This window comes from Heteronotia binoei, chromosome 11 (assembly GCF_032191835.1).
Source record: "Heteronotia binoei isolate CCM8104 ecotype False Entrance Well chromosome 11, APGP_CSIRO_Hbin_v1, whole genome shotgun sequence".
Classification (NCBI taxonomy): domain Eukaryota; kingdom Metazoa; phylum Chordata; class Lepidosauria; order Squamata; family Gekkonidae; genus Heteronotia; species Heteronotia binoei.
In genome coordinates, this window is record NC_083233.1 from 9,867,526 (window position 1) to 9,939,002 (window position 71,477).

At 46.7% G+C, this 71,477-nt stretch overlaps 1 protein-coding gene across 4 annotated transcripts; it reads left to right on the top strand.

The window, feature by feature from the left end:
* The first annotated feature begins 282 nt into the window (after positions 1-282).
* On the top strand, positions 283-29,118 carry C11H8orf48 (chromosome 11 C8orf48 homolog). Of its 4 annotated transcripts, none has more exons than XM_060250064.1 (6): positions 283-416; positions 7,474-7,795; positions 10,025-10,150; positions 17,424-17,665; positions 19,170-19,322; positions 28,361-29,118. In XM_060250064.1, the coding sequence occupies exons 2-6, from the start codon at positions 7,591-7,593 to the stop codon at positions 28,463-28,465; spliced, it is 831 nt and encodes a 276-aa protein (XP_060106047.1). In that variant the 5' UTR covers positions 283-416; positions 7,474-7,590; the 3' UTR covers positions 28,466-29,118. The 4 variants fall into 4 exon arrangements, with proteins under 4 accessions (XP_060106047.1, XP_060106046.1, XP_060106045.1 ...); XM_060250063.1 differs by having other exon boundaries at positions 307-416; positions 7,549-7,795; XM_060250062.1 differs by having other exon boundaries at positions 381-475.
* Positions 29,119-71,477: the final 42,359 nt, after the last annotated feature.

Genomic DNA, 71,477 nt, shown 5'->3' on the forward strand with positions numbered 1-71,477 from the left:
GCTAATAAGTTCCCAAGATAAGCATAGGGGGGGGGGGGGATGAGCAAAGCAAGAATGCACCCAGGCAAAATGGTTATAGCAAAAAATATGGCAAGAAGGAATACAGAGATGACTCTTGACAGATGGAAAGTTATGAATGTTCTTAGGTCGTCGTACTAGCAATTATCACAGTAGGAGTATTGAAAATGATATTTGTTATGGAGATTTCTTTTTAGAAGCAGTCAGACGGAAAACATGTCTTCTTTTGCTTTGCAAAATATAGTAACCCTATCATACTTGTTCGGGAGGGGAGAGCGCGGGGAACGCCAGGCGGAACTCAAGCGCGAGGGCATCTCAAGCCAGAGGAAGGCAAACAGTGCGACGCTGCTGTCGAGCGGGAGCCATGGCAACGGCAGCGGCCTACGAACGAGGCTGAGGTGGGTCCGGCCTGTTTTGGAAGTTATGTCGGGCGAGAAGCTCGCACGTTGGGTTCGTTGTAAGTATTTGCGCTGCGCCTCCATGGGCTTGACGATGCCGGGTGTTCCTCTCGCTGGTTCTTTAGAAGGAAAAAGGCGCTTCCTTCTTTGGAATGTCTTTTAGCTTTTCCTTTCTCTGTTAATGATGCAGCCTTCCTTTTAAGCTGGCAGCCGACCGGGGCGCGTCCCGTAGCCATATGCACCGGGGAGATGTTTCAGCTACTCGTTCTGTGCTAGGCTTCAGTTTTAATGCAACAAATCCCGGAGCAGCAGGACAAAGTCTGAGTCCAGGGGCGCCTCTAAGACCAGCAAAGTTTTAATCTGGGTATAAGCTTCTAGGGGCATGCGCAGAAGCGTGTATGCGCCCATAATCTTATACCCAGAATTAAACTTTGAGTCCAGGGGCTTGAAGGTGACCCTGGACTCAAGCTTTCTTCTGTTGCTTTAGACCAACTCGGCCAAACCACCAGAGTCTATCTTCCAGAGCAATAGGTCATTCCTTTGTAGGTGTATTCTTCAGTGGGATTAGGCTGGAGTGACTTTGCACCAGTAAATAGATGTTTTTAGAAACAAGGTGGGGCGAGGTTGCAAATAAGGCATTTCAGTGGGCAGCTTTCGGTTGTTTTGTAGTGGTAATCTGCAGCTGGAGTAGGTTTTCCATTTGGCTCAACAAGTGAGTGTGTTTAGAATCCAGACCAGTTGGCTTACCTATTAATTTTTTTTTCAACAACTTGAAAGCTTGATGACAGATCTGTCACTGTTTGGGTTTCCTAACAAAAGGTATAACACTTTTTTGAATGTTCTAGTACAGGGGTGTCGAACTCATTTGTTATGAGGGCTTAGGGTTGCCAAGTCCAATTCAAGAAATATCTGGGGACTTTGGAGGTGGAGCCAGGAGACTGGGGGTGGAGCCAGGAGACATTAGGGGTGGAGCCAAGCTCAAGGCTGTGACAAGCATAATTGAACTCCAAAGGGAGTTCTGGCCATCACATTTAAAGCGACGGCACACCTTTTCAATTCCTTCCTTCCATAGGAAATAATGAGGGATAGGGGCACCTTCTTTTGGGACTCATAGAATTGGACCCCCTGGTCCAATCTTTTTGAAACTTGGAGGGTATTTTGGGGAGAGGCACTAGATGCTATACTGAAAATTTGGTGCCTCTAACCCCAAAAACAGCCCCCCCCCAGAGCCCCAGATACCTGCGGATCAATTCTCCATGATTTTCTATGGGAATAAATCTCCATATGGAATAACAGAGTTCCCAGCAGACATTTCCCTCCCCTCTCCCCGCTTTCTGACGACCCTGAAGCAGGGGGAGGGTCTCCAAACCGGGGGATCCCCTGCCCCCACCTGGGGATTGGCAACCCTATGAGGGCTGGATCTGACATAAATGAGACCTTCTTGGGCCAGGCCATGTGTTTACCTATTTAAGAATAGGTGGCAGAGAGATAAACTTTATAACGGACACAGACAAACACAATTAAAGATTTTTTTTTGAAAAACTTAAAATAAAACATGCCTAAAACATCAGCACTCATTGGTCTTAAAGGTGCTTTCTTTGTATTTCACCTATGGAATCCAGGGAACCGGGCAAAGGAAGCTCTGGCTTTTCCTCCCTTCCCCAGAGGACCAGGAGAGGGAGGAGAAGGAAGAGAGGATTGGCTCAGTAGCTCTGCTGTGTGATTGAGAGAGCCTGGCACTCTACCTCACTCCCCCTTCCTCCCCAAGGGAGGAGCCTCAGCCAATAGAGGAAATAGAGGTTTTGCTCTGTAGCTCCTGTGCGATTGAGCAAGGCTTGCAAAGCGAGTTGTTATGCAGAAGGAAGCAAGAGAGAGGGAGAAGAAAGCAGATGGCAGCCAGTTGCTCGGGGGCCTGATAGGAGCCCCCTGGGGGGACTGATTTGGCTCCCAGTCTGCATGTTTGACACCCCTGTTCTAGTAGTTCAGTATGCCCTGACCTTGATGGCACAGGCTAGTCTGATCTCTAACCAGGGTTGGCCCTGGTTAGAATTAGGGAGACCACCAAGGAAGTTCAGGGGCACCACACAGAGCCAGTCAATGGCAAACCACCTCTGTTCATCAGCCCAGACTAGCCTTCAAAGACAAAGTGGTGTTACCATAGCACTCCCATCGATGGCAACCAGACCCACATCTATCCCTATGCCAAAGATCAGATCCAGTGTGTTGCCTGCTTGTGTGGGGTCTGATGCAATCTGGTAGAGCCCCAGTGCTGCCACGGAAGACACCAGGTCCTGTAAAAGCCTGTGAAGGAAGCAGCCACATCAGCATGGACATTGAAGGCCCCTAAAACGAGGATGGTACTTGAAGAAAATTACTGCAGTTATAGTTGTAAAGGGAAAAGGGATTTGTCTGTTGCTGCTTTGGAGAACTGGCTGGCAGGGGATGGGAGGGGACAAAAGAGCTGCAGTGGGGAAGGCAGCAGAACAATCCTAGTGTGCCTGTGGAAATGCTTTCTTTTTGCCCAGGCAGCCTTTCAATCCAAGCACCTGAGAATCTTGGCCAGTTAAGAAGATGAAGAAGATATTGGATTTATATCCCGCCCTCCACTCCGAAGAGTCTCAGAGCGGCTCACAATCTCCTTTACCTTCCTCCCCCACAACAGACACCCTGTGAGGTGGGTGGGGCTGGAGAGGGCTCTCCCAGCAGCTGCCCTTTCAAGGACAACCTCTGCCAGAGCTATGGCTGACCCAAGGCCATTCCAGCAGGTGCAAGTGGAGGAGTGGGGAATCAAACCCGGTTCTCCCACATAAGAGTCCGCACACTTAACCACTACACCAAACTGGCTCTCTGGCACTATATGCCTTCCACTGAAAAACCAACAAAACGCTTTTCTTCTATATTGTGGCCTACGCTTTGGGCAGACGTAGCGTAGGTGCCGCATACCTGCTAAACTGTTGTGTGTGAAGCAGTCCTGAAAACTGAGAACAGCTGCTGTTCATTAAAACTCTATATGTTTCTTGCTTTGTCCAGCTAGCACCTTCACACACACACCCCAGCCAGTGGGCAATATGGGACTGACCTTGCAGAGTTTCTGGGCTCTCTTATCCACTTTTTACAAAATTGCCATTTTAAGTAGGCTTAGGGTACTTGTAGCACAGTTTTTTCGAACGTGGTACAAACCAAACAGGTTTAAAATTGAGCTGGATGTATATTTGCTAGCTGCATCATGATGACCGCTGCTTTGTTAGACCTTTGCCATTTTGGATTGTGTTATTTGAAAGTCTGGTAAGTGTCCTGTCTGCCTCGCCTTTATCCCAAAGTCTGCTGCTGGGATTACTCACTTCCTTTCATGCTCAGGCTATACGATGCTCCTCCACAAATCTCACACTGGAGTCCCGTCCAGTGTTTCATCTAAGCTGAATTATGTGAGCTAGCTCACAGTTTTTTAGCCTCTGGCTCACACATATTTGGCTTAGCTCAAGAAGGATGGCCCCAGTGCAAACTTAATTTGTGCAGTAGCCAAATCGCCAGTAGCTCACAAAGTAGAATTTTTGCACACAAGACTCCATAGCTTAGAGGGAGTCTTGGTCCTGTCCCCTTCCACATTGAGCAGAACTGACTGGTCCTTGCTATTTTTGCTATTTTTAAACAGCCTATTTCTTGCCCAGCCTTGTCTCCCTGCCCCCGCATCCTGGCCTGTGCTCCTTACATAAGAACATAAGAAGAACATAAGAGAAGCCATGTTGGATCAGGCCAATGGCCCATCCAGTCCAACACTCTGTGTCACACAGTGGCAAAAATTTTTATATATACACACACACTGTGGCTAATAGCCACTGATGGACCTCTGCTCCATATTTTTATCTAAACCCCTCTTGAAGGTGGCTATGCTTGTGGCCGCCACCACCTCCTGTGGCAGTGAATTCCACATGTTAATCACCCTTTGGGTGAAGAAGTACTTCCTTTTATCCGTTTTAACCTGTCTGCTCAGCAATTTCATCGAATGCCCACGAGTTCTTGTATTGTGAGAAAGGGAGAAAAGTACTTCTTTCTCTACTTTCTCCATCCCATGCATTATCTTGTAAACCTCTATCATGTCACCCCGCGGTCGACGTTTCTCCAAGCTAAAGAGCCCCCAGCGTTTCAACCTTTCTTCATAGGGAAAGTGTTCCAGCCCTTTAATCATTCTAGTTGCTCTTTTCTGCACTTTCTCCAATGCTATAATATCGATGGTGCAAATGAGACCGCACCATTGATTTATACAGGGGCATTATGATACTGGCTGATTTGTTTCCAATTCCCTTCCTAATAATTCCCAGCATGGCGTTGGCCTTTTTTATTGCAAACGCACACTGTCTTGACATTTTCAGTGAGTTATCTACCACAACCCCAAGCTCCTTGCTTTACTGTCACACTCAGATGCCCAATGGACCCTAATCCTCCCTCAGCTAAATTTAGGTTCAAACTGCACACTGTGATGGTGTCTGGATGGTGCAGTATGAGCACAAAAGGCAACTGGAAGGGAAATTGGATCAGGGCCACATTACTTGGAGGGGCTGCTCCCCAACTGTTCCCCTCAGCAGTGTTACCCTTCTGCTAGACATTCTAGGGGAAGAGATGGGCACCTCTCTCTGCCTGTCAGATTCCCTTACTTGTTCTAATGGCTGTCTGGGATGGCTAGTTTCAGTAGAGGTGAGTACTGTGACAGTGGTCCAACTTGTCTGCCTCTCATGCAGCTGCTTCTTAAAACCGGACTAGTTGTTGAAGACCTGCTTATGGGTTTTCAGTGTGATGTGTATTTTGGCCTGTCAGTTGCAGGCTTTTTGTGGGGAAGGGACTTGTCTGGCTTATGTTACTCCCTAAAGCTGTGTGTGCATTAACGACACTATTAAAAATGAAAGATTTCTAGAAAGTTTGAAGCCATGGGCTCTCCTTCCTTGGCAGTTTTTCAACAGAGGCTAGATGGCCATATGACAGCAATGAAGATCCTGTGAATTTAGGGGGAGGTATTTGTGAGTTTCCTGCATTGTGCAGGGAGTTGGACTAGATGAACCTGAGGTCCCTTCCAACTCTATGATTCTATGAAAAAACAACCGGGGATGGGGGACCAGAAACTTTTGAAATTAAAACATGCAATATGTGTTTATCGAATAACCCTATTGTATTGTTTATTCGATGTCTCATGGTCTTGGATTGCATTATTCTGGACCATGTAATCTGCTTTAAGTCTCAGGGAGAAAGGCATAAGAACATAAGAACATAAGAGAAGCCATGTTGGATCAGGCCAACGGCCCATCAAGTCCAACCCTCTGTGTCACACAGTGGCAAAAAATGTTATATACACACATACACTGTGGCTAATAGCCACTGATGGACCTGTGCTCCATATTTTTATCTAAACCCCTCTTGAAGGTGGCTATACTTGTGGCCGCCACCACCTCCTGTGGCAGTGAATTCCACATGTTAATCACCCTTTGGGTGAAGAAGTACTTCTTTTTATCCGTTTTAACCTGTCTGCTCAGCAATTTCATCGAATGCCCACGAGTTCTTGTATTGTGAGAAAGGGAGAAAAGTACTTCTTTCTCTACTTTCTCCATTCCATGCATTATCTTGTAAACCTCTATCATGTCACCCCGCAGTCGACGTTTCTCCAAGCTAAAGAGTCCCAAGCGTTTCAACCTTTCTTCATAGGGAAAGTGCTCCAGCCCTTTAATCATTCTAGTTGCCCTTCTCTGCACCTTCTCTAATGCTATAATATCCTTTTTGAGGTGCGGTGACCAGAACTGCACACAGTACTCCAAATGAGACCGCACCATCGATTTATACAGGGGCATTATGATACTGGCTGATTTGTTTTCAATTCCCTTCCTAATAATTCCCAGCATGGCGTTGGCCTTTTTTATTGCAAACGCACACTGTCTTGACACTTTCAGTGAGTTATCTATCATGACCCCAAGATCAGACTATGAATACATTTCAGATTTGAGTGGACCAACAAACTCTTTGCCTACTGGGCTTTAGTTTTCTAGAATACATCATTTCTTCTTGTAGGATGTATATCTCACCTCTCTCGATACATGCGCTCAGCATTCTTGTCACAAGCAGGAGACCAGGGAGGGCCCAGAGCATTCCCCCACCCCCGTGTCTCCCTTCTTAACAAATACCTTCTATCTGTGACTGAAGAGACATGAGATTTGAAGTATCATCATCATCATCATCACATTTTATTTGTATCCCGCCCTCCCCGCTGAAGCAGGCTCAGGGCGGCTAACAACAAGAATTCAATACATACATTGTATAATATAACATTTTAACTACAATTAATTAAAATCCATTAAAATCCTAAAAACAATAAAATTAATATTTTTGTGCTATTACCCAGATGGCAAGTTTTACTTAGCAGTTCTACTCGGTGAAGGCCATTCGGAACAGGATGGTCTTGCAGGCCCTGCGGAACTGTTCGAAGTCCCGCAGGGCCCGCATTTCTTCTGGAAGCTGATTCCACAGCTGTGGAGCCATGACAGAGAAAGCCCGAGTGCGGGTACTCTGGAGTTTTGCCTCTTTTGGCCCGGGGATAGTCAGCAGGTTCTTCCCTGCTGACCTCAGTGCTCTCTGGGGTTCGTGCGGGATAACTTACATCCCCATGTTTAGATGATATACATTCAGGCATCATCTCTTTTTTTGCCACCAAGTTGCAGCCAACTTGTAGAGAGCGAGCTCTGGAGGGTTTTCAAGGCAAGAGATGTTCAGAGATGGTTTGCTATTGCCTGCGTCTGTGTCATGACCCTGGGCTTCCTTGGCGGTCTCCCATCCAAGGACTAAGCAGGCCTGACCTTGTTTAGCCCTGAGATCTAATGAGATCAGGCTAGTCTGGACTATCCAGGTTTGGATCCGGAATCTTCAAAGCTATAAATAGGTATGAAGTCAGTAATCAGGATTTTTCCCACAGCATTTTATTTATTAATGTTAGGATTTTGCTTTGGCAATTACAGTCCATCATGTAATTTTTCTGGATGTGATCCTAAAGTCATTCTTTATTATTATCTTCTCTTCATAGTGTTAAAGATCCGTGGACCGGCACTTTTCCATTAACCCCCCTGAGACGAATTCATTTCACAATGAATATTTTCAGCTTAGCTGGGCAGACTGCTCGAAGAGGTGCGTAGTGGAGCAGATGGAGGCCAGCAGAGACTGCAGCCGCTCCATTCCAGATTATTCAGAGGATACATTTGCGTCTTTCAGTGAAGAAGAGGGGGGAAGCTACAGGCAGTACGAGAATGAATCATTTGAATCTTATTACTCTGGAGAGGAGCCGGAAGGGTCCACTGGGTCGGATCAGTCTGAAGACACATGGCAGCCTTCGAGCCAGAACAATGAAGGTGTGTTCATCTCCTTGTACGTTTTTGACTGTGTATTCCTTACAGTGTAGACAGGGGGGCCTGGATTGCCAAATATTCAAAGGGCAAGATGAGAAAGAGATGATGATATTGGATTTATATCCCGCCCTCCACTCCAAAGAGTCTCAGAGCAGCTCACAATCTCCTTTACCTTCCCCCCGCCCACAACAGACACCCTGTGAGGTAGATAAAGATATTGGATTTATATCCCGCCCTCCACTCCGAAGACTCTCAGAGCAGCTCACAATCTCCTTTACCTTCCCCCCGCCCACAACAGACACCCTGTGAGGTAGATGATGATATTAGATTTATATCCCGCCCTCCACTCCAAAGAGTCTCAGAGTGGCTCACAATCTCCTTTCCCTTCCTCCCCCACAACAGACACCCCGTGAGGTGGGTGGGGCTGAGAGGGCTCTCACAGCAGCTGCCCTTTCAAGGACAACCTCTGCCAGAGCTATGGCTGACCCAAGGCCATTCCAGCAGGTGCAAGTGGAGGAGTGGGGAATCAAACCCGGTTCTCCCAGATAAGATTCCGCACACTTAACCACTACACCAAACTGGCTCTCAGGCACCAAACTGGCTCTCACCTGTTTCCTTGTTACAGCAAAAAGGTTCTCAGAAATGATGGTATGTGTGTGTAAATGCCATCAAGCTACTTCTGACTGATGGCAACTGTACAAATTAATGCCCTCCCAGATACCCTCTTGTTAACAGCCTTGCTCCGGTCTTGCCAACTGAGGGCCCTTGTGGCTTCCTTGGTTGAGTCCATCCATCTCATGTTGGGCCTTCCTCCTTTTCTAGCATTAGCATCTTTCCCAGTTACTCTTGTCTTCTCACAATGTGACCAATGCACAACAGCCTCAGTTTAGTCATTTAGGTTCTAGGAAGAGTTCAGGCTTGAACTGAAATTTCACCAAACCAGAAACTAACCAAATACTCCTATCAAAACGATACAAGCCGGGCCGTCCCTGCTTCTAGGCAAACTAGGCAATTACCTAGGGCGCTGGACTTCTGGGGGCACCAAATTGAGCACCCACCACATGACCTGGTGACGTTATCAGTGCAGGGGGGGCCCAGACATTAGCTTTGCCTTGGGTGCCAGACAGTCTTGGGCTGGCCTTGGATACAGGAAGTGTAATGTGCCAGGCAGGAAACTTAGAAATATGGCACATGGAGGTTGCTAATAATAATAAATGTTTATTTATATCCTGCCCTCCCCGCCAAGGCAGGCTCAGGGCGGCTTACAAAGGCATGATATAGACATATCATGTTATGACAATAAACAAGATAGTACAGTTAATAAACAAGATAATACGATTAAGTACAATATATAAATTAAACATTAAAATAATTAATATAAAAACAGTATAGCTTAATGGCACTACAGTCTCAGTTTGTACAAAAGGGCTTGATATTGTTTCTAGGTTTCATCTTAAAAGGCTAGTTGGAAGAGGGCGGTTTTGCAAGCCCTACGGAACTGATTCAGATCCCGTAGGGCCCGCACCTCCTCCGGTTGCTGACATGTGGGCAGTCCTAGCTGGCCTTGCATTGGCATGACAAGACATTCCCACTGGCTTCAAATCTTGGGGCTGAACTTTGAATGAGTGCAGGTAGCTTTCTACCTCCTATGCTAGAGAGATAGCCATGCAGTGGTGAAGCTCTCTACCTTAGTTACTTAGAGAGTTTTGATCAGTCGGATCCTTCATCTGTATCACCTGTTGTGCTTGTAGTATCCTTTTGCACCACTGTGGTAACTTCTGGAGCAAGAGAAAGGTGAAGGCTTCACATGTTTCTCCCATAAATCTATCCTCCGTGCATATTGTACAGCCAGACTATTCAGCCTAGGCTAATTCTTGCAATGTATCCATTTAGGGTTGTGAATACCTGGGTTCACAAATACCTGGAGATTTGAGGGTGGTGTCTGGGAGGGAGGGGAGATACCTCGGGAGGATATACTGCTGTACAGTGCAGCTTCCAAAGCTGCCATTTTTTCCAGGGAAATTGGAATAAATGTTTAAATTTTTTTTATAAATAAGCGATCTATGTGGTCTGGAGATCAGTTGTAATTCTGGGAGATCTCCAGCCCCCACTTGGAGGAAGGCAGCCCCACATCCATTTGTTATAGTGACTGGAGGGAGAGAACAAAACTAGCTATTCTGATTAAGCACAGGCGTGAAAACTAGCTTAAATCTTGCTTTTATTTTTAAATAGAACAAGAGCCAGATTTTTTGGATCCTAACGTGTCAGAAAAGGGTCCGATTCGAAAGTGGATCAACCATCTGAAAGATGTCAGACCTAGCACTCAGCTTGCTGGATGTACCAGTAAACCAGGAAATGGTATGTTAATTTTCAGGTGTGACTTGTAAGCCAATAAAGCACATTTTTTGCCCAGTTGGTTAGTTTAAACGTTGAAAAGTTTGCACCCATTTTGCATAGGAATATTAGAAGATCCTTGGTGGATCAGACCAGTGGTCCATCTAGCAGCTCAGTGGCCAGCTGGAATTCCACAATTTAATTGTTCATTGAGTAAAGTATTTCCTTTTTTCTGTCGTGAATCAGTATTGCCCATGAAGTTCACTGGGTGTCCCTGCGAGAGGGAGAAAAAAAATTCTCTCTGTACCCCTTCTCTACCAGGTACATAATTTTGTAAACCTCTCTCATGTCCCTCCTTAGCTGTCTTTTTTTCTAAACCAAAAAAGCTGCAGACTCTTCAGTCTTTCCTTGTAGGAAATGTACTCAGACCCCTTAATCACCTGTTTCCAGCTGCAACCAAAACTGTATGCAGTGCTCCATACATTTACAATTAGGATTTTTGTTCCAGTGAGTGCATCACCTTTTCTGGCATGTTGTTGTCTGCCTTGTGTAACATGATGTGACCTCCTTGTTCTGCCTTCTGTCGTGATAGCATCCCAGGCACAGCAATGCAAGCCACATAGCATTTCTACCTGCCTGTAGGTCTGGTTATGGCATTCACCTCTGCAGTTCCTTCAACCACCTTCCCCTGAGCTTTGCCTAGCACCTTTCTTACTTTCTTTTAGGCACCAGGCTTTTTTTAAGGCACATTTCTCTCTGCCCAGGCTTTTAATAAAGAAATTTCTTTTTTACTTGGTTTTGTCTGCTCCTAGCTTGAGACATGTTTTACTGATATAATTTTAGATTCCTCTGTTTGTTTTGTATGTTTTTACTCCCTGGCTTGATTCTTTACTTGTTTTGATTGATCTGTTTTTATTTATGTATTCTTTGGGTTCACTTGTTCTATTGCTTTATAGCACAGTTTGTGTGACTTTATTTATTTACCTCATTTATGCACTGCCTTTCTCCCCGATGGGGAACAAAGTAGCCTATGTTGTTTCCCTCCTCTCCTTTTCATCCTCACAGCGTTGCTGAGAGGGCGTGACTGAACTGTGATACCTTTTGGGGGGTTTTATTGTATATTTTAGGGGTGGGTGGGTGGGTGCACCTAGAAGTCTTGTCAGCCTCTGGTGACTGACACCTACTGGGGGCCTGGAGGATATTCAGGGAGGATGCTGAACAGAGCCTGCCACTGTCCTCCCAACTGGGTATTTCAAGGAAGTCTCTCATCCAAGTACTAATCACAGTCAACCCTGGTTAACTTCCGAGATCTGGCAAGATCAGGCTTGCCTGGTCTCGATTGGTTTTGGTTTTGTCATCTTAGTTGTGAGCTGCCTTGAACAGGGCTGGAGAGGGAGCAGACAAGCCTGTTTAGTGTAGTGGTTAAGGGTGCAGACTCTAATCTGGGAGAACCAGGTTTGATTTCCCACTCTTCCACATGCAGCTATTAGTGTGACCTTGAGTTAGTCACAAGTTCTCTCAGAGCTGTTCTCGAAAGAGGAGTTCTCAAGAGAGCTCTCTCAGCCCCATCTACCTCGCTTACCCCTGCGGTCAGCCCCACCTCCCTCACGGGGTGTCTGTTGTGGGGAGAGGAAGGGAAAAGAGATTGTAAGCCGCTCTGAGTGAAGAGTGGGGTATAAATCCAATCTCTTCTTCTTCTTCTCCTAAATATGTAAATATTGCTAAGGTCAGAGACTTGCGTTACATGGAAACACAATCGACTGTGCCTGCAGCTTCTTCCAAGCCAGGCTGCCATAGATGTCTTCATCTGGGTCCCTGAGCACCTAGAAAAAGCTCTGTATTGTTATATTTGGTTCAGCCAATATAGCCTTAATCACGCTGCTGGTATCTTGAGATTTCATCCTTGAAGGCAAAACAATAACGATGTGTGAAATAACAAAGTCGCTTTAATGTTCTTGAAGCCCCAAAATGTATCTCTTGGATTTAATAAATGCCCGAATCCGCAGCTGTGGGAGCCTCTCAGGGTTTGTTTTAAACACTGAGAAGTGATTGGGATCACAGCTTAATCGTTTCTGTGCATAATTGAAGATTAGCTGCAGGATAATTAAGGCCCGCTCACTAGGCTTAAGGAAATGTGTCCTTTTGGAGCCTTACTTTTCAGGTAATGCAGGACATAAATCCCATCTTGCTTGATGATATTGCAAAAGAAGATGCAATTAAACAACTGCGTGTGAAGTGTCCCAGATGACAGCGTGCTTGAAATCTCTGTTTCCAGTCCCTGAAACAAAACCCCGGCGATGCTGTTAGACTAACGTGGAATGGTCCGATCACTCAGATGAGCAACGGGCTGGGTATTAATTACAGGAAATAATCCAAAAGTAACCGTAGCCTAATACTTCTGCTAGGACAAAATGCCAGCTTTGCCAAGTAGTAAATGAGCATTCAGATCCACCAGAACTCTACTGAAATTAATTGGAGCACGCAGTTCCCCATAAGGCCAAGAATCTTGCATTCCAGTTGGCATTCGAGAGAGATCCAAATAACCACTGGCTGATTTCAAAATGGAGAGCAAGTGTTGCCTGTTTGTCCCAGCTCACAGAAAGGGGCCTGGAATCTTTTCTGTATCTAGCATGGTCTAACCATTCCATTCAGTGGAATCCTCCTGTTCGATTCAAGTCCAGCAGCACCTTAGAGACAAGACTTTTGGGGGGTATGAGCTTTTGAGAGTCAAAGCTCCCCTTGTGAAACGCAAGACAGGATGGAAATTGCTGCCCTGAAGGTGGGAGGGGTGTTGCAGAGAAAGGACACAGGATAATCAGATTGACTGGAGCAGAGGGCTTGGGGGGTGGGATTTAGCATCTGTAGCATCCTGCAAGGCTCTTACAGCTTTGCACATTTTTTTTTTTTATCGTGCCTGCAAACATCTTTTTCTCTTCTCTCCTCGTCACCTTTGTTCTTGCTTAATGTCCAGCCTGAAAAAAAAAGAGCCAGTGCATTTGAAAGTTTCTTAAGTTTTAATCCTAAAATGCTAAAAAGATACCTTGCCAACAGTTGCTTCAGGGTTCACACACACACACACACACACAACCCTGATCTGTGGCTGCCCTCGTCTTCTATCAGTAATTAAAAGGCATGTAGATTGCAATCCATGCAGCTTCACAAACCTCTTTCTTCTCAGTTGTCTTGCACTGGAGTAGTACTCTGATCATCTCTCTGCTTTGCAACCTGACTGTAATCTCTTTGTTCCAAACACATTTCCAGCCTGATGAACTTACAGCCTGCATTTTTGTTCTTTAACCGATGTACCATAGCACCCAGATCTATATTTAGTCAGTTGCAGCGGGGGAGCGGTGCTCTATCTTGTTAGTGAGAAAAATCCTTCGGAAAATTCTTGCCCACAAACCATAGCAGTCTCTTTGCATACTCTAATTCGATGTTCCGCTTCTTTCTTGTTTAGAGTTAAAATCCAGTAGAGCATAGGGGAAATAAAATGAAGTAAAATTGCTTCCTTTCATTCAGAATCACACTGGATTTGATGAAATGTGAACATATTTAGAGAGGAAAATACCATTTAAGAACATTCTTACCTACTTCTAAAATGGGCACAACTTTGTATCCACTTCCCTGCAGCACCAAAATCTATACAGGTTGTTCCAGTACAGACTGCAAAGCAAGTTTTGAGATACAGACGTCCTGAACTGATGTGCAGTTACGTTCCACTTTAGAAAGAGCCAGCAGATGCTTGAGTTTGTCCTGCCTGCATGCCTTTTTGTTTAGGGCTCTGGCCAGCAGCTGCAGGTTTGCAGAAATCCCAAGGAAACGATATGCAAGATGCAGGTTTGCTTAGATTTTTTTTTTAAATAAGCAATGATCACACTTAGAATCATAGAGTTGGAAGGAACCTCCAGGGTCGTCTAGTCCAACCCCCTGCACAATGCAGGAAACTCACAAACACCTCCCCCTAAATTCGCCAGGATCTTCATTGCTGTCAGATGGCCATCTAGCCTCTGTTTAAAAACCTTCAAGGAAGGAGAGCCCACCACCTCCCGAGGAAGCCTGTTCCACTGAGGAATCGCTCTAACGGTCAGGAAGTTCTTCCTAATGTTGAGCCGGAAACTCTTGATTCAATTTCAACCCATTGGTTCAGCATTCTGAATAAAACTTAGTTGGTCTTAAAAAGTGCAGCTTGTCTACTGCTTCATCCTCTCTATGACAGCCCTTCAAGTACTTGAAGATGATGATCATATCACCTCTCAGCCGCCTCCTCTCCAGGCTAAACATCCCCAGCTCCTTCAGCCTTTCTTCATAGGACTTGGTCTCCAGACCCCTCACCATCTTCTTCGCCCTCCTCTGGACTCCTTCCAGTTTGTCTATATCCTTCTTAAAATGTGGTGCCCCAAACTGAACACAATACTCCAGGTGAGGTCTTACCAGAGCAGAGTAAAGCGATACCATCACATCATGTGATCTGGACACTATACTTCTGTTGATACAGCCCAAAATGGCATTTGCCTTTTTAGCCACCACAGCACACTGTTGACTCATGTTCAGCATATGGTCCACTAATACCCTTAGATCCTTTTCGCACATACTACTGCTAAGACAAGTCTCCCCCATCCTATAACCATGCTTATAGAAATGTACACACGCACAGCAAAACTAAGACCTTGCGATGATAAACACAGCTAAAACCAATAATCGTATACTCTAATTGCTGGGTACAAGTCAAAAAAATCATTAACCAAGCTATCCCAAACTCTGGGATAAGCCACTGGGATTCTTTGAAATCAATGGAAGTTATAATACTGAGTTTTGACTCATTTATGCACAGTGTGAATTTGCTTCCATCCCACTAAAAAGTAGGGCAGTAATGAGCAGCTAATGCAGCAATCCAGGGCAGGCATCAGTCTGGACCAGTAATCAGCATGGGCAGTTGAGTTCCTTGCAGAGAAAATTCCGTGCTCTAGCATTTAAGTTCCGTGCCTGAAGCAGCGAATGAGCATCTAGTGAGTGAGCATCTAGGCATGCCTCACCTACATATGAATTGAAGAGCAAAGGCATTAAGAGAAGAGGCCTCGTTAAGCTTGCACATCCAGGTAGTGTTGTACTAAGTACCGCGGACTTTTTGCGCAGCGCACGTCTTGAACATTAACGCATGAAAACACCCTCCCTTAGCAGGTGAAAAATCAGCCAGATCTTGAGCTGACATGCCAGTCTCTGAAGGAGCAGTTGCAAGGTTCACCGAAACACTTTTATTTGGTGGCTTTATTTATTTATTTCTTAACAAGATTGTCACCCAGCCTTTCTGCCCTCCTAGTCCCCCCCCCCCCCCGGCAGCTAATAAGTTGAAATGTGCGAATTAAAACCTCATCTTAAAAGACATTAAAGCCAACACAGCAATTTAAATTGGAGCTTAAAATGAGCACAAAAGAGAAAAACAACAATTAAATCATCAGGGAGGAAGGAGGCATCACTGAGGGAATGCCAAGAGAAACAAAAAACCCCTCAGTCTTCAACTACTGATGGATGCAGGCAACAGAAGTGGAAAGCAGAATCTCTGAGGTGAGGCAGTTCCAAAATTTTGGTGGCACTACTGCCGTTTCCATCTGCCTCACCTGCACAAGGCGGGGGGCACCCAAAGCAAGGTCTCTGAAGCTGACCGCAGTGGTGTTGGGTAGGTTTAAGAGGGAGTAGCTGGTCCTTCCAGTATGTGGGCTTTGAAGGTCAAGACCAACGCCTTGAATTGTGCCCCGAAACAAATTGGAAGCCAAGACTAGAGTGATACTACATTCACCATCTTGGCTGCACGTTCTGTACCAACTGAAGTTTCCAAACAGCTCTCAACTTCAGCGCCATGTGGAGTGCCTTGTAATAGTCTAATCTTGATGTACTAATATTTGCGAGCTTTGTGGTGAAAAAGCAATTCAAGAAATTGTAGAAACATTTTTTTTTTCTACTCCAACAGTGCAATAGCATGCAGTAGTCCACTGTTGTTTCCTTGATACAGTGAGGGGCCATATGTTGGGAAGGGCATGAACTATCCGACGAACTAGAGTTCATCATAAATTTTGGCCGGTTCATGGTTCCAGAAGCAATGTTTGTGAACTGAAGAGCTGCCACAAATTTCCATGAATTTTGATGACGTTTGTGGTGGTTGGTGAACAGCAGGAAGTTTTCTGCTCTTCACTGCTGAGCAGCAGAGAGCAGAAAGCTGAGCCATTTAACCCCCTGCTTTTTACTTGCTGCCACTTAGCTGATTGCTTTAAATGGCCTGGCACAAAAAGCAGCAGAGAGCTGAAAGCAGGGGCTTAAACGACTCACAAGCCTGTTTGGTTCATACAAGTATATCTGTTCTTGGTTTGGTTCATGGTTCAGCCACAAACTTCTGAAACGCAGTTTGTACTCATCTGTAGCCATACATGTACAGAAGCAAGTGTCTATACATTAATCCCTAGCTAGAAGGGGAAATGTACAGTGTCCATGGGTTCAAAATGGTTGGAGACACCTGGAAGGAAGAAGACCGCAGTTTTCTGCCCCACCCTTCTCTCTGAATCAGAGTCTCAGAGCAGTTTACAATCTCCTTTATCTTTTCCCCCCACAGCAGACACCCTGTGAGGTGGGTGGGGCTGAGAGAGCTCTCATAGCAGCTGCCCTTTCAAGGACAACTCCTATAAGAGCTATGGCTAACCCAAGGCTATTTCAGCAGCTGCAAGTGGAGGAGTGGGGAATCAAACCCGGTTCTCCCAGATAAGAGTCTGCGCACTTAGCCACTACACCAAACTGACTCTCTTTGGTCAGGACTTCTTCTTTGAGCAGAAGAGCACTTTTGGATCCATCCCTGTATGTTTTCCAGCAATTGTTTTTGCAAATGAAGCCCCTCTCAGCAGCATCCTGGAATATTCAAATCTGGAATTTGTCCTCTGGGAATTTTCACCCATGTTTATAATTCCTGATTAGAAAGGAATCGAAGTCAGCAGTTACCTGAAGCTATTCATTCAAATTAATACCTAAATTAAGGGTAATTTCTATGTCATTTTAATTTACAACGTTTCTATTTTCTCTTAATTGATCTAGGCTTCTTGTTGTAATGTCAAGCACTTTATTCTGAAATGTACACCTTTCCCTCTGTCCTGGGGCCATTTCTTCATGGAGAAAGAGGCTTGCATTTGAAGACTTATACTTTGCAGGCTTTAGTGAATTCGAATTCCCAATAACAGTTTGCACAGATGGGAAATTGTTGAGTCTGCTCCTTCCCTTCAAATAATTAGGTGATTATTTTTAAATTTTGCTGGTGCAGCATTGATCAAAACGACTGAGGTACCTGAAGAGGAGCTGAAGGCTGTACAGTCTTTTTGTGCCGTCAAGATTAACCGGCTCAGTCACCTGCCAAGCTCAGAGCTTCCAAAGAGGCACAAGCAGAACCATTGGAAGCCTGGATTCACTTCAGAGAAGCTCCTGAGGCATGAGGTGAACTGGATTGTTCCGAATCGGCTGGTGAACAGGCTGCAGTTGAAAAATTTCCAGGGGGCCATGAAGCAGGTAACTAAAAGAAGGAATCAGATTTTCTCACTTTCTGATGAGTGCTTGAAAAAAATGAGGCAAGTGTTCTTATTTATTTAGAGCCAGATTCAAGTCCAGTAGTCCCTTAGAGACCAGAAAGGCGCTGCGGACCATAGGACGCACCTTCCTCCTGGGGGGCGATCAGCTGCCTCCGCCTCGATCCTGGCGCTTCCCCCGCGCCTGCCTGCCTGGCTCCAGCTTCTTCCAGCAAGCGCTGGGATCGCTCCACGCTGCCCCCACCGCAAACCCAGTGCTTCGCGAGCGCCGGCTGCGGAGAGGGCAGCATGCTTCCTCCGTGCCTGTCTGCCTGGCTCCAGCTCTGACGCTTAAAGCAAGCGCCAGGATCGCTCCTTCTGCCCTCCGATCCGAGCGCTTGCTTTAAGCATCAGAGCTGAAGCCAGGCAGACAGGCACGGAGGAAGCACGCTGCCCCCTCCACAGCCGGTGCTCGCAAAGCGCTGGGTTTGCGATGGGGGCAGCGTGGAGCGATCCCAGTGCTTGCTGGAAGAAGCTGGAGCCAGGCAGACAGGCACGGGGGAAGCGCCGGATCGGAGGCGGAGGCAACGGATCGCCCCCCCCCCCCCCGGAGGAAGGTACGTACCTTCGCTCCATAAGATGCGCACACTTCCCCCCCACTTTTTTTTGGGGGGGGAAGTGCGTCTTATGGTCCGAAAAATACGGTACCTCCTTTTTCCTGGTCTGTATAGGAGAGTTTGGGGGCAGGCAGGGTATTCATGCCTCACACCCTCTGGGATGCTAGAAACACTTTGGGGCTCAAGCAGGTAAAATTCACCGTCCCTTCTGCTTATTTCTTTCTTCCACTGACACGCAGCTGCCCTCAACATTCCACATCTCCTGGATGACAGTGAGCATGCTCAGTCCTCATCAGACCTTAAAAGACTCTTCCCCCCTCCCCCTTTAATTGTGCAAACAGGGTTTTTTTTAATCCCCCAAGCATGAGGGCCTTGTCAGTGAATGGTGAGTGGCTTCATTTCTGTCTTCTTCACCTGTTAAGGCACTCGACCATTGCGTTTGCAATTAGAAATGATGTGGGTATCTCAGCTCGCGTTAACTTCCAATGCTTTTCTCTCTTCAAAAAGTTTTTTTTTTAATAACCACTGGAAAGAAGGAACAGTAATTCTACCTATAGTGGCTTAATACAATAAAAGACCATGATGTAACATTTTATAAGTTGGTAGCAACCCCAACCCCCCAATATCGTTATCCTTAAATAAATCACTGGTATAGCTGCTACATCTAGTGTTGCAGAGCAGAAAGCCAAAGTAATTTAGTGTAAAAAAAAGTAACTTGGGCTGGCCTATTGTGATGATTCTGTGGCAGAAGTTTATGAAGTAATTTGGGATGCCTGAGAAGAGCACACACCTTTGTCTTGATGTCATACCTCTATACCTTATTATTTTTAATGAAGACAGTTGTCTGACTAGAACAGAATCAGCTTGACTGCTTGTTACTTTGACTTCCAGTTAGCAGAAACTGAAATGCACCAACCGTTGCACTGCCCTGAGTGTGAGAAGAAAAGAGCAGAGTTGGCCAGAGAGACTTTTCTGAGGCAAAAGAGAACTTTAATGGAAGGGGTTTTGCTTCAAGCCAAACTGGAAGAACACATCTACACCAAAGTAAGTTGTTACTCAGGTAAGCAGAGACTGCGACCCAACTGGGAAATAACCTCACTAACGGTGCAACCTTGCAAAACTTTTATTTTCCTTGCCCGCTCTTACAAATGCAACTTACAGACTCCATGGAATGTTTTCATATTTTTAGGAAATTTGTTACCAACTTCTGAACAAACTGTATTTACTTGGAAGGAACTGTACTTACTTGGAACTTTGAATGTAAGAAAACAAACAAAAAACCACCAAAAGAGAAAAGACAGCATAAAACATGACTCTGAATTTAAAATGACCCCTCTTAAATAAAGGTAGCGGTATAAACAAAGTTTGTATTGAATAGTAACTGAAATAGAGTAAACATCATAGACCAGAGAAGAAAATAATTATTTTCACTTTTTATACCTCTTTGTAGTGTAACTCTTCATAGGTGGTATGCAAGAGACTGGCTTTTTTTAATACCGCCCCCCCCCCCCCCAAATGCCAAACTACTAGGCAAAAACGACTTGCAGTGCTATCCTGAACAAAATGACACTCTTCTCAATCCACTGAAATCAGTGGGCTTAGAAGGGTTGCAAGTTGGTAATACACTGTTAAACTTCCCTCTCCCCTAGTCAAGTGCTTTCTCCAAGATAGGAAGTCGCACTTTCCCAAGAGACAGCTGAAGCACCAAACCAGCAGGGACGTCTTTATCCTTCCCTAACAAGAATGTGCAAGTATGAATAGCACTGTTCTTAATAGCACAGGTTAATTAAAGCTAAAAGGGTCTTCAGTTGCTGATGTGAACAAATGCAAAAGGAAAGTCCCAAAGCTGTACAACACAAGGTGAGTAATATGAAATTGTAAAACAGGAAATGGACAATTAAACATTGGAATCCTGGGTGTGAGTGAACTAAAATGGACTGAATTAGGACATTTTCAGCTTGGAAATGACAAACCCAAAAGAAACAGTGTTGCTGTAATAGGAAGGTGAGATGCAGCACAAGCAATCAGGACCTACAGTGCAAAGGCTGGGCAAATAAACAATTTGACTTCATAGAATGCCAATCAACATAACCATCATTCAGATTTATGCCCCAACTATAGGTGCTGAAGGGGAAAAAATTTAAAGCTTTTATTGCAAGTGTCCAGGAAGAAATTGATTAGGTACCTGGACAAGTTGAGCTGATAATTATATATGACTAGAGTGCAAAAGTAGGAAACAAAACTGAATAAAATATTGTTGGAAAATTTGGACTAGGATTATGAGTTGAAGCATGAGGGCAACTCATAGAATTTGTGAAGCCAAGAACTGAATAGATTATTGCATACGTGGGCATCACTGGGTGGCCAATATAGGAATCAAATAGATGACATAGAAACAGAAGATGAAGGAGCTCATCTCATTTGGTCTCATTTAATTCATGTACAGAACATGAATTGTTAATACAAAAATTAGACTACAGCTGAAGAAAAACACTAGTGTCCAAATAATCTAAACAAGATTCCTGAAGATTTTAAAGAACATGTAAAGAACAACTGTGCATTACTAAGTTCAATTGCATATGAACTGGGAGATCTGTGGGTTGAAACCAGAGACATTATTAAAGAAAAATACACAAAGACTATTCCTGTAGCCAAAAGTAAGGAAACGCCTTGGTGGACGGCTGAAGAAAATGGTAAGATTGCTAAGGGTAGATGAGAAGTAAGAGTAAAAGGTTACAGATATAAAACCAGAGTTTTAAAGGCAACTTTTCAGTGACTTGCATGTAGAGAAAAAGAGAACAATTATAACCAGTGCAAAGAAATGGAAGAATAAGATCTGAGAAATCAAAGGGGAATTCAAAGCATGGCTAGGGATGCTGAAAGATCAACAAGAAAATACATTATCTTAGGACAAAATAAAGAAAACATGGAAAAATATGTGGAAGAACTGTACAGAAGAGGTGAAAGGATGATGGAGGACCTGCAGTTTTTGAATGTTAAGTGAAACTTGCACTCAAAGCAATTTTTATGTACATCTTTTATAGTCCACCTTTCTCACTTGGACTCAAGGGAGGTTACACAATGAGTCAATACGGGAGGAGAGGCATTCGATAGATACAATAGGATTAACAAATAACCAGGAGCAGATGGAATATCGGTAGAGCTGTTCTAATCTACCAAAACAAGATCGTGCCAATCAAGGCTTAGGAAGATTGTTCCAATAAATATGGAAAACAAAACAATGGCCCGCATATGGAAACGGTCAGTGTGCATTCCAGTTCTGAAAAAAATGAGAGTTCAAAGATTGCAGCAGCTGCCAGATCATCACATTAGTTTCCCACACAAGCTAAGTGATGCTTACGACGACTCTTGCAATACACAGAACAAGAATGCCAGATTTACAAGCTGGATTCAGAAAAGAACGAGGCTCTAGAGATTATATTGCAAATTTTTGATGGTTATTGGAGCATATGAGAGAATCTGAAAATTCAGCTTGCGGTTGGTTTTCTAGATTACATGACAATGTGAATCATGAAAAGCTATGGATAATTTTAAAAGAATTGGGTATCTACAACATCTGATTGTTTCCATGAGTACCTTGTACTGTGGACAAGAGGCTGTTCTCAGGAGAAGACTACAGGGAAAACAGAAGGGTTTCCAGTTATCAAGTATTATATTATCTCTCTGTCTTTTCAGTCTATATGCAGAACATATAAGGAAAACTGGGTTAGATTGAGATGAAAGTGGAGTGGAAATTGGAAGGAACACTGCCAATATTGCAGATGACATGACCTTACTGGCAGAAAGCAATGAATACTTAAATGACTAGTGAAGATGGTTAAAGAAAAAAGTGCCGAAGCAGCTTTACATCTCGACATAAAGAAGACAAAAGTAATGACTGCTGAGCAATTACACAATTTTAGAGTTGACAGTAAAGAAACTGAAATTGTTACTGATTTTCTATTTGTCTGCTCAGTCATCAACCCAAAGGGAGACTGCAGCAGCCAAGATTCAGAAGGAGGTGGAGACTGGGAAGGGCAGCCATGAAGGAACTAGAAGAGATGCCAAAGTGTAAGGAGGTGTTGCTGGAGACCAAAATCAAGATAATTCGTACGATGTTATTCCCTGTCTTTATGGATCGATGTGAACGTTGGACAGTGAAGAAAGCTGAGAGGAAGTAAATGGATTAATTTGAAATTGCAGGAGAGTTTTTCAGGTACCGTGGGCTTCAGAAAGGACAAATAAGCGGGTTCTAGATCAGATCATGCCTGAATCCTCCCTGGATGCTAATATAACTAAACTGAGCCTATTGTACTTTGGTCACATCATAAGAAGAAAAGCCTCACTGGAAGCGACGATAGTGCTAGAAAAAGGTGAAGGCAGCAGGACAAGAGGAAGACCGCCGACATGAGATGGATGGACTCAGTCATGGAAGAAGAAGAGAAGAAGATACTGGATTTATATCCCGCCCTCCACTCCGAAGAGTCTCAGAGCGGCTCACAATCTCCTTTCCCTTCCTCCCCCACAACAGACACCCTGTGAGGTAGATGAAGATATTGAATTTATATCCCACCCTCCACTCCGAAGAGTCTCAGAGCGGCTCACAATCTCCTTTCCCTTCCTCCCCCACAACAGACACCCTGTGAGGTAGATGAAGATATTGAATTTATATCCCACCCTCCACTCCGAAGAGTCTCAGAGCGGCTCACAATCTCCTTGACCTTCCTCCCCCTCAACAGACACCCTGTGAGGTAGATGAAGATATTGGATTTATATCCCGCCCTCCGCTCCGAAGAGTCTCAGAGCAGCTCACAATCTCCTTTACCTTCCTCCCCCACAACAGACACCCTGTGAGGTAGATGAAGATATTGGATTTATATCCCGCCCTCCACTCCGGAGAGTCTCAGAGCGGCTCACAATCTCCTTTCCCTTCCTCCCCCACAACAGACACCCTGTGAGGCAGATGAAGATATTGGATTTATATCCCGCCCTCCACTCCGGAGAGTCTCAGAGCGGCTCACAATCTCCTTTCCCTTCCTCCCCCACAACAGACACCCTGTGAGGTGGGTGGGGCTGGAGAGGGCTCTCACAGCAGCTGCCCTTTCAAGGACGACCTCTGCCAGAGCTATGGCTGACCCAAGGCCATTCCAGCAGCTGCAAGTGGAGGAGTGGGGAATCAAACCCGGTTCTCCCAGATAAGAGTTCACACACTTAACCACTACACCAAACCGGCTCTCCACACACACCCCTGTTTGCAAGACCTGAGCAAGGCTGTTAACAGTAGGATGTTTTTGGAGGCCATGACGTCATATGGTTGCTTCAAGTAAGAAATGATTTGACAACACATAACACACCCATCTAAAGCAGCCATGAGCTTATAACAGTTATAGCTGATGTTTTGCTAAATTGCTGCTAGAACCTGCGGGCTTTCAGTGCTGCTTCTCTGTGTTGGCCTATGAGTTCTCACATATTCTCTAGTGCAGGGGTGGCCAACGGTAGCTCTCCAGATGTTTTTTTGCCTACAACTCCCATCAGCCCCAGCCATTGGTCATGCTGGCTGGGGCTGATGGGAGTTGTAGGCAAAAAAACATCTGGAGAGCAACCGTTGGCCACCCCTGCCTAGTGCTTTCTGTGTGCGCAGTGAATCGCATTCACATTCCCCCCCCCACCGTCTATGCATAGCACCTCTTAACAAATCTGTATTCCTGACTAGAAGATGACAACTCTCCCCCCTTTTAAGAAAACCAAAAAAGGTGAAAAACGTCATCTTCCTTTTGAGCAAGTACAGTAACTGGGGAATGCAAGAAATGCCCAGCTATATAATACCTGTTTGCTTCTTAACTGTGGGTACAGTTCATGGACATATGAGGTTACCTTATATTGAATCAAACCCCTGGTACAGGTTACACAGTATTGTGCTCTGACTGGCATAATCTTTCAAAGGTCTTGGGGAAGGGGGAAGTTTTTAATTTGATTTAAATTTAATTTGCGATTTATACCCTGCCCTATCCTGCAAAGTGGGCTCAGGGCGGCTTACAACATTTAAACATTTGTTGTTCAGTCGCACAGTTGATTCCAACTCTTTGCGACAAAGTCACAAAGTCACGCCAGGCCAAGGAACAGTCTGGGTTGATTTCGCTTAGGATTGACTGATTTGATCTTCTTGCAGTCTAAGGGACTCTCAAGAGTCTTCTCTAGACCACATCTCAAAAGCATCTATTCTTCTGCGCTCAGCCTTCCTTATGGTCCAGCTGTCACAGCCATACATTACTACTACTGGGAATACCATCGCTTTGACTATACGAACTTTTGTTGGCAGGGTGATGTCTCTTCTTTTTATTATACTGCCCAGGTTTGCCATAGCTGTCCTCCCAAGGAGCAAACATCTTTTGATTTCATGGCTACAGTCACCATCTGCAGTGATCTTGGATCCCAGAAATGTGAAGTCACTACTTCCGTGTCTTCCCCTTCTATTTGCCAAGGTGTGATGGGGCCAGATGCCATGATCTTAGTTTTTTTGATATTGAGTTTCAAGCCTACTTTTGTGCTCTCCTCTTTCACCCTCAGCAAGAGGTTCTTTAGCTCCTCCTCACTTTCTGCCATTAGAGTAGTGTCATCTGCATATCTGAGGTTGTTGATGTTTTTCCTGGCAATCTTAATTCCAGCTTGTGCTTCATCCAGGCCAGCATTCTGCATGATGTACTCTGCATATAAATTAAATCAGGGTGACAATATACATCCTTGTTGAACTCCTTTTCCTATTCTAAACCAATCAGTTGTTCCATATCCCGTTCTGACAGTTGCCTCTTGACCCTTATACAGGTTTCTCAGGAGGCATGTGAGGTGGTCTGGTACTCCCATCTCTTTAAGGACTTGCCACAGTTTATTGTGAGCCACACAATCAAAGGCTTTAGCATAGACAATGAAGCAGAAATAGACGTTTTTCTGATACTCCCGTGCTTTCTCCATAATCCATCAAATGTTGGCAATTTGATCTCTAGTTCCTCTACCTCTCTGAAACCAAGCTTGAACTTCTGGTAGTTCCCAATCGACATACTGCTGAAGCCTAGTTTGTAGGATCTTTAACATGATCTTGCTGGCATGTGAAATGAGTGCAGTGGTGCGATAGTTTGAACATTCCTTGGCATTACCCTTCTCTGGGACTGGAATATAAACTGATCTTTTCCAATCCTGTGGCCACTGTTGTGTTTTCCAAATTTGTTGACATAATGTGTGCATCACTTTAACAGCATCATCTTTTAGGACTTGAATAGCTCAACTGAGATACCATCATCTCCGCTCACTTTGTTGTTAGTAATGCTTTCTAAAGCCCATTTGACTTCACTCTCCAGGATGTCTGACTCAAGGTCATCGATTTCACTGTCATGGTTGTCCGGGATATTGAGATCCTTCTTGAATAATTCTTCTGTGTATTCTTGCCACCTCTTCCTGATCTCTTCTGCTTCTGTTAGGTCCCTACCGTTTTTGTCCTTTATCATGGCCATCTTTGCATGAAACGTTCCCTTGATTTCTCCAATTTTCTTGAATGGATCTCTTGTCCTTCCCATTCTCTTATTTTCCTCTATTGCTTTGCATTGTTCCTTCAGGAAGGCCTCCTTATTTCTCCTTGCTGTTCTCTGAAAATCTGCATTCAGTTGGGTGAATCTTTCCTTTTCACCTTTGCCTTTTATGTTCCTTCTTTCCTCAGCTATTTGTAAAGCCTCATCAGACAGCCACTTTGCTTTCTTGCATTTCTTTTTCTTTGGGATGGTGCTGATTGCTGCCTTCTGTACAATGTCACGAACCTCCATCCATAGTTCTTCAGGCACTCTATCAATTCTAATTCCTTAAACCTATTCTTCCACTCCACTGTATATTCATAAGGGAGGTGATCAAGGTCAAACCTGAATGGCCTAATGACTTCCCCAGTTTTCTTCAATTTAAGCCTGAATTTTGCGATGGGTAGTTCATGATCTGAGCCGCAGTCAGCTCCAGGTCTTGTTTTTGCTGACTGTAAGGAGCTTCTCCATCTTTGACTGCAGAGTATATAATCAATCTGATTTCTGTGTTGCCCATCAGGTGATGCTCACGTGTAGAGTCGCCTTTTAGGTTGTTGGAAGAGGGTGTTCGCTATGACCAGCTTGTTCTCTTGACAAAACTCTATTAGCCTTTGCCCGGCTTCATTTTGTTCACAAGGCCAAACTTGTCAATTTTTCCGGTCACCTTTTGATTTCCTACTTTGGCATTCTAGTCCCCTATGATGAGGAGGACATCTTTTTTTGGTGTTAATTGTAGAAGGTGGTGTAGATCTTCATAGAACTGGTCCACTTCAGCCTCTTCTGCATCAGTGGTTGGGGCATAGACTTGGATTACTGTGATATTGAATGGTTTGCCTTGGATACGGACCGAGATCATTCTGTCATTTTTGAGATTGTATCCCATTACTGCCTTTCTCACTCTCTTGTTAACTATAAAGGCCACACCATTTCTTCTACGGGACTTTTGCCCACAGTAATAGATGTAGTGATCCTCTGAGTTGAATTCACTCATTCCCATCCATTTTAGTTCACTGATTTCCAAGATGTCGATGTTCAGTCTTGCCATCTCTTGTTTGACCACATCTAGTTTACCTTGATTCATAGATCTTACATTCCACGTTCCGATGCAGTATTGTTCTTTGCAGCATCGGACTGTTCTTTCATCATCAGACACATCCACAGCTGAGCGTCCTTTCGGCTTTGACCCAGCCGCTTCACTCTTTCTGTGGTTACTTCCCCAATAGCATATTGGGCACCTTCTGACCTGAGGGGCTCATCTTCCAGCGCCATATCTTTTAGCCTTTTGTTTCTGCTCATGGGGTTTTCTTGGCAAGGATACTGGAGTGGTTTGCCATTTCCTTCTGCAGTGGATCACATTTAGTCTGGATTCTCAGCTGTGGCCTGTCCATCTTGGGTGGCCCTGCATGGCATAGCCCACAGCCTCACTGAACCTCGCAAGCCCTCTCGCCATGGCAAGGCAGCATTACAATAACAATAAATAAATCAGATCCAGTTAAACACAATGAATTTAAGATATCTCATAAATATAATAGAAATATATATACAAGTAAAAGTGACATTCTGAGATGCCAAGGCTTGAACCTGCGACCTCCTTTGTGAAACACACACTCTCCCATTGACCAGTGGCTTCTTTCCAGATAAAGGGGTTCTGTAGAGAGCACACAACTCCACATTTCCTTGCTGCTGTTTGAGTGTATTTAGATCACTTCTGTCAGGATCCTCCTGGCTTTATGAGCCTGCGGGCACCTTCGGAACTCTGACACAGGGCGATGAACACAACCACAAAACGGCTGCCAGAGGAGGCGAAGCCAACCACAAAATGTCAGGGAGTGAGGTTGTGCATAACTCATAACAACGCTTCCAGCTTTTCAGGCAGAAGCTCTGCTTAACAGGATGCCTTTTAAAATGAACGTATTATATAAAACATTTTCTTGCATACCATACACACAGCTTACCTTCAGTCTTGCAGTGAAGATCCTTGTGCCATGTTGTCAGCTCCTAGCCAAGCAGTGTTTTTAAAAATCTGCACAGCCAATCAGAAGCCCTGCTTGGCAGAGGCCCCACTTCCTTCTTAAAACATCTGGTGGGCTCTGTGAAAGTAGTCAGCAGGCATGTGTTGCCCCCGGGCACCACTTTGGGGACCCCTGTCCTAGGTAAAGCCTGTAGTTTGCATAATCTGCTTAGCTTTCCAACTCATTTCTAGCCGAAGTGCTCAGAGTTGGTAGCAGCAGTTATATATGAATGCAGAGGTGGCTGTGAAATTGGTTGTACACTGCTTTGGGTGCAGTATTTATACTTTAATATTATATATTTATATTATGTGTTTTGCATAAGGAAAGCACGGTATTTGGCTGTTCCAAGGCCTTTGTGAAGGCAACTGAATAAGGCGCGTCTGTTCCCTGGACGCTAAACCTGTGTGGCAAAATCGCAGCCTCGGATCATGCTAATTATTATTATAGATCATGGCAGACTCTTGGTTGTCCAAAAGGAAATGTCTTGTCTCCCTTTTCTCTCTCTTTCCAGGATGCTCTTGTCCTCATTGGCGAAATCCACCAGAGTCTTCCTAAGCTTTCTGAGGATCCTGGAAACGTTTGGCAGAAACTGAATGAGAGACCTCTACAAGTCTAGAGCATGGCTCTGCTGGGACCATAACCGAAGTGAAAGGTGCACATAAAGTCCAATTCACCTGTATGGAGCCATGAAGAGTATCGCCTTCTGATACCGACAAGCCGGTCTGTGATCAAAGATGCCCCTTGTCGATTGGCTCCAGGTCTAGAATCCAACTCTGGCTCCCATCCCAGCGTGCGCAGAGCAAAGTGCTGCCGCTTTAATTAAATACATTTTTCAGATTACAGAAGGTGACTTTTTTATTATAACTCCTGACAAGCCATTAAGTATTGCTTTTGTGAAATTTCATTTGGGGATTGGGCGCCGATCACAGCTGCTCCGACTTGCAAAGAAAACAAATGGCTCTGTTTTTCAAGACAGGAAGGTGTAATGATTGGGTGTCAGTGCAATCTGTTCCCGCTGCTGCTTGCTAAATTGAAAGCTGGAGTCCCGGGTAGAGGAATGAGACAGCAGACGGCAAAGGAACAGCCGTGGAGGCACAGCGGAGTGCTTTTTGTAGTGCTGATGGCAGCGAGGATACGACCTGGAATCGATCCACGAAGCTGAGGACCCCGAGGCGACAAGCAGTGATATTAAATTAGTAATGTCGGATTGTGAGTACAGGGGTAAAGATAGAAGTAAGTAGCTGATAAAGTTTTAGTGCGCTGTCCAAATATTGTTCTGGCATTATTAGCTTTTTAAATGTGATATCCAGGTTTATGAGTTGCCACACATCATCGGTCCAAAGGAGAGAGGTTTTGGATCAGAGACCCATGTTCTATTTATGTTATATATTGATAGTTGCACTGCTCGCCTTCCCTCATCTTTGGAGGCCCTGTTCTGGGTGCCTGTGCCAGGTGAGGCTTGACAGGTAGCAATCCAGGAAAGGGCTTGTGGGGCCAAAACGTCGGCATTCCTTCTGCAGGGAGATTTGTCTGCCTCCTCCCATTGTTGTCTTCTGCCTGTGTGTGAAGACTTTTGTGTTCTGTTTGACAGACCCCCAATAAGGTTAGATTAAGGGAAACTCGACCATTTGAATTTAATTAGAAGAGTAAACCAGAGTTGGGGGAGGCACTTTCCGCAAGCCCAGCTGAACAAATGGTGATTTGCAGGATGCCCTGGGGCAGCAGAAACCCCACCCAGACGCGGAAACAAAACCATCCCCAGAGGCCTGCAAATGCTGGCTCCCAGTCTTCTCAGGAAATCCCAAATATTTCCAGGATTTTTCAGGACTTTTTGTTTGTTTGTTTCCTGGAAAATTCCCAGATATATTTGGAGTGCCGAATATACGCAAGAAATACGGATAAGGTGTTTTCAGGTATATTTTTGGCTCGTATGTATTGGAATGCACACCTGTAGTTTCACCCTGCCCTGAGGATGAAATCCTAGATCCTTGTTTTCTCCCCTTGGCCCTTAATAAAAAGGGCAAACATCAAACAGGAATCTAAGCTAACATTAAGGAGTCCACTGCTGGCTGCTGGGCTCCAGGGTTTCAGTGGATGGATGAATGGATGCCAGAGATCTGTGTACCGCAGGCATGTGTCATTACTATACCTATATGTGCAAAGTTTCTATTTCTGGAGTGTTGTTCTCATGTCACAGTTCTTATTCCTGGCTTGGGGGCATTCACTGGGCGGGGGTGCTTTAAGGGTTAAATACTGAAGAACCCGAATATCTGAAATAGATAAGTTGAACATGAACATATGAAGAACATATGAAGCTGCCTTATACTGAATCAGACCCTTGGTCCATCAAAGTCAGTCTTGTCTTCTCAGACTGGCAGCGGCTCTCCAGGGTCTCAAGCTGAGGTTTTTTCACACCTATTTGCCTGGACCCTTTTTTGGAGATGCCAGGGATTGAACCTGGGACCTTCTGCTTCCCAAGCAGATGCTCTACCACTGAGCCACTGTCCCTCCCCAAAACATATGAACATATGAAGCTGCCTTATACTGAATCAGACCCTTGGTCCATCAAAGTCAGTATTGTCTTCTCAGACTGGCAGCGGCTTTCCAGGGTCTCAAGCTGAGGTTTTTTCACACCTATTTGCCTGGACCCTTTTTTGGAGATGCCAGGGATTGAACCTGGGACCTTCTGCTTCCCAAGCAAATGCTCTACCACTGAGCCACCGTCCCTCCCCTAACTGTTGTACTAACTGTGACCTGGATGGCTTATTCTTTAGCCATTTGAAAACCCCCAGGCTCAGTCTGCGGGGTGCAGAGCAATGGAGTTCTTAAGCTGCCCTGAGCCTGCTTCGGCGGGGCGGGGAGGGCAAGATAGAAATCTAATAAATAATAACATTAACATTGACCCTCCCCTCTTCCTCAGTTCACCATACTAAAAAGAGGAATGAGGGTATTCGTGAGTTTCCTGCATTGTGCAGGCGGTTGGACTAGATGACCCTGGAGGTCCCTTCCAACTCTATGGTTCTATGAATAAGTAGCAGTTCCGTGGGTCTGGGAGCTCAGATTCAACCTGTCCAGGCCAGAATTGCAGTCTCCGTTAAGGCTCAACCTAGCAGCTTGAGAACTTTGTGAGCTCTGCCCTTACTTCAAGGTAGCTCTCCAGCTTAGCCTGCTTCACTGGTTGCAGCCTCGCTGTAGTTGTTCATGCCCCTGTAGTATCCTGACTTGACTACTGCCATGAGCCATAACTGAGCTGCTCTTGAAGACTGCCGGCCAGTTTCCTCCATTGAGAAGTGTTCCAACTGGCCGATCTCACATGAATGCAGGAAAGAAAACACTAATAAAGGTGGTTTGGTGTTGGGTTAAGTTTGGCTGAGACATGAATATAGAAATCTTCGAGCTCCCGTGGAATGATGTGGGCATGATGTCTTCCTGCAGGGGACTGTATTTCCTTCTGGGGTGGCACAAAGAGATCGATGACTTGAAGCAACTGCAATGAATCACACCTCTTGACTGTTTCCAGCGGGGTCAGCACTGAAGCAGGCTGTGCCCTGGAGAATTAAGGCTTTTGGGGGACACTTTTGGAAAGCAAAGCAGGCCTTGTCCTCCACCAGGAGATTGCTCTGTGTCTGGGCTGTGTGAATAGGTAGGGGGGTTCCACGGCTGAATGCTCTTCCTTGCAAATTTATTTATTTGATATTTAGATCTTCCTTTTCTCCTCAGTGGGAACCTAAAGCCGCTTCCATTGTGCTTCACTTCTCCATTTGATCCTCACCCTGTGAGGAGGGTTCGCTTGTGAGCAAGAGACCCCTAATTTCAGTTATATACGGACATTGTAATCACCCGTTTGGTTGCCAGGGTGCCTGGAGATACAACTCACACACATCTGCTGTGAAATGTGGGTTTTATCTACTGTTTTATAAGAGACTTATGTGAATACTAACAGCACTCTATATCTCTGGAGGAGTGCTAGCCAGAAGTACAGATGGGTTTCCAGCTGCTCTGTGCGTGAACCATCTCAGCCATTGCAGTGGAAGAAGTCGCGTTGCCAGGATCTGTCTGGGCAAGCGGTTTCCAGCCTTGACCATGAAAGCCATGTTGGTAGGCTAACATCATCAGCGACCATCTTCCAGCCAGACTCCATGACAGAGAAGCGAGAGGCTCACGCACTCAACAGCTGTAACATCTACATTAGGCAATCAAGCTTAGCTTAGGCGTGGATCCTGCCAGACCGCCCAAGTCTTTATCAAACGGAACTTCAGACAAAGGACTGTGCTAGCCAGAAGAGCAAGAAGAGGAAGACCAGTCTCCCCCAGAGCCAGAAGTTCTTGGTATAGATCGGGTGTCACCTTAGGTACCAATTTGGTCTTCTGTTGTCACCTTTAGATAAGTTTGGATAACTTGTTTAATCCCCTCCACCCATGCCTTGCCCAAACTGCCACTTTGGAGCCTCCCCCTGTCCCACTGTTACCTGGAGATCCATTCAGGTGACCAGGGTCAGGTCTGCTCATTGGCTGGAGGTGGGCATCCAATCAGGTACCCAGAATAGACTAGATACTGCCCACCAACAAGCCAGCCCCTTTTTGGGATGACCTTTTCCTTTCCAAAAATAATATAGCCAGAGAGAAAGCCATGCTCACTCTCTCATGCCTGAGCAACATGTAACCAGATTGTTCCTCCCTCCCTACTCTTAGTAAGGAGCATCAGGCATGGCACATCGCAGTGCATGTCTATGTGTCTGGACCCTAAGCCACCAGGATCAGGTCGTATACCCTGTCTTTGTTTTTACCCTTGTGTTACCCCTCTATCAATTTCATATCTGTTTTCTTAGGCCTGTATGTGTGTTGTATGATTTTACACCCTTGTATGTTTGCCCTTATTTCTTAAATAAAAAAACTCCATTGATTATTAGATCATCTTGCCTCTTTACTGGGAGGGTGACTCTCAAAGCAGACGCCTTCTGTATAAACAGGTTTTTAGATCTCGCTAAAAGGCTGATTGCCCACCTCTCTAAATTCCCCCAAACCATATTTTTAGGGCAGTTGGCTTAACACACTTGAGAGAGGGAAAGTGACTGGCCCGGGATCACCCAGCAGGCTTTCAAGGCAGAGTGGGGATTTGAACTTGGGTCTCCCAGCTCCCAGGCTGTTCCTCTGACCACTATACTACTCTGGCAATGAATTTCCTACACCTAGAAAACTGGTTTACCAGTGTAGATAAATCCAGGTGGGCAGCCGCGTTGGTCTGAAGCAAGAGAACAAAGTAGGAGTCCAGTAGAACCTTTAAGACCAGCAAAATTTTATTCAGAACGTAAGCTTTTGTATGTCTGAAGAATTATGCATGCATATGAAAGCTAACGTTCTGAATAAAACTTCGTTGGTCTTAAAGATGCTACTGGACTCCTCCTTTGGTTTACCTGTGAGAAGGGCTCCTGCCTTCCCATCTTCCTGGCCTTCTAGCTTTCCATGTGCAGGTGTTTTTTGGGGGGAGGGCATGGAGGAACTTTCAGTGATGTGAGTTTCAATCACGCCTCAGTCTGAATTTCACCCACCCCCTCCAGCCTCAACAGAGACTGATCATCTCCAGGACAAGGTGGCTTTAGAAATGTCTCCCTGAAGAACCCTGCATGGCTTTTGTGGAGCCAAGGAAGTTTGTCCTTGGGAAGCCAATCTAACCCTGTTCTTGTTTCAGAGGCATAGCGGAAAAGCTTTCCACGGTGCTGTATGTAAAATGTTAGAATGGAAGAAACAGGTGGCAACACAGTATGGAACAAGAAAAGAGCAAACAAGTGTGTATGCAGAAAAATAAACAACATACAAAATCTTTGTGTGCCAATTTCTCTATTATATATACAGCTACCACACCACACAACAGGGAATAACTTCATTCACAAGGAAAGGTTCCACTGCAAGAATAAGACAGTCCACTTTCACTGATGAAATCCAAGTTCATATACAAAAGTTCACATAGGACAGTCTATTGTGAAATTCTTCAATAATTTCTGTGTGGAATTCTGTAATTCCCTGAAGAAATTCGGCTCCAAAGGCAAAGGTTCTCCGTACGTGTCAGTTGACTCAGGACTACGTTTCATATGATGCTTTTTCTAGATCTAATCTGTTCTGTAGTAGTCACAATTTGACGTCAGAAGGTCTTAATACGCTTCCAGTCATACATTTCAATTGGAGCTTATGCCTACTGGAAATGTATTAAGACTTTTTTGCTTGATATCAAATTGTGAATATTACAGAACAGATTAGATCTAGAAAAAGCATTGATATGTGAAATGCGGTCCTGAGTCGACTGACACGTAAGGAGAACCTTTGCATTTGGAGTCAAATTTCTTCAGGGAACTACAGGATTCCACACAGAAATTATTGAAGAATTTCACGTGAGTAGGGTGGCCAGACCGTCCCGGTCTCCCGGGACATTCCCGGATCTGGCCACCCAATCCCGGATCCCGGGCTGCCTATACCGGGACCATTAAAGGTCCCGGTTTAGGCAGCCCCGGAGCCGGTGGGCCGCGGGCGCGGGCGGGGAAGGCGGGGAGTGAGGGAGGGAGCGTCCCTGCGCCTGCGCAGGGACGCTCCCACCCTCACTCCCCGCCTTCCCCGCCCGCGCGCGGGGCCCGGCGGCAGTGGGGGAGGCCTCTCCGTGGCCTCCGCTGGTCGCTGGAAGCCCTCCAGAGACCAGCGGAGGCCGCGGAGAGGCCGCGGGGCACCCGGCGCTGGTCCCGGAAGGCCTTCCAGAGGCTCTGGAAGGCCTTCCGGGACCAGCGCCGGCCAGCGAAGGCTTCCCCGCGGCCTCCGCTGGTCCCTGGAGGCCCTCCAGAGTCTCTGGAGGGCCTCCAGGGACCAGCGGAGGCCGCGGGGAAGCCGCGGGGCACCCGGCGCTGGTCCCGGAAGGCCTTCCAGAGCCTCTGGAAGGCCTTCGGGGACCAGCGAAGGCTTCCCCGCGGCCTCCGCTGGTCCCTGGAGGCCCTCCAGAGTCTCTGGAGGGCCTCCAGGGACCAGCGGAGGCCGCGGGGAAGCTGCGGGGCACCCGGCGCTGGTCCCGGAAGGCCTTCCAGAGGCTCTGGAAGGCCTTCCGGGACCAGCGCCGGCCAGCGAAGGCTTCCCCGCGGCCTCCGCTGGTCCCTGGAGGCCCTCCAGAGTCTCTGGAGGGCCTCCAGGGACCAGCGGAGGCCGCGGGGAAGCCGCGGGGCACCCGGCGCTGGTCCCGGAAGGCCTTCCAGAGCCTCTGGAAGGCCTTCTGGGACCAGCGCCGGCCAGCGAAGGCTTCCCCGCGGCCTCCGCTGGTCCCTGGAGGCCCTCCAGAGTCTCTGGAGGGCCTCCAGGGACCAGCGGAGGCTGCGGGGAAGCCGCGGGGCACCCGGCGCTGGTCCCGGAAGGCCTTCCAGAGGCTCTGGAAGGCCTTCCGGGACCAGCGCCGGCCAGCGAAGGCTTCCCCGCGGCCTCCGCTGGTCCCTGGAGGCCCTCCAGAGTCTCTGGAGGGCCTCCAGGGACCAGCGGAGGCCGCGGGGCACCCGGCGCTGGTCCCGGAAGGCCTTCCAGAGGCTCTGGAAGGCCTTCCGGGACCAGCGCCGGCCAGCGAAGGCTTCCCCGCGGCCTCCGCTGGTCCCTGGAGGCCCTCCAGAGTCTCTGGAGGGCCTCCAGGGACCAGCGGAGGCCGCGGGGAAGCCGCGGAGCAGCCGGCGCTGGTCCCTGGAGGCCTCCAGAGGCCAGCGCCGGTAGCGGAGAGGCCCGGCGCTGGTCCCTGGAGGCCTCCAGAGGCCAGCCCCGGCAGCTCCCTCCCTCCCTCGCCGCGAGGCCGCCGCCGGAGGACTCCCCGCCGCCGCTGGATCCGCCGCCCTGGAATAAGGTAAGGGGGCCGAAAGCGGGGGGGGGGGGCGGGGGGCGGCCTTCCTTTCTTCCCTCCCTCCCTCCTCCCTCCCTCCCTCCCTTCCTTCCTTCCTTCCTTCCTTCCTTCCTTCCTTCCTTCCTTCCTTCCTTCCCTCACTCCCTTCCCTTCCTTCCTTCCTTCCCTCCCTCCCTCCTCCCTTTCTTCCTTTCTTCCTTCCTTCCCTCACTCCCTTCCCTTCCTTCCTTCCCTCCCTCCTCCCTCCCTTCCTTTCTTCCTTCCTTCCCTCCCTCCCTTGCCTTCCTTCCTTCCCTCCCTCCTCCCTTCCTTTCTTCCTTCCTTCCTTCCCTCCCTCCCCCCTTCCTTCCTTCCTTCCTTCCCTCCCTCCCTCCCCCTTCCTTCCTTCCTTCCTTCCCTCCCTCCCTCCCCCTTCCTTCCTTCCTTCCCTCCTTCCTTCCTTCCTTCCTTCCTTCCTTCCTTCCTTCCTTCCTTCCTTCCTTCCTTCCTTCCTTCCTTCCTTCCTTCCTTCCTTCCTTCCTTCCTTCCCTCCCTTCCTTCCTCCCTCCCTTCCCTCCCTTCCTTCCTTCCTTCCCTCCCTCCCTTCTTCCTTTCTTCCCTTCCTCCCTTTCTCCCTTCCTTCCTTCCTTCCCTCCCTCCCTCCTTATGTTGTTATGTGATGCAGAGTGTTGGACTGGATGGGCCACTGGCCTGATCCAACAGGGCTTCTCTTATGTTCTTATGTGACGCAGAGTGTTGGACTGGATGGGCCACTGGCCTGATCCAACAGGGCTTCTCTTATGTTCTTATGTGATGCAGAGTGTTGGACTGGATGGGCCACTGGCCTGATCCAACAGGGCTTCTCTTATGTTCTTATGTGACGCAGAGTGTTGGACTGGATGGGCCACTGGCCTGATCCAACAGGGCTTCTCTTATGTTCTTATGTGACGCAGAGTGTTGGACTGGATGGGCCACTGGCCTGATCCAACAGGGCTTCTCTTATGTTGTTATGTGATGCAGAGTGTTGGACTGGATGGGCCACTGGCCTGATCCAACAGGGCTTCTCTTATGTTGTTATGTGATGCAGAGTGTTGGACTGGATGGGCCACTGGCCTGATCCAACAGGGCTTCTCTTATGTTGTTATGTGACGCAGAGTGTTGGACTGGATGGGCCACTGGCCTGATCCAACAGGGCTTCTCTTATGTTGTTATGTGATGCAGAGTGTTGGACTGGATGGGCCACTGGCCTGATCCAACAGGGCTTCTCTTATGTGACAATACTGACTTTGGTGGACCCAAGCACTGATTCAGTGTAAGGGAGCTTTGTGTTTGTGTCTTCTAGTGCAATTTTGTTCTCAGATCCTGTATTTACTTCATCAGTATATGGGATAAGGCACTTTCTCAACTGTGCTGCATAATGCAGCCTATTTATTTTGTCCTGTTGGCTCTATCTGCGCCACCTTCATCACTTTCGGGGTGTGGATCCCCCAGTGGAGTGGTCTCCCGACTCCCTCCGCCGGCTGTTTCTGATAGCCCTGCGCCCCCTCTTTCATTTGATATGTGTCCCGTGCGGGTGCCACCCTCCCGCCGGGAGATGCCGCAAAATGAGCCCCCTTGAGGCTTATGGCGAGCTAGACTGCTGTTCTTTTGAGGGGTTATAGAGTGTTTCGAGCCCATCCCTGTGGCATCGGTCCCATCATTGTGGGGCCCAGGGGGCCGGCGCAGCGGCACGCTGAAGCAGCCTGTCGGTCACTTCCAGGTTCCTGTCCTGCATCTTGACCGGTGTTATTAGTGACAGGCTGCTTCGGCGTGCCGCTGCGCCGGCCCCCTTGGTCCCACAACGATGGGACCGATGCCACAGGGACGGGCTCGAAACACTCTATAACCCCTCAAAAGAACAGCAGTCTAGCTCGCTTCCCCCGAGCCCTGCCGCCATAAGCCTCAAGGGGGCTCATTTTGCGGCATCTCCCGGCGGGAGGGTGGCACCCGCACGGGACACATATCAAATGAAAGAGGGGGCGCAGGGCTATCAGAAACAGTCAGCGGAGGGAGTCGGGAGACCACCCCACTGGGGGATCCACACCCCGAAAGTGATGAAGGTGGCGCAGATAGAGCCAACAGAGCCAACAGGACAAAATAAATAGGCTGCATTATGCAGCACAGTTGAGAAAGTGCCTTATCCCATATACTGATGAAGTATATACAGGATTTGAGAACAAAATTGTTTCCGGCGGTGATATTTGGGGGATTTTTGGGGACGTCACAGGAAGTGCTGTGAAGTCACTTCCTGTTTCCGGCAGGTGACGCTGGGGAAATGATGTCACAGGAAGTGATGCCACTTCCTGTTTCCGGTGGTGGCATGACATCACCGGAAGTGACGTCACTTCCTGTTTTCCCCCCCCCCCCCCCCCAGTGTCCCTGGCTGGCCTTCAGACATTATGGTCACCCTACGTGAGACTGTGTGTCCTATATGAACTTTTGTATATGAACTTGGATTTCATCCGTGAAAGTGGACTGTCTTATTCTTGCAGTGGAACCTTTCCTTGAGAATGAAGTTATTTCCTACTGTGTGATGTGGTATTATATGTATTTAATTGAGAAACTGACACAGACTAAAGATTTCGTATTTTGTTTATTTTTCTGCATCCACCGCTGTTTGCTCTTCTGTATGTAAAATGTCAGCAGCACATCACGCAGGGGTTGCATCTGACTGCTTCTGAGTGACAAACCAAGGCAGTGACCTCATTAGCAAACATGGACTATAGATACTTTTCTGCATTTCTGCACAGAAACAAGCTAAAACATTTCCTGCATAAGAACTTGGGTTTCTATTAAGAAATCACTGTCACTATTGAAGTGTTTTATCCAGCAGCTAAACAGTTTGGCTTGTAAACTGCTGGAGTATGCTACCAGTGTGGAGCTGCTTCCGGAATTTGGGGTCCCTGGGCAGAGAATTCCTGGGGTGGGGAGCTTCCCACCTACTCCCCCATGTGTCTCACAACCTGCATGTGCTTTCTTGCAATGTCAAAAAGAGCCCTGCGGAGATGGAAAAGGAACAGAGGAGGGCAACTCAGATGGTTGGAGGGCTGGAGCACCTTGCCTAGGAAGAAAGGCTGAAGAGTCTGGGACTTTTCTGTTTAAACAAGAGATGACTAAGGGGATACACGAGAAAGGTTTATAAAGTTATGCACAGGGTGGAAAGAGTTGACAAAGAGAACTTTTTCTTTCTCTCCCGAAAGACTAGAACTCGAGGGCATCAAGTGAAGCTGAAGGGCAGGAGGTTGAGGATGGACAAAAGGCAATACGCCTTTATACAGAGAGTGATTAAAATGTGGCATTGGCTGCCAGAGGATGTTGTGATGGCCACAGGAATGAACAGCTTGGAAGGGGGAGCAGATAGATCCAGGATGATGAGGCTGCCAATGGTCTACTCATGGCCACGGTGGCTGAGGGGGAACCGCCACATTCAGAGGCTCTAATCCTCTCAATGCCGGAGCCAGGAGACGACACTGGGGAAGGCCTCAGCCTCTCTGCCCTATGGTTGGTCATCCAGAGGAATCGGTTGGCTGCTTTGTGATTTGGGATGCTGGACTTAGATGGACCCTTACTGGTGTGATCCAGCAGGGCTCTTCTGAGTTTCTTATGTTCCCTTGTCCTTCTCCTAAGCTCTCCCCTGGCCCACGGACACCTGCACTACTCGCGGCCCTTTCCCTGATGGCCCTGGGCAGCGTGTTCAGTGGGTAGCAAACCCCTCAGAAGCGAGCAGGCGGGGCAAGAGCCAGCAGCATTGGGGCCTGCCAATGTTTCAGAGTCTGAAGCACATCTCTGCCAAAGACCTGGCCATTCCACTGCTGACATATTGTTTTATTCACGGCCCTCCCTGTGCCAGAGAGACTTGGCCTGCTAGAGGGGCTGGTGCAGCATCGGGGCTGGACTGTCAGACTTGAAGGCAGGATGGCTGGATTCCAGCTCCCTCGTGGGGGCACCCTGGGCCTCTCACCATTTCTCAGCCTGGCCTGCTTCATAAGGCTGTGGTTGGGGGGACTGAGCAGAGGAAGAAGATATTGGATTTATATCCCGCCCTCCACTCCGAAGAGTCTCAGAGCGGCTCACAATCTCCTTTACCTTCCTCTCCCACAACAGACACCCCGTGAAGTGGGTGGGACTGGAGAGGGCTCTCACAGCAGCTGCCCTTTCAAGGACAACCTCTGCCAGAGCTATGGCTGACCCAAGGCCATTCCAGCAGCTGCAAGTGGAGGAGTGGGGAATCAAACCCGGTTCTCCCAGATAAGAGTCTGCACACTTAACCACTACACCAAACTGGCTCTCCCTCCAGGAAGGAGGGGGGGAGGAGGCCAGCAGCTGCTTTGGGCCCTGAGAAGGGAGAAAAGCAGAATGTAAAATAAATGAATACTGATTTTCACGTTCACGTCATTTCTCACAAGAGTGCAATCCACCTGTCTTGGCCTGCCTGACCACTGTGTCTCTTTCATCTGCAAAGAATGACTTGAGCAGAGGGATGAAAAAAGGATGCCGGGAAACCGAGTGCAGAGGGAAGAATCACGCATGCGAAGGCAGTGGCTGCTTTGTCTTTCTTTGGAGTGCCCTGCTGTTGCTCAGCAGCTGTGGAGGAGGCTGCTCGTGAACCAGCCACTCTCTGGGAACTCAGACCCGGTGTGTCCACAGGCTTCCGGTTCTCTGAGATTTCTTCCACCGCAGGGCACAGCAGTTCTCCTTCTCATCATTCCTTGCTTAGTATAAGGACACTTGTGACTGAGGGACCTCTAGTGAGGCCTGGCTCAAACTGAGCACCCTCGGGTCTCTTCCAATCTGGGTCCTGGGCTGCCTGGGCCCTAGTGAGGTCTTCACCATGGGGTGTTTGTCCCTTTGACCTGGCCCCGTCTGATCTTTTTAAGGCTGGCCAGCACTGGTTGTTCACGAGTCAGGACTCTATGACTGCCAAGACTGCCCTGTTGACTTCCAAGCAGGCTGATTCTGTCGGGAAGCCTTTTCAGTGTCTGAAGCACATCTCTGCCAAAGACCTGGCCATTCCACTGCTTACATATTGTTTTATTCAGTAATAAAATAGTATCGATCTGTTTCCACACAGCATCATGTGCATGATCCATAAACACATTTTCAAAATACCTCTGTAGCAATTAAACAGACGCTTACTAAGAATGTCCTGGGGAAAATCCAGAGTTTATTGTTTGTGGGGAGCCTTGTGATGCCCCAAAGAGTCTTTGTCTCGCAACAGTTTTGGAAAGGAGACTTGTCTTTGCTCTGGAAGACAACCATGTGGAATTCTCACAGCATCGCAGATCATTGGAAAATACACATTGCACCGACTCGTGGTGGTTTGCAAGCAAGCTATATAGTTCAGCAGGGTGAAAACCTGCTGAACGCACACAAACATCTATGCATTTATACATGTTTTCTACTTTTTAAAATAAGCACAGCTATTTATTTTGATGTTGCATCTAATGCTCCAGTGTAAACAAAATTCCTTGAGTATTGTGTCATTGAGTTTGATCCTCCCTACCCTTTGGACTGGCGAAAAAGTTGGGCCAGGGTCATGGGACCTACATGGGCAAAGGCCGCATGGGACAGGTGCCTGAGGAAAGATGAGAACTGGGCAGGGCTGAGCAGAAAAACTGGCAGGATCTATCTGTCTACCTTTTGTCTTTTGCAAGTTGGAAAGGAAAACAAACCTGGCACTACAAGCTTAGTTAAAAGGAACAGCAAACACCGTTTGGGTAGAAATTAGGATGACAAAAATCAGTTGATTAATTGAACAGGTTCTAATTGATTAGAGCCTGCAATAATATATGTGCAGGTTAGATCTTAGAAGAGGCATTTCTTTCTGATTGACAAAGAAAAATACTTCTAAATTAGCACCTGACATACATGATTGTTGTAAGTTCTTGTATTACAGATCACTCTTTCCCCCTCTTAAGCAGCTGCCTGTTTAATAGGATGTGCTTTTTAGTCAATCAAGCAGTTCTTATTAATTGAACTGGACAGTTGACCTTGTTAGTGCAGCTCTGTTAAAAATGTATGTTTGGATTGCTGTTGGCCCCGTAAGTAAGAGTTTATCCCCTGCCTTTCAGAAGGCTCTTGTATCTCAGACTGGCACAGGATGGGATCCCAGGAGCTGCTCTGGACATGCTTGTGGGGATTTTAGACTTTGTTTCTTCCACCAATGTGCTCTCGGGCCCAGTTACCAACTGCTTTTGAATGCACTCTCTCCACAGCGGTATGATGGGGGCCAAGTAGGGAAGGGGGGAAGCTGTCTGGGCTTGTGTTTCAAAACAGCCCCCACCTGCCCACATAGCATAGTATATGCCAAGATGCTAGTCCTCCTGGGCATGTAAGAACTAAGTGCCTGTATTGATGAATCCCAGCAGCAGCTTATGAACACTGACCTTAAAACGAAAGATACTTGAAGCCCTCCTTCTGTGAAAGAGATCACATGATTACTTGCCGTTTGCTGTGGATTAGGGCTTTAGTGAGCCACTGCGACGGGGTGAATATCTACGTTAATTAAAAGATATATTGGTTTCTGCTACAAAACGAGGAGACATCGCTGGTTGCTTGATCTCACAAACCCTGGAAAAGCAGAATTGCATCGAAAAGAAATGCAGTGTTCACATTCTGGTAGAAATTCTGTAGTTGTATCTATCTCTTATCAGGCGGGGGGGGGGGACATTTTTAAGCAAAAGGAATCTCTGTACAGAGAACAAAGATTTCTCATCTTGTATTGACAGTTCCTATATAAGAAATTGGTGTGTTAATACACCCTTAATTTACAGTGACATTTGTATGCAGTTGGAATTTCTGTTGAAGTTGGGATAGGGCTGCCTTATGAGGTTACTCCAAATGCTAACTTGCTGGGTAGAATCCTGCTGTCTTGGATCAGGCCTGCTCCCCTCCCTTTCAGGGAATGTATCCTTTGCTGCGTCAGATCAGGCCAAGCTGACCCGTGGCACTCTACCATCTGGAGATGAAGGAAAACTTGCAATTCTCAAGCTAGCATTTCTGTAACACGCCTTAGTTCAGACTTTGGGACTATTTCAGTGCAGCCAGTTTGAAAATGCAAATTAAAAAGTCATGTTTGAAGACTGCGGCCTGCTAATGCAGCAGTAGTCAATAAAACTGGAGCAGCTTTGCCACGCAATGGCAATATGTTTTGATAAAGATAACACAGCAAGACGGTGGGCAAACGTGAAACCATTAATGAGTATTACCCGTTGGGTCAAACAATGGAAGTGAGTGCTTGGTTGCTATGCCAGTATTATCTTTCAAGGCCCCACCCCCCTATCCTTTTCCATTTCTGAGTAATAGAGACATATTACGTACAAGCTTAGATTGATGTTTCCCTTTTACGTTGTCTTTACGAAACAAGTCTCGATGTGCTTTGAAACACATTTTTGTCATGGTCCCTCTGGTATTCCTCATGGGCTTTCTGCAGCCTTTTCCCCCTCAGTTTCCATTTGTGGAAGCAGTATGTCACCAGGGACATGGTTATCAAGGAGAAGAGGAGAACCAGCACCACGGCCAGCGCCACAGCAGAGGACAGGGACTCCTCCAGCTGTTGGGCTCGGGTGTCTCTTGTGTTATTCAGGATGGCAGATGTCTCGTGTTCCTTGGCTGCTAAAAACTCAGAGATGGGTGTCTCGCTAGACTTGGGCCTCATTGGGATTCCGTGAAATGCTTTCTTCGTAGTCTGCGGTTCTTTCCAAGAAGTGTATGCTCTCTTAAGGCCTGCAGCTTTGGAGGGTAAACTTCATATGAACTGCCTTACATTGAATTGGAATCAGACCCTTGATATCCAGCTTTTGATTTGCAACAGCTCCCCAGGCTCTCCAGCTGAGGAGGGCCTTTCTCAACATCTGAGATCCTTTTAACTGGAGATGCTGCGGGGTTTGTGTGTGTGTGTGTGTTCAACTGGAGCTCTTTCAGCATGCAAGCCAACAGCCCTCCCCCAAAAGTTCTTCTTTCTATTAAAGTCCACAAAGTCACAAACAGAACCAAATTCCACAAGACAAGTTGTGTATCCAAACAGTGCGGGCTTTCTTGGTGTTAGGGAAATTGATTGGGAGACTCTTCAGGGTTCGTTTGTGTTGGGAATGTTAACCGGGACACAGATGGTTATCCAGGGAGTTTGGAGAGAACTGACTAGAGCTTAGGGCACCACTGAGGTCGTCCCAATCTGAGGTGCAGCTAAAAACATGCTTGATCTTCTATGACTCACAGAAGATTCCTTTACGGGGAGCAGTTCCAGGGAGGACACTTTCCTTTAGATGTTGGAGCATAGTTGCTGTCTTCAGTCATTTCGGAACTTTTCCACACCGTTTCTCTGGCTCTTGAATATGGAAAGTTCTTTTTCCCCCCATTCCAGGCTTCTTGTAAAGTTAGCGTCGCCACTGTCACCACAATTTTGTGACCCTAGAAAATGAAAGAAGAGGGCAGGGTTAGTCCACACAGTGGTTATTTCATCTCACAATGGAAGGTCTATCTCACACTGTAGATTCTATGGTGAATTGTTTGCATCAGAAAGTGGTGTGAAAACCAAGAGTGGCCAAAGTTGTTTGACTTAGGAGCTACATAGTGTGGACGTCAGGTGTTTGAGAGTTGCAAGACAACTCTCAAGCATCTGACGTTTGTTCTATGTGGCTCTTACACTGAGCAAGTTTGGCCACCCCTGCCTTAGACCATTTGATTCTTTCATAGCCAGAATCTGAGGCCAATTCTGTGACAAACTTATTAGGTAAGTAGACTGTTTGGTTCTTGGTCTCTAAAATCAAGGCAATCGGTAAATAGTCACTATCTAGACTTGTCTCTACCATTAAGTGGGCCACAGAGTCAAGCAGATTATGTGAAACCATAACCAAATCAATAGCACTGGCTCTATGACCTAACCAATAAGTAAGCTCTCTGGGAAAATATCCTGTGACTGCACCATTCAAAATAAAGAGATCTAGTCTCTTAGTTTGTTGGGCTAAGTGAAGCCCTTTCCAATAGGTTTTAGGCTACCTGGGGGAAAGGAGATCTACTCTACAGGCCAAACTTGGGGAGGGACGGTGGCTCAGTGGTAGAGCATCTGCTTGGGAAGCAGAAGGTCCCAGGTTCAATCCCTGGCATCTCCAACTAGAAGGGGTCCAGGTAAGTAGGCATGAAAATCCTCAGCTTGAGACCCTGGAGAGCCGCTGCCAGTCTGAGAAGACAATACTGACTTTGATGGACCCAGGGTCTGATTCAGTATAAGGCAGCTTCATATGTTCATATGTTCAAGGTCCAAATTTGTCTAGTTGAAGTACAACACTTTTGTAGTTAGATGATAGGTTTTTTCTTGTACATTCAGAATTGGCCCCCTCCCCTGGCTTTAAAATGCTCATGGCCATTTTCCTTCTTTCTCTTTGCCCTCACTGTCCTTGACCTCATTTGCTCATCCATTCCCAGGGCTGCACACATGGACACATGAAGCTGCCGCTGCCTTATATGGAATCAGACCCTTGGTGCATCAAAGTCAGCATTGTCTACTGAGAGTGGCAGCAGCTCTTCAATGGTCTCAGGTGGAGGCCTTTCCCATCACCTTCTACCTGGTCTTTTTAACTGGCGATGCCAGGGATTGAACCTGGGACCTTCTTCATGCCAAGCAGATGCTCTACTACTGAGCTATGGCCCCTCCATCAAGTCTGGAACCCACAGTCTTTGTAAGAATCTGGATCAGGCAAGATAAAGAAAAATAACCTAGAACAGCAGCCCAAGCAGAATATGAATAAGGGATAGCATTGAGGCAGTTTGAATGTCCAATGTTGGGTGGGGCAGAGTGAGGGTATTTTGTTCTGCTGTGCTGTTCCAGCGTCAAGGCTAACACTCAGCCGCCCTGAGCCACTTGTGGGAAGGGCGGGATATAAATCCTAAATAAATAAATAAATTCTTTCCCAGGCATCTGCTCCTAAGTGTTTGCTTTGATTTTAATAAAAATACAGTTGGAATTAATCCTGCGTACGAAAAATCATAGGCGCTCAACCTTACAAGGTTCTGTTTTGCTCATTAGCTGCACATCGAAGAGATCTCTGGCTCTAATAAAGAGTGTTTACTAGAGATTAGCATTCTGTTGATGCAAAGAGTTGATTCATTGCCAGTCAGGAACAATATGGTCAAAAGGAAAAACATATTTCAGAAGGAAGTTTCAAGCTCTTGCTTTCTAAGCCACTGCAAAGGACTTTGCAAAGATGTGTTTGTAATGCTGATTGAGACCATGGTGCATCTCAATGTGTTTCAGGTGGAGAATGTTGCCACATTGGTGGGGCTTTATTCTTCCTGACACACTGCTGGTGGACATCAGTGAAAAGGTTTGAGGGGATCGGTTGCCAACACCACAGGAAACAGGAGGCAAGAACTGCTATGGTCTACCTTAAGGACAGGGCAGTTCCTCTGGTTTGTTTTTGTAAGGCACCAAAACCCTCTGACTCATCTGGAAGAAGAAGAAGAAGATATTGGATTTATATCCCACCCTCCACCCCAAAGAGTCTCAGAGCGGCTCACAATCTCCTTTACCTTCCTCCCCCACAACAGACACCCTGTGAGGTAGATGAAGATATTGGATTTATATCCCGCCCTCCACTCCGAAGAGTCTCAGAGCGGCTCACAATCTCCTTTACCTTCACCCCCCACAACAGACAACCTGTGAGGTAGATGGAGATATAGGATTTATATCCCGCCCTCCACTCCAAAGAGTCTCAGAGCGGCTCACAATCTCCTTTCCCTTCCTCCCCCACAACAGACACCCTGTGAGGTGGGTGGGGCTGGAGAGGGCTCTCCCAGCAGCTGCCCTTTCAAGGACAACCTCTGCCAGAGCTATGGCTGACCCAAGGCCATTCCAGCAGGTGCAAGTGGAGGAGTGGGGAATCAAACCTGGTTCTCCCAGGTAAGAGTCTGCACACTTAACCACTACACCAAACTGGCTCTAAACCAAACTGGAGGCTTGCAGATGATGGTGATGGGTCAGCTTCTTTAACGTTTGAAGTGTGATGACACAGCATCTTCAGTGTGGTTTGAAAATGATTTTGCTTCCCTGAATATACACTTTGGGAGGCAGGGGAAGTGTCCTGAAGTGAGTTCTAAAGGAATAACTTGAGTCATTTTCCAGCCAGTTTGGTGTAGTGGTTAAGTGTGCGGACTCTTATCTGGGAGAACCGGGTTTGATTCCCCACTCCTCCACTTGCACCTGCTAGCATGGCCTTGGGTCAGCCATAGCTCTGGCAGAGGTTGTCCTTGAAAGGGCAGCTGCTGTGAGAGCCCTCTCCAGCCCCACCCACCTCACAGGGTGTCTGTTGTGGGGGAGGAAGGGAAAGGAGATTGTGAGCCGCTCTGAGACTCTTCACAGTGGAGGGCGGGATATAAATCCAATATCTTCATCTACCTCACAGGGTGTCTGTTGTGGGGGAGGAAGGGAAAGGAGATTGTGAGCCGCTCTGAGACTCTTCGGAGTGGAGGGCGGGATATAAATCCAATATCTTCTTCTTCTTCTTCTTCTTTCCAAATAACTTGTGGCTCTGTGACTTTGGGGTCATTCCTAGCTCAATGGGAATGCCACTCATGGAGTGACTGTGTAGAAAAAAACTGACATGATGGAAAGAATTAGAGCAATGTTTGAGTCCAGTGGCACCTTTAAGACCAACAAAGTTTTATTCAAGGTAGGAGCATAACAACAGGGTCTCTGTTAATGACTCTCAACATCCCACAATTAAGAAGGATACTTCTACACATCAGCCTCCAATTTTGATAGATTTATTTGCTTCATCGTGTTTTCTTTCAGCATTAAATCCAAACAATTGGTGACCACCTGATATTACAACCACGCAAAATATGCTTAACAATTTGCAGCTTCAGGGACCAGACTCCATCCTGGAACTCCAAATTTCTGGTGTCAAGGCATCTTAAGTCACTTCTAGCAACTAAGCAGGTTGACCTGGAATCAGTAGAGCTGTTGAACAATACCAACCAGGCATTAAAGGTCCTGCTAACTTTCAGCAGCATGAAAATTCCACAGCTTCTCCTAATTAGGAAATCTTCCCTTTGCTCCAAAGGTGTCTTCCCTGTAAGTCTTCCAGAACATCTCAGTTGCTCCACTTTTTCCATCAGTGTCCATAGCCACTCGGTCTGGGCAAAGGGAAACTACCATCAAAAGCACCTCTAAGCCTGCTGTTGCTATCAAAGGAAACAGCACTCCACCAAACAAGGCTATGCCAAATGACCTAATTAATTGGACGGAACCTGTTGAGTCTCCTCGCCTCCTGGGTGAGAACCCTGTGGGCCAGCCTGACTTGGAGGGTGACCTGGTTGCTTACAAAAACCTGAGCAACAACTAATTACAGCCAGGTTAGAAGAATTGAAATCCTGCTTATTGTCCTACCAAAATAAGAATGAGAAGTGTCTGACTCCTCCCCTCCTGCAAGACTCTACTACTATGCCTACATGTCCCATGTCCACCCAACTGGTGACCATATAAATTTAGCTTGGTATTCCTTCTATCTGTTAAAATGCCTTCATTATGTTGTATGCTAATTTGCTGTTCACCCTCTAGCTATTTGTATGGACCGGTAACTTCCATTTCAATGCATCTGAAGAAATGTGCTTGCACCTGAAAGCTCATCCCTCGAATTAGCATTTATGAGACTCAAACTGTGTTTTACTGCTTCAGACCCACACGGCTGCCCACCTGGATCCATCTTTATGGAGAGGATTATGAGGAAAGGGATAGAAAGAGAAACAGCAGTATCCCACTGACACATTGCATAGATTATTGCTGTTGTCGCATTTGGGGCGGTGGGCAGATCATGAGAAGGAGGGCAGGGAGGGCAGCATCAGTGCTTAGTTCTCACAGCCATTTCTTACATGCCCAGGGAAATGCTGTTCATCACTTAGGGGGTCAGGCAGCAATTTTTCTCCAGGCTTTCTTCTTCTGTCCCCCATTTTATCCTCACAAGAACAGCCCTATGAGGTAGGTTAGAATGAGAGGCTCAAGGCAAGCTCCCATGGCAGAGGGGGGATTCGAACCTAGGCCTCCCAGATCTTAGTCCTACTACACCACCATACACCATTCAATAATGTCATCCCAGCACTGATAATGCTGTACAACTTCCTGACCGTTAGAGCGGTTCCTCAGTGGAACAGGCTTCCTCAGGAGGCGGTGGGCTCTCCTTCCTTGAAGGTTTTTAAACAGAAGCTAGACGGCCATCTGACAGCAATGAAGATCCTGTGATTTTAGGTGGAGATGTTTGTGAGTTTCCTGCATTGTTCAGGGGGCTGGACTAGATGGCCCTGGAGGTCCCTTCCAACTCTATGATTCTGTGATTCTAACCACAACACGATGCATATGAAATTCCTTTTTCCTCTGTCCCAGAACGTCTCTTGCCTTGGCTGCCGGATGCTGCCACGCGTTTCCTCTGCATCACACAAACCCTTAGGAGAAACACCCTCCTTCCCTGTCCAAGGTCAAAAGAGGAGACCACTGCTTTGTGCAGCCTCTCCCCTCCTTTGCATCGCTATTCAACTTCTTTGCTCAGTGCCTGTTTTAAGGGAGAGGTTGGCAAGATCCAGATGGCTTTATGGCACCAGAGACCTGCATGCTCCATTCAGTGCAGCTGCATTAAGACACCGGGACGTTCTGCGAAAGAGGCTTGTTAAAAATGAAGCATTGCTGTGCCATAGTGCATTGTTCTAGGGCTGCATTGCAAGCTCTTATTCCGTAAGTAATCAGATTGCTGGTGAACAAAAGAGTAACAAATGGCCACATCAGACTGCTTTTTAATTTATACACAGAACGTGCATAAAAATCTTTTCTTTGGAAACTGGAGTCTTGCTGATTCCTCTGTCTTATTTGAGAGGTATTGTGAAACAAACTGTTGGGTTTCCTCAGAAAATAATTTCAGAAGCGCCCTGTTCTCCTGTCCTAATTATTTTCATTTATGTATTGAAACAAGCAGCCCTGTTGTCCAGCCAGTGTGCCGGTTCATGAGAACCATGAGAAGACAGCAGTGTAGACATTATTGGGGTGGGAGGAATTCCAAGATGTCTAGGGAAGAGTCTCTGTGTGGCTCAGGCAATATACTTTGAATTCCCAGGATCTGTGTATTAGGGATTACTATTTTGACCTTGTTAGACTTAATGCCCGGTAGAGCTGAGTCTCCCAAGCGTTGATTCCCTCCACAACCAGCCTGAGACAGAAGTGATTTCTCACTGAGATTTGGGGAAGATGGGGCTGCATTCAATCAGTGAGAAGTGAGGCAGAGAAGGGCACTGTTCTTGGGTAGTTGGCGTTTCCCCCACTATGTGTGAGGGCAGTTTGCCCTTCTGCCACAAGTTTAAATGGAAACTTACTATCTGGTAAGTTTAAATGGAAAGCAATTAAGAAAAGATGTAGAAAAGAAGAGCAGGAATCGCAAGTGGCTTGCCACAAACCATGCTCACATTTGTGTATGCTGTGCACACACCTCAAAACAGATGCATGAGCAGCCTCTACATTCCTTTTTGCATAGGAAATTTTGGAAATGCCTCCAGCATGCTCTCTGGACAGCAGTAGTGCTGGTAGCTGTAAGCCAGAAATGGAGGATGTCTTTAACTTTATTTTTTTGTGTACCGCTATAAAGAATCAATATTATTACGGTGCTGTATTCATAATGGTAATATGTTAGGCATCTTCCCGGAATGAAAGGAAGCACACTTTTGCGTTGTTGTGTGCGTGTGGTGCATGATTTGTGTGCTCACCAGCGCATAAAGGCAAGCCAGCATCTTCAGCAAATTCGCTTGAAAGCCGGTTTAAAACACTGAGACTTGCTTCCTGGGACACGTGAATACATGAAGCTGCTTTCTACTGAATCAAATTCTTGGTCCACCAAAGTCAGCCTTGTCTCCACACCACCTACTGCTTGGTTCAGACACCTGAAGCTGCCTTCTGCTGAAGCAGACCATCGGGCCACCAAAGCCAGCATCGTCTCCTCAGACTGGCCCGGACTCTCCCGGCTCTCAGGGTCTTTCCCATCGCCTGCCCGCCTGCCTTGTTTCCCTTTAGCTGGAGGTGCCGGGGATTGAACCTATGCATGCCCAGCGGACGCTCTGCCACTGAGTTGTGGCCCTTGCAAGAGGTCGGGCTGCGGAGGAGACGACGGGACGGGAGGGCTGCGCTGGGGCATCCCCGCCGGCGCCACCGCTGCCCTGTGGATCTTGGGGGCGCTGCCTGCAAACGGGGAAGGCGCCGCGCGGCTGCTGTCCAGGGTGCTGAAGGGCTTGCATTGTCTGCAAAGAGGCGCGGGCCTGTGGATCTTAGGGGCGCTGCCTGCAAACGGGGAAGGCGCCGCGCGGCTGCTGTCCAGGGTGCTGAAGGGCTTGCATTGTCTGCAAAGAGGCGCGGGCCTGTGGATCTTAGGGGCGCTGCCTGCAAACGGGGAAGGCGCCGCGCGGCTGCTGTCCAGGGTGCTGAAAGGCTTGCATTGTCTGCAAAGAGGCGCGGGCTTGCGGGAATTGACTCGAGCAAACAAAAACGCAACGCCGCGACTCTCTCTCTCTCTCTCTGCAGGCCCCCGGCACACAAGGAGGCTACCTCTTCTTCCGCCCCGCCCCCGATCGCTCTGGGCTCCTGGGTCTCCCGGCCGGGGGAACGCATTCCACGCACACACCCCCAATAGAGTCACACGTGTTTTAGATCCGGTTCCCATCAGCTGGTGGCAGAAGCCCGGCTCTGTGGAAGTCCCCCTGCCTGGCCCGCCCGCCCGCCCCATGCACCCCACAGGCTTCTTCCCCAGCCCGGCCCGGCCCAGCCCAGGGGCGCCGCAGGAGTCTCTGCTTTGGCAGCCCGACGTCGCCCTTACCTGAGCTGGCCCCAGTCCCTCCTTAGAGCGGCTTCGGGCTTTTCCAAAGGGGCGGTGGGCTCCGCCGTCTCCTCTCCGCGGGCTTCCACCAGCCAGAGGAGAAGAATGCTGAATAGGCGTGCGGTTGGCACTGCAGGGGCGGGAGTCGCTGCGAGCGGCTGCAGGGGATTCTCGGCGCTGGCCCCGCACTTCGTGGCCCCGACACTGCCTCGGCTGTTTTCTTCCCCGCCCGCTCTGCCCAGCCGCAGCCTCTTCCTCTGGCTCCGCTCGCTTGCCCAGCAGGAGAAGCAGACGGCAACTGGGCCGGCAGCCCCCGAGGAGGAGGGGCGGGGGGGGGGGCGGGGAGCCAAACTAAATCCCACCCAGGCCAGCGACACAGCTTGAGCCAGTCTTGGGGAGGGGGGCGAGCTGCTCTTCTGCAAATGCCGAGGGCCGATTCCCCATGCAAGGGTATACATAGAAACAATAGATGTATATTTGGGGCTGTGTTTATTGTACTTATTGTTGGGTTTTGAGAGTTGTTATCTACCTTGCACCTTCTGTGAGTCGGATGGACAAAAAGGCAAGGGAAATACATTGATGATTGTTTTGAGGACTGCAAGATAATATATGAAAAGCACTGTGAACTTTAGAAAGTGCCCGCGGCTGCTGTTATTAAACTGAAGAAGATATTGGATTTATCTCCTGCCCTATACTCTGAATCTCAGAGCGGTCACAAACTCCTTTACCTCCCCTCTCCCCACAACAGACACCCTGTGAGGTGAGTGGGGCTGAGAGAGCTCTCACCGCAGCTGCCCTTTCAAGGACAACTCCTACGAGAGCTATGGCTGACCCGAGGCCATTCCAGCAGCTGGAACTGGAGGAGTGGGAAATCAAACCTGGTTCTCCCAGATAAGAGTCCGCACACTAAACCACTACACCAAACTGGATTTGTATTGAGATATTTTGCTCTTTATTATGTATTATATATTAAGGTTACAATAAAATGCAGTCTATCCTAAAGAAAAAATCCCTGCTGAATGAAGAATGGCTGCATAAACTGGGCTGCAATCCTCTTTACATTAACTTGTGAATCAGCCCCAGTGAATACAATATAAAGACTGGGATAATGATTCACAAGATCTGGCAGGAAAAAAATAAATCATGTTCCATTTAGCTAACTGTTGTTTTTATAGAGTTAGACCAGGCTATCAATAATCAGAGTGCCTCTTGCACACTAATTTTCAGTTCTCACTTTAGCATTCTGGATAACATCAAGGCCATAAACCACGTATCAAACACCTATGATGGTGTTATGTCCTCGAAAATCTGTCGAAATGGGCAAAGTAGCAATGAGGCTTACTAAATTTTCCTGAATTTCAGTTTTACAAGCAACCTTGCTCGATTTGCTCCTGGGTCCAGAAGGTCAGATCAGGGCTAATGGACTGAAATTATTTCACACCTTTATTTTCTTTTATTGTTCTATTGTTTTTGGTTGGCTAATTTTATCGTATTGTCTTTAAATTTAAATTGTAGGTTTTTATTGTTCGGTTTATGTTGTGATCCGCCCCGAGTCCATTATGGAAAATATAAGCCTACTAAATAAATACTAAATAAACAAATATTTGGCTAAATATTAGGAAGAATGTCCTGACAGGAAATTCCTTAGTGGAACAGGTTTCTTGGGAGGTGATGGACTCTCCATCTTTGGAGGTTTTAAAGCAAAAGCTAGTTGACCGTCTGAAAGCAATGCTGATTCTGTGAATTTAGGCAGATAAATTTTCTTTTAATTCTTCTCATTCTCTTCTCTTCTTTTAATTCTCATGGGCACCATCATTTTCATAGCTTCTTGGATTAGTTCAGTCAGTGATCTCACCCAGTAAGGGCCAGCTTTGAATAGGATAGCATCATTAGGCTGTAGCCAATCCTGTTCTGCTATGTGATGATGTCACAGAAAGTGAGGGCAAATGAAAGGCTTCTGAAGGCTAATGTATATGAATAGGTACACATTTTTTCCAGACATGTTAAAAATTGCCAAAAGAGGAAGGTGCTATTCAACACTGCCAATCATGTTCACAAGAACCTATGCATGGTTTTGGCATGGTTCTCGTGTGCTTTTTCTTAATTCTGATAAGTATGGGGCCAAACTACAAGTGATTGGAACTCTAGGTGTACAATGGAAAACAACGGTGGAAACCTAATCTGAATCATTTTGATTGGCATTGGGAGAGGATGGGGGAAGAATTAACTGCCCCAATACACTTTCTAGGACTGAAAATGGGTCCCTCTATTGTAGCTGGTTTGAGTCCAATTAGGGAGAACAGACAGGCACAAAACTAGTCTTTTTTCATAATTAAAAAGGTAAAGGTAGTCCCCTGTGCAAGCACCAGTCATTTCCGACTCTGGGGTGATGTCACCTCACAATGTTTTCACAGCAGACTTTTTATGGGGTGGTTTGCCATTGCCTTCCCCAGTCATTTACACTTTACCCCCAGCAAGCTGGGTACTGATTTTACCAACCTCAGAAGGATGGAAGGCTGAGTCAACCTTGAGCTGGCTACCTGAACCCAGCTTCTGTTGAGATCAAACTCGAGTTGCGAGCAGAGCTTGGACTGCAATACTGCAGCTTACCCCTCTGCACCATGGGGCTCCTATTTTTTCATAATTAGAGCCCCCCCCCCACATTCTTATTTGCCTTGCTTGTGTGTTTCTGTTGTTTTAGGTTGTGGGGTTTGCTTTTTTTTCTGTTCCACATGTGTTTATCTCCCTGTAGTGGTGATTTAATATTACATTGCTTTATGTTTGCATATAAAAAGCTCGGTTTCTATGCCAGATATACAGCAAGATAATATCAAACTGACCACTAGAGGGAGAAAAACACATGCAGAACAGACCTCCCCCCCCCCTTCTGCTGAAGCAAAAGGAACACATAAGAGAGGAAAACGAAACTAGGGTTTATGCAGCACCAGGAGCATTTCCAGTTGGGGAAACTGTCCCATCCAGAAGTCCCTTCTCAACAGAATGGTGATCGTGATCCCAGATGGCGGGTGGGGGAGCCTCCATGTGGCTTTGAAATGTCAAAACATACATCTTATATCGTGTGTCGTTTGGCCTTGAGTCTTGCCCTTTCTGAGTGGTAATCAAACTTCAATCAAATTGGTCTCGATCCAGTGAGTTAGCTGTGACTAAGTCCTATAGAAACCAGTAGACCCAATTTGTTGTGACTTAAGTCACTCTGGGGACTTAATCACAACTAACTTTCGCTGGATCAGAGCTGTTGTCAAGGCAATATCTCATTATGTGGGAAATGGAAGTCAAAAGCGTTTCATGTGCACCAGTGTCTGTTCCCCCCTTGATATGCTGAGGAGAAAGTAATGACCTGGTATGTTAAAAAAAAAAAAAAGCTTCAAGGACTCTAATACTAAACATGCTTATTTCAAAGTACATCCTACTGAGGTAGGACTTACTTCTGAGTAAAGATGTAGAGGATCAAGCTACTAAAGACCTCCAGATTGCTTTCTGTATCTCTCTCCGCTCAGTTCCCAGGAGAAATCGTGATTTTGACTGGAAGAGATAAAAGCAGGCGTCATCAAAAGATCAAGTTGTGTTTTTCTCCTAAGGGAGCCCATAATTCAGAAACTGGCAGTGTAAGTGTCATCTACACCACCTGTGCCTGTTCTCACTAACTTTAAATGAATGTCGACAATTCCTAAAATGCCACCTGTGTCCAAAAGGACGACCATGCAGAAAACAAAATGATTGTTAAGTTACTGGTATGACTTTCTGCCAGGAAAACCAGCAAGGAATATAACTATTTTATAGGAAATGATTTGGGAATGCTGGTTTATATTATATTGCAAATCTTGTTGGGTTTTTGTTGCTGTTGTTATGACTCTGGTATTGTTGGGAGGTTTTTATTATGACCCTGGTATTCCTTAGAGATCTCCCATCCAAATACCAGCCACGGCGAATTCTGCTTCGCTTCTGAGGTCTGATGAGATCGGACTAGCCTGGGCTATCCAGGACAAGGCACTTGGACCAAAACACCCTTGATATCACAGTTGTAGGGGGGGGGGGGAATGAAAAACAGGGTTTGGATTATTGGCATTGCAGTTCCAGGAAACAGCAGAATAGAAAAGAAAAAACAGGAGAAGATCACTAAATACCAAGACCTATGAACAGAGTTATAGCATCTCTGGGAGAAGAAGGTGACTTGTGCCAATTGTCATTGGATACCTTGGAGCAGTACCTAGAAGTCTCAAGAAACACCTGGACATTCTGGGTACTGGGCAAATAACACCAGCACAGCTCTGGAAAAAGTGTTGCTTGGAATAGTGAGAATTCTGTTAAGATACTTCTGCAGTTCCTGGAACTTGGCTAGATCTCAAATTGGAGAACACCATCTTCCAAGCAAATATCTGTTTGCGACAATTCATCACCATCACCACCACTACCAACATCGTAATCATCATCACAAGGTCCTCTGTCAGTGTCTCTTCCCACTACAGCTGCTTCCTTTCAAGGATTCCTCTGCACCCATCACCACTGGAAGTGTCTGTTCTCTTCTGATGACGCAGCTGCTGATTCCTGGAGCTGTTGATTCCTCTTAGTCTGCTGTTTCAGCTTTGTCCCTTCCACCTTGAGTGGATTCGCTATGAGTTTAGTCTCTTGACAGAGTCTAAATTCCTGACAGTATTGCTCTCAGCTTCCCTGACACGCTCAGACCAACTTCCCACATTAAGGTGCGTATGCAAAAAGAGTCTCTTCGACATATTTAAAGTGTGTAATAAAAATATTACAGGGAAAAGGAATAAAGCTGGGGAAAATTGAAGGCAGCAGGAAAGGAGGAAGACCTAATGTGGGATAGACGGACTCCATCCAGGAAGCCGCAAGGACCCCCAGTTGGCACAACCTGAGCAAGACTGTTAATGAGAGGACATTCTGGTGTTTGGTCATTCATTCATTCATTCATTGGGTTACCATAAGTCAGAAGCAACTCGACAGCACACATATTGGAAAAAAGCCACACTGACGGTTCCTAATCAACAGGTAGCTTTATTGTCTCTGTAAAGTTCCATTAGTGCTTTGGAGGCAGCTGCCAACACACCACAAGGATCCTCATGGGTGGGACTGAAGATAAACTGTGTATATGCGGAAAAAATATTTTAATACGTTAATTTTAAAAAGCATCCTGTTAAACACACTTTCTGCATGAACTCTTAAATAGTTACTATTAAAGTTAATTCTCTGGCATCTTGTGGTTGGCTCCACCTTCTGTGGCAGCCATTTGGTGGTTACGCTCATCACCCTATATCAGAACTCCAAAGATCTCCACAGGCTCAAAGATGTTGGGGATCTCTGCTGTAGCCGACAACCAGTATTGCTGTAGCTTTAAAATATGCGCTCTACGTAACTGCTATAATATATCACTTCTGGAAGCTTTTTTGCAGAGTTTTTGGGTGCTGTCACATTCTTTGGGCCTGTCGCAATCCAATACATTCATTGGATTAAGAACTTCTTGCTGATTAAAAAAGGCTCTCCTTTTCCCTGCAGCTTTTGGAAAATGAGATATGATGACAATTTTATTGGGAATCTATTTTTAAACAGCAAATGCGGCCTGTAGCTTTGCAGATGGCTGGATGTTCAAACTAGAGAGAATGAGAAGGCCCAAGGAGGGTTGGACCAGTAAGCTCTGCCTTGACCTGGACACGCTCATTGGCACCTGGACCAGCCCAAGTGTGCATGGATAGTTCTCTCCCTACCTGACTGGTGGTCCCCACATTTAGAGTTCTTTTGTTACATTGCTGGAAACCCTGAACAGTTCCTGATCCTGAGAGCCAGTTTGGTGTAGTGGTGAAGTGTGCGGACTCTTATCTGGGAGAACCAGGTTTGATTCCCCACTCTTCCACTTGAACCTGCTGGAATGGCCTTGGGTCAGCCATAGCTCTGGCAGAGGTTGTCCTTGAAAGGGCAGCTGCCATAGCTCTGGCAGAGGTTGTCCTTGAAAGGGCAGCTGCTGTGAGAGCCCTCTCCAGCCCCACCCACCTCACAGGGTGTCTGTTGTGGGGGAGGAAGGGAAAGGAGATTGTGAGCCGCTCTGAGACTCTTCGGAGTGGAGGGTGGGATATAAATCCAGTGTCTTCATCTACCTCACAGGGTGTCTGTTGTGGAGGAGGAAGGGAAAGGAGATTGTGAGCTGCTCTGAGACTCTTTGGAGTGGAGGGCGGGACATTAATCCAATATCTTCATCTACCTCACAGGGTGTCTGTTGTGGGGGAGGAAGGGAAAGGAGATTGTGAGCCGCTCTGAGACTCTTCGGAGTGGAGAGCAGGACATTAATCCAATATCTTCATCTACCTCACAGGGTGTCTGTTGTGGGGGAGGAAGGGAAAGGAGATTGTGAGCCGCTCTGAGACTCTTCGGAGCGGAGGGCGGGATATAAATCCAATATCTTCATCTACCTCACAGGGTGTCTGTTGTGGGGGAGGAAGGGAAAGGAGATGGTGAGCCGCTCTGAGACTCTTCGGAGTGGAGGGCGGGATATAAATCCAATATCTTCATCTACCTCACAGGGTGTCTGTTGTGGGGGAGGAAGGTAAAGGAGATTGTGAGCCGCTCTGAGACTCTTTGGAGTGGAGGGCGGGATATAAATCCAATATCATCATCTTCTTCTACAAAGACAACACGAAGGTATATTCTTACATTTGCACTTGGGTGTCCCAATGCACGCACGTAGGTAGAGAGCAAAACTTGCCATGGAGATCCTACTCTCATTCCTACATCTTACTTAAAATGTCTGAAAAAAGGGCTAATAGGATTGGCTCACCCTGACCTGGATAGTCCAGACAAGCCCGACCTTGTCAGATCTTGGGAGCGAATCAGTGTCAGCCCTTATTAGTATTTGGATGGGAGACCACCAAGGCAGTTCAGGGTCCCTATGCAGAGGCAGGCAATGGTAAACCACCTCTGTTAGTTTATTGCTTTGAGAATGCCGTGAGGACCCCCATAAGTTGGCTGCAAGTTGTGGGCACTTTCCACCACCAAGTTGGGATCCAGAGCAAAACTTTTGCTTGCACTAGAGCTCTTTTGCGTGTGACCCACAGGAAGAAGATGGCAGTAGCTGCTTGGGGTATGACAGCCTTACTGTTACCCCACTTGCATTTCATCTTCCACGGTAACTTCTGCAGTCAGCTTCTGGGCACTATAATATATAAAGAGGGACCTACAAGGTTTTGTGCAAACGGAACTGCAGTCAGTCCATTTCTGCTTCCACTTACACATTGCTAGATCCAAGCCCTAGATCCATTTTCCCTTTCTGCCAAAACGTTAGCAGTTGTGTGAAAGATCATCCCTCAATCATGACAATAAAGCACTCTTTCCCTGCTGCTCGCCCTCCACCTCCCATTCCTCAAGTTATAGCTTTTGAGCAAGATACTCTGGAAATATAAAATCCCTGTTCGGAAAGTCATCAGTCTTTGGTGCCCTTGAACAGTCTGTACTATTCCATCTTCCTTATCGCCATCAGAAGGGGTAGGAGGAGGAGAGAGAAAGCGATGGAATCTAGCAACACAGGGAAAGATCTGAAGAAGGGCAAAATAAAATGACCGGGAGAAAAATGGCCCTGCGCAGCCAGCAAACTGGAAGAACGTGAGCGCAATATTTAATATGAATTGTTTGAAGAGACTGAGTCCGAGTCCATTATTTTATCCTTTCCTCAAAGATGGGACACAGGACAGAACTAAATGCCACCATTTTAAAAGAACTGTGGCCCCAACTCTTTAAAAATGGTAACATTTCGTTTGGCCCATGAAAAACTCCTCCTGAAAGTTGGCAAGGAGCCAGGAGAGGGAGGGGCTGCGGGTTTATAAAAGAACCTCTGCTTGGTATTCAGGAGATCCCAGGTTAGGTTTAGCATCTTTTGAAAAGCAAAAAAAGGACGTATTTCCCAACTGGCTACTTCCAACAAATGATCAGTATGACTAATTTCATTTTAAATACCCCTACTATTTAAACTGTGATAATTGCTACTAACTAGGGATATTCCTAACCTTCCAACCCCCCAAAAGGACATTTTCATCAGTTTTTTAAGAACCCCAAAGACAGACAAACAAAAAAAAGACGTGTCCCTCCCAGGTTCAGTTCCCAGCAAACCCAGTTAAAACGACCAGGCAGTAGGTGATGTGAAAGACCTTTCTTTGGCTAAGACCCCAGAGAGCTGCTGCCAGTCTGAGTAGGAAAGACTGACCTTGATGGAGCAAGGGCCTGGCTCAGTACAAGGCGGCAGCTTCGTGTGTGCTCACCTGGTCTAACTGTGCAGCTGCTCAAAGACTGCAGGTGTGGGCGGGGCAACGGGGGCTTCTCCCAATCGGCAAAGTCCAATTGCCAACTGGTTGTTTGTTTTTTGGTCTTCAATTTCTTGTCAAGAAATCTGGAGATCATTTGATCAAAAGGTGGGCTGACATCTTTAAAGGAATGAAATGGTTACAGCCTTCAGAAGATTTGAAGTCCTGGCCACATTCATCAGAAGCTGTCTTCAGCCCTGTTCACATAGCCACACACAAGCAGCTGCTTCCTCATGGCTCTCTCTCTCTCTCTCTCATGTACAAACATCACAACCCATATGGCAGGGGTAGCCAAACTTACTTAATGTAAGAGCCACATAGAATAAATGCCAGATGTTTGAGAGCCACAAGACATGAACATCAGATTTTTGAGATTAGTCAGGAAGGAAGTGTCAAGCATGCATATTTCTGAGTGCCATGATGGTCCACCAGACAAAGAGCAGAACACCAAGCTCTCCTGCCCGCCCCCTCTTTTTACAACCTAAGGGCAATAATAAATCCATCTGGCCCAAGGATATTTAGGTTAGCCTTGCTGGTAACAGTGCGATGTGCCTCTCCCCCAGATTCACACAGACAGGTCTTATCTACTCGCAGAGAAAGTGCGAGAAAGGAAGATGTTTTTCATAACCTACATTCCTTAGTAATAAAAGAGATACTTTGTAGTAACCTTTGAACCCGTGACTCAAATTGCATCTGTATGTTACCCTTTGAAGTTATCCTGTAAAGTAACTACGTAAATCTGCATACGTCATCACTTCCAAGGAATCTGTCCTTGGCAAAGCTATGGAGTTTCTACAATAAAGCAACTTTTGATTCGATAACAAAAGACTGATTATTGGGAAATATCGATGCTGGAAGGAAGGAAGGAAAATAGATGGAGGTGAGGGGGGGAGGGAGAGGTGTAAAGAAACAAACATTAACTTTAAATGCATTCTCCAAGCCACCAGCTGGCTTGGCTTAGAGACGTGTTTTAAAAAAAACAAATGCCTCCTCCAAGCCAGCCTACAGGGTGGTGGGCACTTTAAGAGCCAGCAAACATGTGTGAGGGAGCCAGATGTGGCTCCTGAGCCAGAGCTCCCCCCCCCCGCCATATAGCAATACTGTACCATGGATCTTCCCTACCTACAGGCTCTCTGAGTGGGGTGGGGGGAAGGTGCTGATCTGGGGTGAAGAGTTCCCCAAATGGCCTTGCGATGCCCAGAGGAGTTACACGTGTCAGATATCCAGTTATCGGAGTCTATTATTTTATTTATCCTCTATTGGAGTCTATTATTCTATTTATGCATTTGCTTTTCCTGGGGGTCACACTGGCAGCTGAGTTTGTCAGTTTTGGCTTGCAAAGTTGCCGAAAATCAGAGGGCAGAGTTTGGGAGGCGGGGTGGGGGGGAAGGGAGCTCCGGAGGGATGGGAAGCCCTGGCATCCCTGCTCTGAAGCTGACATTTCCTCGGCCTGGATTCTCCGCTGCAGTTCCAGGGGAGCTTCATGCTGCAGCCTCACTAGCAGCACAGGCAGCCCTGCTGGCTCCTGGCATTTCTAGACGCCACAACGCTGCCTCTAAACTCCATCGGCATTGCTGGGAAAGGCGTGCACTACAAAGTAAGGAAGTAAAATCAAGCAGAGGTGCCCAAAGCCCACTCACGTTTCTGCTTGAGCATGGCTGAATCCACGTTTTCATGTTCTGTCCTCAGTTTTTAGTAGTAGTTGTAGTAGACCTTTATTGGCATTGATATAAGAGTACAGTATACTTTAAAACCGACAGTAACGCTATAAAATATAGTAAAACCTTAGAAAAACCAGCAAAAGTTGAATGACATAAAATAGCTGCGGGCTATGCATGAGTGAAAGCCTCTCTGATTCGGATCGCAACCTGTAAAAAGCAAGCCACGTGAGTGGTGACAAAGTTGCGTTTCCCATGGAGTAAAAAGCGAACTTTAGCATTGACAGAGAGGCCTTGATGGTCAGAGAGCAGAGCATCTAAGTATCTTGCTCGTGGACTGCTATAGAAAGGGCAGTCCAGAAGAACATGAGGGACCGTTTCGATGACTCCTTGGCTACAAGAGCATCGTCTAAGATTGCGGGGGATTCTGTGGTATCTTCCGGAGAGGATGGCCGATGGTAGTGCATTAAATCTGGCCAGCATGAAAGCTCTTCTTTGGTGAGGATCAGTCCTCAGTTATGTGCTTCTTTCACTGGAAAATTCTGCCTGCCCTGAGAAGAGGGGTAGTAGTCGGCAGCTCTTTTTTACTTGCCTTGCCAAAAATTGAAGTGAATGCCTGTACATATCTTGTCTGCAACGTCAAGCTCCATTGCACCAACCATGTTTCCCCACAGTGCCCAACGGCTGGTCTGCTCAGAGTTCCATATTCATCTCTTACAAGAAGTGCGCTCAGAACAGAGAGTGTCTCGCAAGGCTGGTGACTCAGTTAACTGATAAAGCATTCTAAATCTGTCACCATATGGAGCGCTTGCAAAACAAATCTTTATCCACGGTAGGATCCTTTCTTGAGATTTATAATCCATTGCCATTTGGTTTGCCTCACACACAGCTGGCTACGTATAGGGAACCCAACTGAGTTTCTTAAAATGAACATATTTGCTGCACAGGGATAGAAGACCATAGAGTTTTTACCCAAATGGTAGAGCGCCTCCACACAACATGCCCAGAGTGATGATGTCACTTCCAGGTGACGTAATTGCACCTGCACACTATGCACATGAAAAAAGTCCCCTGTTGAGAGCCAGCAACCCTCACCTCTCCCCTGGCTCCACCCCAGAGCAGGCAGCCCTATTCTATGCTCCTTCCCACAGTCTGGAAGAAAAGTCCCTCAGGGCAAAATAGCACAGAGGAGGAACCAGGGGCATAGGTGTAAGAACATAAGAGAAGCCATGTTGGATCAGGCCAATGGCCCATCCAGTCCAACACTCTGTGTCACACAGTGGCAAAAAATTTTATACATACACACACACTGTGGCTAATAGCCACTTGTGGACCTTTGCTCCATATTTTTATCTAAACCCCTCTTGAAGGTGGCCATGCTTGTGGCCGCCACCACCCCCGTGGCAGTGAATTCCACATGTTAATCACCCTTTGGGTGAAGAAGGACTTCCTTTTATCTGTTTTAACCTGGCTGCTCAGCAATATCATCGAATGCTCACGAGTTCTTGTATTGTGAGAAAGGGAGAAAAGTACTTCTTTCTCTACTTTCTCCATCCCATGCATTATCTTGTAAACCTCTATCATGTCACCCGGCAGTCGACGTTTCTCCAAGCTAAAGAATCCCAAGCGTTTCAGCCTTTCTTCATAGGGAAAGTGTTCCAGCCCTTTAATCATTCTAGTTGCCCTTTTCTGGACTTTCTCCAATGCTATAATATCCTTTTTGAGGTGCGGCGACCAGAACTGTGTGTTCAACTGCCTGCCTCACCCCCTTTCTATTATAAAACTTGAACCCCTTGCCCCATTATACATGAACAAGGCAGACAAGTGGGTAGGGTTGCCAGCCATACCATACCAAACCTTTAATGGCATAATAGATTCAGATAAAAATACACAGAGTATAAAAATTTAAACATTGGAGATAAAATCAAAATAAAACCAAGCTTACAGATACATTCAAACATGGTCAGAATTAAATTTAAGGATGTCAGCCAGAAATTTTGCCACAGCCTCACTAACCACCCCCTCAGTATCACTCAATAAGTAATAACAGGGTGGCAGAATAGACAAATCTGGAGAAAAAGAAAGCTTGCCAAATAAATCTTTACGGAGGTTATGGTAAAAAGAACAATCAAGCAATATATGCTGGATTGAGTCAGGGGTATTCGCTCCACAGGAGCAAAGTCTGTCGGCTGAAGGGACTCGCTGATATCTCCCTTGTAAAACTTTGGAGGGAAACGCGTTTAGTCTAGCCAACATAAATGCCCTGCGATGACTTGGAGTGGTTAGGTCTGATAGATAATTGGGCATTTTGCCACAAAAAGCATAAAGACCTAAGGAAGCTGGTGAGCAAGTATAAGGGACAGTTGGCCGTAATTTCGTTTCCTCCAATTCCCACAGTCTCAGTTTAATACATCTGAAGATATATGACTCTTCAGAGGTAGAAAAATCATCTACCTCTAACCCCAATTGATTGAGTTTAGACAGAAGCACTGCTGTCCAGGATGAAATATATGGGTCTCTTTTCATACAATCAAGAAGGCTGTTGGGATCTGTTCTAAAATGAATTTTGAGCCAGAATTTAAACACTGCCAACCAGGCTTTTGTCTCCACCAAAGACTGACCCACTTCAGAGCAGAGAGCAAAGTAGGACACACATTTTGGCAAACCAAGAATTTGTCTAAAGAATGAGGCTTGAATGCCCTCCACTTTCCTGGTAAAAGCTGAGATCCATATAGGGATACCATAGAGGATTTGGGCAAGCGTTTTGGCTTTGAACACTTTAATAGCTGCTGGAACTAATTGGTTGCCCCTTGCAAAGAAAAACTGTTTAATTTGAGCAGCTGAACATTTAGCCAAGTTGATGGTGTTGTTACGATGTGAAACCCAGCTTAACTTGTGGTTAAAAGTGATCCCCAAGTATTTAAAATTTTTTGTTTGCTCGATTGTTGAATTGCCAATAAACCATCTCTGTGGGCGCCAGCAATTTGAAAAGACAACTACTTTAGATTTGGTATAATTGACAGTAAGTGAATTACAATTACAGTAGTCATAAAAGGCGTTCAAATACCTTTGCAGGCCCACTCTTGTACAAGAGAGGATGGTAGTGTCATCGGCATAAAGTAATAAGGGGACCGCTCGGCCTGCAAGTTTAGGCGGATGACCATTGATAGGGGTCAAAAATTGTGCCAGGTCAGTTAAAAATAAATTAAAAAGATGTGGGGCCAGCACGCAACCTTGTTTTACCCCCTTTAACACTGGGATTTTACTAGTCAAGTCACCGCTAGAAGAAAATTTCACTTGGCAAAAGGTATTAGAATGAAGTTTCCTCAAGAGAAACAGCAAACGAGGGTCCATTCCCAGGTAACCTAGCTTGATCCATAGTTGGGCTCTATCTATTGAATCAAAAGCACCCTTCAAATCGATGAAGGCAGCGTATAATTTTTTTGACCCGGTATGCATATATTTTTCAGCAAGGAAGGCCAGAGTGCAGCAGTGATCCATAGCAGATTTGCCTTTGGAGAAGCCAATCTGTTCAGGACCTATGATGTTGCCTAGGCGCATCCAGTCAGTTAATCGGAGTTCTAAATGTTTTGCATACAATTTGCCCACTATAGATAATAAACTAATGGGGCGGAAGTTTTCTGGTAACTCCAACCCCCCCTTTTTGTATATTGGGATAATTATAGAGTCAAGCCAAGAGTCAGGGATGGAGCCATGCAGATCGATAAAAGAGAACAATTTTGCAAGGGGCAAGAGCCACCAATCGGCAAACTTTGTGAATACCTCAGCGGGAAGGCCATCAGGGCCAGGTGCTTTACCCGCTTTTAAATCCTTCAATAACTCACTGATTTCCTCTAGAGTTACTGGAGGCCAGACCGGCATATCAGTGACTGAGGGGTTTGCTAAGATAGGAGGGGATACACATGGGGCAGCAAAAATGTTAGAGAAGTAATCAACCCATGTTTGCTCAGAGATATTTGGGTCAGTAACAGAATTGTTTTTTAGATTACCTGAAATGATTCTCCAGAAGGCCTTATTATCGTTAGATTTTTTCGAGTGGTAAAGTTGGTCCCATTTATTCTGAAAGAAAGCTTTCTTTTTGGATGTAGTAAGCTCCAGGTAGGCTGTCTTGTAAGCAATGTAGGCCTTAATTTTTGATTGGTCTTTGGAGTGACAAGCCTCTTTAAAATGAGCTCTCAGTTCTTGTTTCCAAGCTAAACAATCTGTATCGAACCAGCTGGAGAAACTAGACCTAGACAAGATCACAGGTTTAGCTTTGGCACTACAATAATCAATTAATAATGAGAATCCTGAAAGGATTGAATCATCTGAATTGGAATTTATGATTGAATCCCTTAATCTGCATAGCGCTTCAGAGCCAAAGAGGGAAGAAAACTCCCTTTCTAGGGCTGGGGACCACTTGATTTTTTTTAGAACATTCTCAGGGGCCTTCATGGATTGGGAAGGTGATACCATATTAACCTCCAGATCCAATCTTAGGGATAGAGTTAGGGGCAGGTGGTCACTTTCTGTGCGCGGATCGATGTAAAAGTTATCGATAGATGACAGAAGGTTGGGTGAGCCCACACAAAAATCTATCACACTGCAACCCCTTGTGGAAAAAAAAGTAAAGTCACTTGCAGCTGGAAATTTGGAGAGACCATTAAATATTATAACATTGTGCGCTATGCAGAATTCTATTAATCTAAGACCCGCCTTATTGGTTAAAGTATCTTTAGAACAACGGGGTAAACATAGTTGTAGTGGAAGGGATTCAACCGCTTCAAAGCCAAAATGAGAGATCCATTTCTGGTTGTTACTGCCTATCCGAGCATTAAAATCACCAAAAATCATGAGCTGAGCAGTATGGAATTTCCTAGACAAAGACATCACATAGTCAGAAAATTTCTCCCAGACAGCATCAAACTCCAGCTCACCATTAGAAGGGGCTAAATAAACATTAATCATGATTAGGGTCAGTGCTGGGGAGGACAGCAACAAAGCCTGGGCAATTGGCGGGCAAGGATCCAAAAGGATCACCTTAAGTGGTAAGCTGGATTTCACCAAAGCAGCCATGCCTGCTTTACTGCGACCTTTAGAGTGAGATCTATAAGCGGGGAGATTAAAAACTTTAAAATCTGTCAGTCTAAAACTGTCTTCTGCCCATGTTTCCTGAAGGAAGACACAATCAAAGGATTTCAAAAAGTCCAAAAAATCTGAGTCATTCACTTTACTCTTCCACCCAGCAATGTTCCAGGAGATGATGTGGATCTTCCTTGTGGCTTCCCTAGCTGGTAGTCAATCGATAATGGATATCCTTTCTAGAACCCTGGAGTCATCAGTGAAAATACAACCATTATGTTGGGGTGCCCTTGAGCCAGTTAGAGAGAGTTCCATAGACAGATCAATCAAGTCAGCTGATGGGGGACAAGGGGACAGGGGGTTGCCTGCAGGATCTAGGTTGATTGAAGGAACTGATTTCCCCGGCTCTAAAGACCTTTGCAGCTGCAGCTTAGTACCTTCAAGTCTTACGAGTATTGCCTGTTGATCTTTTGCTGGAAGACTCCCAAATGACTGCAAAAGGTCATCTTCTAATGAAACATTAAGGGGACTATGCGTCACATCCATAGAGGGCTGCACTGATGACTCATTATGCAACTCGGGGTTTGCTTGGGACTGACCAGATCTGGATACCTTAAGACACATCGCAGCCTTATATTTTGCCGCTGAAGATGATGCGTTCTTCAAGAGATGGGGATTACTTCGTGTCCTGACCCCTGCGGACAGGTTAGGCAGCAGAGCATTAGTTTGAGAGTTAATAAAAGATCGTACAGGGAAAACCCCCTTTGACCATAGGTAATTCTTTCGCCTCAAAATTAGTGAAGGAATGTTGGAGGATTGAAAGGTAAGCAGAATCCTCTGCATTTGAGACTGATCATTAAGAGATTCAATGGTGATCAAGTCAATTTTGTGATAGTTCAGATGAAGAAGTTCACAGAGATGGGATTTAGCTAAAAGTTTACTTCTCCAGCATGGGGTCTTCCTGCCATAAGGACAAACAGTGATGCATACCTTATTGGGCTGTAGAACCAATTGTTGCACGTTCCTTTTAAGGCCCACGCTGACCTTAGACTCCGTAAAGGAGCTCCGGGGATCAACCTCCTGAGTTGCAGACGGACATCGCTTTAAAGGGGCTAGAGCTCCAATAGAGGTATCATCCAGCTGGGCTAAGTAGACTTTATCCATTGACACTGATAGTCTCTTTAGTTCCAAAGAAAGGTCAAGAATTTGGTCTTCTAAACTCTTTAACTTTTTAAAGATACAATCCACTGTGCTTGCAATAAGGGTAATTGGGGCAAGTTCGTCAGAAGACATGGATCTTTCTTCATTATCATGCTGACTCTGCTGCACCTTTAAAGCCCCCACCCCAGACAGGAGTTGAGAGTCAATGCCATCCTCGTGGTCAGACTCCTTAGTCAATTCATTAGTCGGTTCCTCCTTTTCAGCAGGCTCTACCTCGTCTTCTAGAGGGGAGAAGCGATTCGATGTTTCAATAGCAAATGACGGCAGAGCAGATTTGGACTTATTGTTTAAGGTAAAAAAGTCCTCTATCCTGAACTGTTTGCAAAGTGGCAAAGAAGCAGATTCCTCCTCCACTTCTCTTGGCCGCTTGCCCGACGCCATTAAGAGGGTTCTGTTGGGTGGCAATTAGCCTGTCCTGATAAAAATGAATAAATAAATAAATAAATAAAACAAATACCAAACAACTAATGTCTTAAAACTTACAGATAAAAGCAACAACATCTGCTAAGAATATCATAAAATATCTTTAAAAGCCAAATTTGTCAGAGCCAACTCTGTAGCCGACTGCACTCCGCCTTGTTGCTTTGCAGGAGTTGACTTAATTTCAACCTTCAGTTCAAATTAAAAGATTCTAAAAAACAAAAAACAAAACCCTGTCATTGAGAGACAGGCTAAGACTATGTAAAACTTTATAAAACTTTATAAAACTTCAGCTGTAGGTCGTTAGCTGCAGCAGCTTCTGATTAGGAAAACGAAAGCAGAGGCTTATTGACTAATTAAACAACCAGAGCTTGGGAAAGACAAAACAGAGGCACCAAATATCAAAAGTGAGGTGATAGGATAAGATTATTTAAAAACAATTCCTTCTATCAAGGCAAGATAAAAGTTAAAAGATTAAAACAACTTAGCGTTAGTAGGAGCGAAGAGACAAGCGGCTGCCTTCCTCCGAGGCTCCATTTCTTAACTCAATTACGGGTTGCCAGCCGCCAGGTCTCAGCAGGGGTCCCCCCACTTTGGGGGGCTTTCAACCCCACCCCCAAACATGGATGTCATGCGGTGACACTGGTTTTTGAGCAAACTCTATGGTTTTGAGGGCAAAAACCATAGTGTTGCTCAGAAACCGGAGCATCACACATGACATCATTGATGCGATGATGTCACTCCAAGTGACATAATGATGTTGCACCGGGGATGTTGTGCATGACATCCTGCCCATCCCCAGAATGCCCCCCCAATCCCCCTGCCAGATAGTGGGTAAACAGCTGTCCTCTTTGTGTCCAGTAGAGTTGTGGTCAGCCTCCCGGTGGGGCCTGAAGTTACAACTAACTCACTTCTTACCTGAAGGAGTGAGGAGCAGCTCACTAAAGCTCCTACCCTGAAACAACTTTTGCTACTGGACTCCTGCTCTTTTCTGCAACTATCTCTAGATGACAGAGATCAGTTCTTCTGTCGGAAATGGCTCCTTTGGAGGGTGTGCTCTGGCATTATACTCAATGGAGATCCCTCCTTTCCTGTCCTCTCCTCTCCTCCCTGAACCCCCCCTCCCCAGGCTCCAAGCCCCACATCTCCAGAACTTCCCCAAGCTGGCGTGGTTGGCCTTAAGGTTGGCCCACAATCAAAACTGCCCAGACCAGGCCAGAAATAAAAATGTGTGGAAAGCCCCCTCCGCCTTGCAGTCCAGTCTCTGTGAGAGGCCTGTGCAAAAAGAGTTCTGTAACCAAACTGGCTGGAGTCCAGCTCCTCTCAGTTCCAGGCTGCCTGCTGCTGTGTACCTCAAGGGAGGCAGCTGGCGTGCTAAAAGGAGGGATGGGACATCATATCCCAGCAAGGTTCAGGACTGAGGGGCTGGTGTGAGGAGATCTATCTTTGTCATGACAGCTCAGTTCCACCCACGCCCCCTCCCCATTTAATATCCCCCCCCCCCGAGTAAATCTAAACATTTCCCCTGCAGCAGGATGCCTGCTAGAAAGCTATGGTCAGAACAATGTTCTTCAGGTCATCTGTTGCAATGGTGTCTTTGGCTTTTCAAGAATAATGGTACCACACCTCACCTCAGCAGCCAGCCATGGAGTGCAGCGCGTGGAGTGTCAGCTGTGGCTTATCCTTTCCCAGGGCTTTTTTTGAGCAGGAATGCACAGGAACGCAGTTCTGGCTGGCTTAGTGTCAGGAGGTATGTTCTTGTCCCGTCCCGGCGGAGACAGGACTCCGCCTGGAGCCCCCCACCCCACTCCCCCGGAGCCCCGGCATACTTCGTAGCCTTCTGGCGAGGCCCCGTCGTCTGAGGCACCCGCCAGTTCAAGGAGCCGACGCGCCCGCCCCCGGGCCCGGGGAAGCTGGCGGAGCTGCGGTTGCGGCAGTGAGGACGGGGAGGCCCGAACAATGCCCCACAGAGAGAGCAGGGAAGGCCGAAACCTTGAGCCCAAACCCAACACCGACGCCCCAGCCACCTCAGCAGACCCGAAAGGGACACGCCTCAGGAAGCCCCACCTCAGCATCCCCACTAATAAGCGAGGGCGGAGTTAGCCAGAGGTGGGACCTTGGAGGTGGGGAGAGGGCCAGGGGAAGGATAAAAGGCCAGAGAGAGAGGGAGTGGAGCCCAAGCACAGCCGGGGAGAGGCAAGAGCAAAAGGGGTGAAGTAACCCATCTCTGCCCTCCCAATTCTGAGACCTCCGGGACGCCTAGACGGGCCCAGATCAGAGTCAGGGCACACCCTGAGCAGGTGGGGCCAACAGGGGCGTGACACTTCTAATATGCAAATGAATCCCTGCTGGGCTTTTCCTACAAAACAACCCTGTGTGAAACAATGGTGATGCCAAGGGGAGTGGCCTAATATGCAAATGAGTCCCTGCTGGGCTTTTCCACCAAAAAAGCCCTGTGACCTTTCCGTGTCGCTAATGGCCCAGACCAGCCCAATCTCATCTGCTCTTAGAAGCTCAGCAGGGTCAGCTGTGGTCCGTATTTGGAAGGGAGCCCTCCAAGGAAGGCCGGGGCTGTTGTGCAGAGGCAGGCAACTCTGTACATCGCTTGATAACCCCACATAAGCTGACTGTGACCTGGCAGCACTTTCCACCACCAGTGAACATAAGAACATCAGAGAAGCCCTGTTGGATCAGGCCAATGGCCCATCCAGTCCAACACTCTGTGTCACAGAAGAACATCAGAGAAGCCCTGTTGGATCAGGCCAATGGCCCATCCAGTCCAACACTCTGTGTCACAGAAGAACATCAGAGAAGCCCTGTTGGATCAGGCCAATGGCCCATCCAGTCCAACACTCTGTGTCACAGAAGAACATCAGAGAAGCCCTGTTGGATCAGGCCAATGGCCCATCCAGTCCAACACTCTGTGTCACAGAAGAACATCAGAGAAGCCATGTTGGATCAGGCCAATGGCCCATCCAGTCCAACACTCTGTGTCACACAGTGGCCAATTTTTTTTTTAATATATATATTATATGTATACACACACACACACACACACTGTGGCTAATAGCCACTGATGGACCTCTGCTCCATATTTTTATCTAAACCCCTCTTGAAGGTGGCCATGCTTGTGGCCGCCACCACCTCCTGTGGCAGTGAATTCCACATGTTAATCACCCTTTGGGTGAAGAAGTACTTCCTTTTATCCGTTTTAACCT

Bases quoted from the DNA above. Each gene is read 5' to 3' on its own strand.
- C11H8orf48 (XM_060250064.1), top strand. From the start codon at position 7,591: ATGGAGGCCAGCAGAGACTGCAGCCGCTCCATTCCAGATTATTCAGAG. The intron at 7,796-10,024 runs GTGTGTTCATCT...ATTTTTAAATAG, and splicing joins TTCGAGCCAGAACAATGAAG to AACAAGAGCCAGATTTTTTG. The intron at 19,323-28,360 runs GTAAGTTGTTAC...CTCTCTTTCCAG, and splicing joins AAGAACACATCTACACCAAA to GATGCTCTTGTCCTCATTGG.